General features: G+C 41.0%; 3 protein-coding genes and 1 long non-coding RNA gene across 4 annotated transcripts; 2 read left to right on the top strand and 2 right to left on the bottom strand.

The window, feature by feature from the left end:
* Positions 1-18,431: 18,431 nt before the first annotated feature.
* On the bottom strand, positions 18,432-21,517 carry LOC131927487 (uncharacterized). Its single transcript, XM_059283156.1, has 3 exons — positions 21,334-21,517; positions 21,014-21,076; positions 18,432-18,910 (listed from the first exon to the last, which is right to left on the bottom strand). Exons 1-3 carry the CDS (start codon positions 21,515-21,517, stop codon positions 18,432-18,434), a joined length of 726 nt encoding a protein of 241 aa, XP_059139139.1.
* Positions 21,518-29,628: 8,111 nt separating this feature from the next.
* On the top strand, positions 29,629-49,646 carry LOC131927484 (cilia- and flagella-associated protein 52-like). Its single transcript, XM_059283154.1, has 13 exons — positions 29,629-29,696; positions 31,143-31,278; positions 32,573-32,700; positions 35,279-35,417; positions 36,343-36,538; positions 38,141-38,247; positions 38,417-38,518; positions 44,135-44,281; positions 44,895-44,973; positions 45,559-45,734; positions 46,953-47,153; positions 48,281-48,457; positions 49,431-49,646. Exons 2-13 carry the CDS (start codon positions 31,153-31,155, stop codon positions 49,644-49,646), a joined length of 1,794 nt encoding a protein of 597 aa, XP_059139137.1. The 5' UTR covers positions 29,629-29,696; positions 31,143-31,152.
* A 402-nt stretch (positions 49,647-50,048) lies between these two features.
* LOC131927483 (uncharacterized) lies at positions 50,049-52,339 on the top strand. Its single transcript, XR_009383652.1, has 3 exons — positions 50,049-50,081; positions 50,806-50,928; positions 51,654-52,339. It is a non-coding gene; the product is annotated as an uncharacterized LOC131927483 (long non-coding RNA).
* Positions 52,340-53,068: 729 nt separating this feature from the next.
* LOC131927485 (large ribosomal subunit protein bL9m) lies at positions 53,069-60,260 on the bottom strand. The gene is made up of 7 exons (XM_059283155.1): positions 60,147-60,260; positions 59,706-59,868; positions 57,411-57,535; positions 56,821-56,871; positions 55,894-55,995; positions 54,252-54,332; positions 53,069-53,191 (listed from the first exon to the last, which is right to left on the bottom strand). The coding sequence occupies exons 1-7, from the start codon at positions 60,246-60,248 to the stop codon at positions 53,093-53,095; spliced, it is 723 nt and encodes a 240-aa protein (XP_059139138.1). The 5' UTR covers positions 60,249-60,260; the 3' UTR covers positions 53,069-53,092.
* Between the last annotated feature and the right edge of the window lie 2,903 nt (positions 60,261-63,163).

The raw sequence follows: 63,163 nt of genomic DNA, 5'->3' as shown, positions 1-63,163 counted from the left end.
TTACCGTAAGTTACAGGCAAGACAGCATGACAGCAGAATCAACACCAACATCATCGCCTTCATCCTGAGCTCACAGTGAATATCGGCTGTCTGAACAAGGGAAGCTACTTGCTGCTGGGTAAAGGGTAACTCAAAACAATAATAGATGCCTGGTGGGGGTATGGTTGACAGATGTGAATTGTTTTTTCATCCAGTGCGAAAACAGTACATAATATACTGGTTTTAGTAAGGTTAATGTATGGTAATGTATGCAAATAGAAGACACGTACTTTTAAAAAATTGTTGTTAATGTCACTTCAGTTTTGTTTGTGAGAAAACTGACTTCAAAATTACTTCAAAATGACGCTCTTTGATGGAGTTTGTTTACTTCTAATTACCCGATAAACAAAAAGCAATATGTTTTGACTCCCCTCACCCTCTCCGCTTTTCATTGTTTCAAATTAATTGATGCGGGTACCATGAGGCGTTTACAGGTTTTCGGAGCCCCCCCCCCCCCCCCCCCCCCCCCCCCTCTCAAGAAAGTCTACCCGCCCGCCCAAGAACGAAATATAATTTATATAGAAAAACATATACTTTTTACCAGTGTCCGCCCCCTCCCCCCCCCCCCCCCCCCCCTGAAAAATGTTGTCCACCCCCCGAAAATATCAAGGTGCACCCCCGGAGAAAAAAGTCTGGAAGAAACACTGTTTCATGATAGGGGGGGGGGGGGGGGTGCAGCAAGTTGACGAGAGAAAATGCGCTATCAAATGAGTCGGTTTGCAGGCTGATCCAACTCTGTGTGTGGAGAGAGGGGGGTCCACGCTGTACATTCATACCAGAATTATGCTTGTAGGTTATCAAAACAAAATGTTGTCATCCTGCAAACATCATGAATATAATTTTTTTTTACATTTATTTAGCCTTCTTCTTCCCCCCCCCCCCCCCTCCATATATTTGCATAGAATTTTTAATACAATTCATCTACAATTTGTGCATCTGTACTAGATGCCTTAGGAAAATGCCATAGATCAGCTGTCAGGCAATGGCCCTGCAGTTTCCCTTCTTGCTAGTATTGACATATTAAAATAAGCAAAATCGTAATCTATATATGGTACACTTTAGGTAAACAATTACCCTACGTTTCTAGACTGATCTTAAGTTAAAACCCAAAAAGTAGACCTCCCGATAACAGAGGGATGGCAAAATTGAGCCTGATAACTCAAGCAAAGGCTACACTAGTGAATAAAGATCGAGCTGTAGGTAGCAGGAATAACACAAATAGCAGATGTACAGGCGCTAAAGTGGACAGACCTTGTGACAAAAAAAAGCGACTCGCACATGCCTGGCGCTGAGATAGGCGCCGATCAGTAAGCCAAGAAGTAGGTTATAGATCTATATGCGATGAGTTCTTAAAAATGTGATATTTTAGGGTACATAACATGACAGTTTTTAAAATCGTACTTTCAGTAATGTTTTTTTTTTTGTTGTGTTGCGGAACTTGTTTTAAAATTGTATTTAATTATGCTCCGAAAAGGCGCCACTATCCTCAAAAATGGTCGTAGGGGGAGCGGCCGCTATGGAACGTATGTATGTTAGTAAAATATCCAGTTCATGTAGTTACGTACTCAGCTTCAGTGCCATGAAATGTAACCCCCAAAAATAGAAATTCGAAGCTGTGAGAAAAAAGTAGGTCAAAACTACTGTGGTAAAAATGTCTTCTAAAAACTTCCTCGTCCCGATAATTTATTTGTATCGTGGTCATAGTAACTAAGGAAAATGCATTATGCCTTTCTGTATGTTATGCTATTCTGTATCGTGGTGTAGAAGGCTTGACTGCTAACCCGAAAGTATTGAGTTCGGATCTGGGATTCCAGTACGTTAGACGTATTTTTGCCCACCCAGCTGTGATGAGTACCTGACCCACGTTAAGGAAAGTTAAGGCGTCTGAGCAGACCACACTGTCCCTTCATATGCTGAAGTAAAAAAAAAAACCAAATGAACTCTCAACATCATCTGCCCAAGGTAGCGTCACGTTTAAATTTAATGCTGAGTTGATGTGTTTACAAACTTGGAAGTAGCAAATCTGTTCTTTTATTCAATGGATGCACTGAAGCGGATTTAGCAATTCAACATTACATAACGTACATTTAAAACGGGTTTTCCCTGTTGATGTTGTAATTAAAATAAAAATTGATTGCAAAGTATGAAATTGTAATAACTGATGAAATTCATTCAATAAATTCAACTCTATTTAAAAATTTCCAAAATATAACTTCAATGTTGCCTACGGTTGGACTTTTAATTATATCTTTCTCGTGTCGTGCATGAATTATCCAAAAAATTAGCTTTATCTTTGATGTTAAATGTATGCGTTATATTTTCATAAAGATAAACGAAAAAAAAACCAACATTCACTGAATATCATTTATTTATTTTTTAACTTCAAAACATTCCTGCTCATTATAGCAATGTCATGTCAGCACTCATAGCCCTGTGACATGCTCAACATCTTGTAGAGACGTGATACCCTACGTGTTGCGACGTCTAGATGGGAAGTCAGCGCTGTCAACACACAGTTAAGTTGTTTTAAGTTTAGTCTAGTAGACACAGACAGCAGCAATACATGTAAACACTTGCAGGTTTTCTTGTCGTGTAACCAGTGTTTCTTCCAGACTTTTATCTCCGGGGGTCCACTTGAAATTTTCGGGGGGCGGACTCAAATTTCCGGAGGGGGGGGGGGCGGGGCGGACACTGTTAAAAGTATATATCTTCTATATAAATTCCATTTCGTTCGGGGGGCGGTGGTACTTTCTTCGGGGGGGGGGGGCTGAGACCCCCCAAGAGATGCCTGGAAGAAACTCTGCGAATGTAACATCTATGCCTTAGCCAGAGGTTGCATCTTGAGCCCGTTTTCGAACGTAAGCCATTATAAGTTGTACTATTCATGCTCTATGAGTGTTTCTATGGAGAGCTTCTTTCAGCCATCTATTAGTCTACCCCCCCCCCCCCTCGAATGAAACAGAATTTATACAGAACATTTATACCTTTACCAGTGTCCGCCACCCCTCCCCCCCCCACTCCTCCGAAAATTGAGTCCGCTCCCCCCCCCCCCCCCCCCCACCCCGAAAATTTCAAGTGCCCTCCCTCCTAACCCTCCCCCACCCCCCACCCCCCACCCCCGAGAAAAAAGTCAGAAAGAAACACTGTTTCTACATTTCTCATTTTTTTAACAGATTTGTTTGTGGTGAGATCCAAATATCGCCGTGGTTAGTGTTAGACTTTGAATTACGATTCTACACAATGTAATTAATCGGCCATCTTGAATGTTTCAAGTTAATTAAATTTAATTCTTTTTTTAAGTCATAGGGTGATATAGTGGTTGCAGGGGCGTAGCGAGGGGGGGGGGGGGGGCGGGGGGTGCGGACCGCACCTGGTGACACCATTTAGGGGGGTGACACCAAGGCAAAAAATAGCAAAATATATAGAGAAAAACTCGAGGGGGGGGTGCAAATCGAAAGTTTGAGGGGGGTGGTGCAAATCGAAACTTTGAGGGGGGGGGGGTGCAAATCGAAAATTTGAAAGTGGACTTAGCAGGTTTTGCAAGTGCCCTCTTCATTTATAAATTGGCCATGGTGTTGCACCCATATAAGCTATGAAGTATGCTAAACGGCTCTAAATTAATGAGATAATTAATGAGTACCTGTGGTCAGGGTTGAAGTTTGAGTAGTCACACTGTAGCCTGGGCTGGTTCTTATAGGACGTGCAGCTACACGGGATGCCGTTAACAACAGGGAGAGCTTGACCTACGGCGTAGTTTTTACCGTCATACCTACACGTCACGGCTACAGAGAGGATAAAGTAATGAGTTAACAGGGAGAGCTTGACCTACGGCGTAGTTTTTTACCGTCATACCTACACGTCACCGCTACAGATAAAGTAATGAGTTAACAGGGAGAGCTTGACCTACGGCGTAGTTTTACCGTCATACATACACGTCACTGCTACAGATAAAGTAATGAGTTAACAGGGAGAGCTTGACCTACGGCGTAGTTTTTACCGTCATACCTACACGTCACCGCTACAGATAAAGTAATGAGTTAACAGGGAGAGCTTGACCTACGGCGTAGTTTTACCGTCATACCTACACGTCACCGCTACAGATAAAGTAATGAGTTAACAGGGAGAGCTTGACCTACGGCGTAGTTTTACCGTCATACCTACACGTCACCGCTACAGATAAAGTAATGAGTTAACAGGGAGAGCTTGACCTACGGCGTAGTTTTACCGTCATACATACACGTCACCGGTACAGATAAAGTACTGAGTTAACAGGGAGAGCTTGACCTACGGCGTAGTTTTACCGTCATACCTACACGTCACCGCTACAGATAAAGTAATGAGTTAACAGGGAGAGCTTGACCTACGGCGTAGTTTTTACCGTCATACCTACACGTCACGGCTACAGAGAGGATAAAGTACTGAGTTAACAGAGAGAGCTTGTCCTACGGCGTAGTTTTTGCCGTCATACCTACAGAGAGGATAAAGTACTGAGTACGATGTCACTGTATCTTCTATATTTACACATAAGAAAAATTTGCCAAGATAGACGTTTTTTTTTTTTTTCTTCAAATTTTGCGTTTTCCCCAGGCCGATCACACTATTCTTGAAGGATGTCCTCAATTGAATGCCAGACATTATAGAAAGATGTGGTGCCATTGAGAGGAGAGAGAAGTAGAGCTAGTGGAAACTAAGGGTCGAGCGACTGGCAACAAATATGTGAGTAAATACTCGACTCTACCATCCTGTTTCGGCTTAGTTTACTAAAGAACATTGCTCTTGCCGGTCTTATGAGACTGGCAACAAGATATGAGTAGAATGGTGATCGGAGTTTAAGTTGCCTCCCTTGTGGCTTTTTACTTGTGGAAGGGAGATAAAATATGTCGACTATAATGTGGACAATTTTGAGTAAATTTACAAACTGTTAACATGTTTTATTTAGTATACTCAAATTTGTTAAGCTTCGTTACTAGAGATGGTTACTTTTTAACTTTGCTAAGCAAAACAACATTATTTTACAATTATTATTAACTGATATCTGCTGGTTTAAAAACTAATATGCTTTTGTTAACATTATTGGAATAAAAAATGCTGTCTGAGTTGTCGAAGTTGATAATATACGCAGGGTTTATCCGACAAAGTTAGGATTAAAGTGTGAACGTAGTAACTCTTGAGTGAAGATCGTTATTTGCACCTAAAGACAGATTTTGCAATAATTTTTTAACGACCAAGTGTATGCTCATACCCTCAGACAACTCTAGCTATCCTACTATACACATACAATTGAGCTCAGTACAACATATGGTAGTTATGTTGTATGTGAAGCTACTAGTAAAACAACAACATATAGTAGCTAGGCTGTATGTGAAGCTAGATCTAGTAGTAAAACAACAACATATGGTAGCTAGGCAGTGTTTCTTCCAGACCTTTTTCTCCGGGGGGGGGGGGGGGGCACTTGAAATTTTCGGGAAGGGGGGGGGGGGCGGTAGACTTTCTTCGGGGGGGGGGGGGGCGGACACTGTTAAAAGTATATATTTTCTATATAAAATATAAATGCCATTTCGTTCGGAGGGGGCGGTAGAATTTTTTCGGGGGTGGGGGGGCTTCCCCGAAGAGATGCCTGGAAGAAACTCCGTAGCTAGGTTGTATGTGAAGCTAGATCTAGTAGTAAAACAACATCATATGGTAGCTAGGTTGTATGTGAAGCTACTAGTAAAACAACAACATATGGTAGCTAGGTTGTATGTGAAGCTACAAGTAAAACAACAACATATGGTAGCTAGGTTGTATGTGAAGCTAGATCTAGTAGTAAAACAACAACATATGGTAGTTAGGTTGTATGTGAAGCTACTAGTAAAACAACAACATTATGGTAGTTAGGTTGTAAGTGAAGCTACAAGTAAAACAACAACATATGGTAGCTAGGCTGTATGTGAAGCTAGATCTAGTAGTAAAACAACAACATATGGTAGCTAGGCAGTGTTTCTTCCAGACCTTTTTCTCCGGGGGGGGGGCACTTGAAATTTTCGGGAAGGGGGGGGGGCGGTAGACTTTCTTCGGGGGGGGGGGGGCGGACACTGTTAAAAGTATATATTTTCTATATAAAATATAAATGCCATTTCGTTCGGAGGGGGCGGTAGAATTTTTTCGGGGGTGGGGGGGCTTCCCCGAAGAGATGCCTGGAAGAAACTCCGTAGCTAGGTTGTATGTGAAGCTAGATCTAGTAGTAAAACAACATCATATGGTAGCTAGGTTGTATGTGAAGCTACTAGTAAAACAACAACATATGGTAGCTAGGTTGTATGTGAAGCTACTAGTAAAACAACAACATATGGTAGCTAGGTTGTATGTGAAGCTACTAGTAAAACAAACAGATGGTAGTTAGGTTGTATGTGAAGCTACTAGTAAAACAACAACATATGGTAGCTAGGCTGTATGTGAAGCTAGATCTAGTAGTAAAACAACAACATATGGTAGCTAGGCAGTGTTTCTTCCAGACCTTTTTCTCCGGGGGGGGGGGGGGGCACTTGAAATTTTCGGGAAGGGGGGGGGGCGGTAGACTTTCTTCGGGGGGGGGGGGGCGGACACTGTTAAAAGTATATATTTTCTATATAAAATATAAATGCCATTTCGTTCGGAGGGGGCGGGTAGAATTTTTTCGGGGGTGGGGGGCTTCCCCGAAGAGATGCCTGGAAGAAACTCCGTAGCTAGGTTGTATGTGAAGCTAGATCTAGTAGTAAAACAACAATGTTAAGCTGCCCAAATGTAGGTAAATACATTTTTATAAATCACACCTGAACCACACATAGGTGTGATATGACGTGACAAGTGTGTCACCTGTCACACGGCGGCTGACCTATATATAAAAATAGAATTTACCTGTGTTGCTGACAGCCAACAGAGAAGACAGCAGACAGGACAGCAGTGTGAGTCGTATCATGGTTGGGCCTTGACCTTTAGGGGAATACATGTGTAGCTATAAATAGAAGTTATACAGCATCACTCACAACTTTTAAGGGGAATACAGGTGTAGCTATAAACAGAAGTATACCATAGCACACAAATACTTTAGGGGAATACATGTGTAGCTATAAATAGAAGTTATAGAGCATCACTCACAACTTTTAAGGGGAATACATGTGTAGCTATAGAAACACAATTTTTACCGCCAACACACTATTGCACCGACCAACGCATTACCTTTAGGCCTAGGTGAATGTATGTGTATCTATAAATAGTAGTTTTCCCATGTTCATATCCACTTTAAAGGAATACATGTTTATCTATTAATAACATAATTATACCACATAATCTACATTAGCACGCATGTATCTTTAATAACAGTTATACAGTTTCATTCATAACCTTTTTGGGAATACATGTTTTTCTATAGAAAACACAATAGTACCGCCTAACACATTACTTAATGGCACATATTGAATATATGTGTATCTATAAAAAGAGCATGATTATAGCGTCACACACATTATTGCCATAAAAAAGACAGCTGTATGTTCTGAATTAAATAAACGTTACACGCTAAAACGAAGTGTGTAATGACCTAGACAGAGCATTAACATCCGAACATTAATTACACAGGTGTAACAGTACACAATAACACCTGGGTCTTACATAGGCGGGTCTCTGTTGGGAAATATATTTACATTGGACAAAACCTTTGTTATCTTTGTTCTACCAACCAACTTGTGATTTGTTAGAAGACGGTGACACTGTACTGAACCCATTGAAGATTTTAAAAATTGAGAACCGTTCTTGTCAACATTCATGGTTTCCGCTACCAGATGTAAATATTTTTTTACAGGAAAAGAAAACATTGAAGTGGGATCGTTCTTAAAACCTGTTCTACAGACACTTCAGCTTGAGAACCTCTGATTTATTAGACTTTGCCTCATTCAAATAACTGTCATGGCGTGTATGTGTTTCTATTTCCCCACACAAGTCGTGGATATTTTAGATGAGTTCTAATTCTAAATTATGCTTCAAGCTAAAAACATCTAGGATGACTTCGAAAAGTACAGTAATTAAAAAGATGACTTCGAGCCAACCAACTCAACAACAAAAATAGCATAGATATCATCAGCTAACCAAATCACAAGCAAACTAAACAATAGACAATTCTTGACAGTCACAGAAACTTAGTTTTCTTGGCCGTGCGCCAAACTCGCTGGTTAAAATATGTTTTTATAACTCAGTCTAGCTTTACCTTCACATACTTTACATAGTAACATACTTTATAACTAAACTGATACAGTATTAAAAACATTTTTTTTTTAAACTTACCGTTGAGAGTTGAACACACTAAAGCTAAAACTTAAAAACCCAGCAGTTGAAAACCTAACAAATCCAGCAGTTGAAAACTTAAACCTAACAAGCCAGTAGTTGAAAACTTAAACCTAACAAGCCAGTAGTTGAAAACAAATCAACTTACCTGTAGATCTCCACCTGTGCACAAAATGAATATAAATTCATCAGGCCCCAGGTAATGTATGCTTGCTAATTACTGACAAATTAAAGACTTTATCAAGGACGAGAACTCCAGCAGACCAGGAGTTACCTCCCAGTAAACAAAAATCACCATAACGCTGAAATAGGTTAGACTGTTCTTAACAACAGATAAACAACACATATGTTACAAGTTGTACTTTAAAGCTTGCAGTCAAATAGCTGTGTGGTTTGAGTTACTTATAGCAACAAAAACATCCTATAGTGTGTATTACATTAGATGCTAACAACATATAAAGGGAAGATAACTGAATTTAAATTCGAAGTTACGCCCCTCAACGAATTAGTCGTGTAAGGAAATCATATAGATATCAAAATATCATTTAACATCAAGGGATGGGGTGGTCCACTCAACTCTGATGGGTACCTGACTCATGTTAGGGAAACAAAGGCGGCTGATCACACTGTCCGAGGTCATTGAAATAGATAGACTCTGCGTCACCTGCCCCACATGCCTTGATGATAATGGATGAAACATAAGATGGTGTGATGTCATTGTTTTACATTATTAAAAAGACGAATGTTAGAAAACGAATTTTAGCCGTTATTTCGCGTTTTAGAAAACTGTTTTGATAAATTGTAATAGGCATTGATTAAAATACTCTATGTTGACAGACTTCAGACAAGATTTTGGAAAAATATCGATGTTTTAAGAAAAATTCAATTGCAATTTTGAGGGTGGGGGGGGGGGGGGGGGGGAAGGCGTAGGCTGAGGTGTGACGTCGTTTTAGGGGGGAGGGTTGGCTTCGTGAGACGATGTGTGATGGTGGGGATGGGTGGGGGAGTTAAAAATCATCAAAAAAGACTTAAGAATAAAAATAGTATGAACTTCATTAATTAAACAATGATTTATGAAATAAATTGTTATCTTCAGTTGTTATACAAAATTGTAATAATTATATTTTTGTTTAGAATAATTAAAATAAATGTACATTTTCTGTTCATTTTCAATTATATAAGAAAGTTATATTTTGAACTTGAAAAATCAACTTGAGTTATTCACCGTACAACGGATATCCATCTGACTTAAAGCTAAACAGGACAGTAGTTACAATGACAGAAGCAAAAAGTTACTGATATTTGAAACTAAAAAAATAAATGCTGTAACAGTAAAATATCGAAAATCCGAAGAATAGTTAACCAATTTAAAAGTCGATTTCCTCGAGATCACCCAGCAGTGACTTAGGAGGTTTTGCAAGTGGACTCCTCATCCGATCTCATGCTCTTTGAGAAATACAGAGGGCTGAAGTCAGGCCCAAACTTGCTGCTTTCACCCGGCTTTAAGAAAACACCGCTGTAGTTTAACCCACCGCTCTTATACCCACTGTGGGGATGCCCTGGCCGCCCACTCCCCAGGATGTAGACCCAGGCGCCGCTGCTCCCCGGGCAGGTGCTTGTCTCGTACGTGTACCTGGTCCCTTTCCCCACCGACTCACAATGATACCAGGGACCCACGGAGACCTGCTTAGCACACCCATGCGGATGAGAAACGATAATAGCTAATTTCTCATTGGTGTTTAGGTATTTTTTCTTTAGCTTAACACTAATGTCAAACAGCTTCCAGAACATTCCTTCAATATAGTCCAGCAGCTCCACGTTGTGTGTGACGTAATACATATCCCCCCTGTCATCCGTCACGTCTTTCTGGGCCTTACTGTACTCCCACCCACCCAGCCTCAGCCCCGGGCTCTTGTCGTCGTCATACCACAGCCTACACGTCGACCTCTTGGCCTCGCTTTCATCAAACACCACGTGCTGGGCCGTGAACACATTCACCTCCCCCCACTCCTTGACGGGCGCCCCTGAAGTTTGACACGTCTCACACTGGCAAAATCTGTTGTCCCTATCCGTGTAGCGGGTAAATTCTTCCAGCCACCCACTTCCGGCTCTGATCGCCTTCCGGCCTCTGATATCGTAACACGGATAAGGAGCCGTGGAGCCGGCAACAACTTGCGGTCTGTCTAGACTGGTGTACTTGACAGTGATCTGGACCGTCATGTCAGACAGACGCCGTACAAGTTCAAGAAGGTCGTCGTCTTGGTAACGCGTTGGAAGGTGTTCGATGGAGAAATTTTTGACAGGTATGAAGTTGACGTGGCCAGGGTTTTTCTTGCAGTCCTTGTAGCTCTTGTGTAGGCTTGCTTCAAACTCTTCCTCGTCCTCTATCTCTAGAACCTCGTGTGTGCCTGTATTTTAGCATTTATGAATAGAATAATAAATTGTACCAAATCAAAGTTAGGTAAAGGTACTGGTAAAAATTAATGAACTTTACATATTGTTACAACTAGTGTTCGTTATTTAGCCCAGACATTATATGATTTAAATGATTGTATGACATCAATTATATAAAAACGCTCGTTCTTTACGAAATGCAGCAAGAGGCAAAAAGTTCATAGAACATGCTACCTATAACAAATGCTCTAATACACTTAATGATGTGAACTATATCAAATATTTATTTATTATGATCTCCGTTGGACAGAATAAGAAAAAAACATCTTCATATTATTTTGGCCTAAGTCTAACCTCTCTGGTTTTTTCCTGTCATAATAAACTGCTAAAGTTTTTCCATTAATTAAAGAAATATTTACCATCAAATAAATCTGAAATTTCGCTTTGGCTCATATTGTATGTGCGTAGTATCGTGGTGACACAAATTGGGGAGCCAGAACAAAAAAATATTCTGGAAATAAACATTTGAATCCAATTGATATAAACGGTATACTGCCAATCAAAACACATGCACAGCATAAAAGGCGTATTAAAGCATCAATAGGTAGGCTATAACAATATAATTTAAAGGCCATTGGAATTCATATAGTTGCAATATTGAACAATAACATAAACACATTATATATATATATATATATACTAGCTGCATCCCGTGCTCCGCCACGGTAAATCTTTTTTAAATGTACCAACTTGGGAACAGAACAAAACTAAACACAACACAAACGAACGCAAAAAAAAAACAACGAAAAAACAAACACAACACTCATAACATAAACACAATTTAAATGCAATCATAAAGGCATTTTGCTCACAGTCTAGCCCGTGGCGCCAAAATCGCGCCCTTTCCGGTGATTTGCAACCCCCTCAAACTTTCGATTTGCACCCCTTCCCCCCCCCCCCCGCCCTAAAACTTTCGATTTCCACCCCCCCCCCCCTCGCAAATTTTTTCCAATGCACTTTGGCGCCCCCTAAGGTCGCACCCGGGGACATATGCCCCCCCCCCCCCTCGCTACGCCTCTCATATAAAACCCGAAAGATAGAATAATAATTAGAAAACAGTATAAATAATAGGCAGTATTTAAAATATCCGTGTTTTACCTACAATATTTCACTTTAACCATTCACGCATTTTTTTCCAGTACTTAAAATTTAAAAAAATTACAATAGAGTTTCATAACTAAAACCATTGCGCACATAATGAACGTGATGACGCGTCTATAATAGAGCTGAATAGTTGATTAAAAATTATAAGTAATAAACAGTAGGGCCTACATTCAGTGAATAAAATAAATAAAAGATTGCCTTTTATCAATCCATGCTAATTATAATTTTCTAACAATAATTTCCTCTTACACATCCGAATAATTTGCATTCACATTTTGCTAATTATATTATTGCAACACTAATTCCTTCTATGACGAACGTATATTTGCATTTACATTTTTTATTAGCGTGAGTTTAATGTATTTTTAAATTACCTCCTTTGTCAAAATTAGAAAAGAGTTAAATTAATTTGATTTTTCTACCGTACTGTTATTATCTTATTAAAATGTATCCACTTTTTCTGGGAACCTAAACGAAAATGATATTTGACATTAATCTTTTTAATACGTTTTAGCAGTTTGCGTGTATTTAATATTTTCTTGACGTTATGCGAAAGAGTAAAAACCGTGGCAATTATAAAATAGCTCTATGCCGCTATATAAACAAACCCTACTCTAATACTTATAATAAGACACTGCGGTGCACTGAAAAGCACAGCATGGCGCGATGTTTACTATTATGGTTCCAAAAGCTATAGCGATGACGGAAGGAAGGAAGGAAGGAAGGACTGACACACTACTTGCCCGCTTATATTATATATATATATATATATATATATATATATATATATATATATATATATATATATATATATATATACAGTTTATTTATTTATTTGAACACCAAACTGTTTACTACAAACCTTTGCAATCCTTTGTTTTGAACTTTGCTCTCGATCTAGCACTACGTTACATTATAACCATTTGATTGATTCTTGTGATAAGATTTTGTCATAATGCTTCTTGTTACTTATCAGATTTATATATATAATGGCCCTAGCCAACGTAGTTTGTATTTCCTATTTCTGGTTATTATTGATTTTTAGATAACACCTAAGACCACGGGTAATAAAATCGATCGTTCTATAGATAACGCCTTATCTAAATTGCGTAAGTAAAATGACAGCCCAAAATATCAACAGTTCCAAACTCCTTTTCTCCACGCCGTGGGTGACGTGTTATGTTAGCAACTCATGCACCAAACAGTTTCTTAGGGTTCCCTCCCCTGGCTTCTATTTCAGGGTTTGACGTCCTCTCCTTCAAGCTATGGGAAATTTAAAATTGTATTTTTCGTTCCTTGTTTCAACATTGTCGAAGTTGACTAATGAACTAAAAAATTCATTTCATCACAAAGATTATTAATATTTGTTTGGTATATATACTGTTTAAGTGAGAAAACTAGCTACTTATTTCATTGTAATTGTTTCTTATTTCATTGTAATTGTATCATAAGCAATATGTCGGCCACGCATTTATAAAAGTAATTCCGTTTGTTGTACTGGACTGATATTTTATGGATTCAATTGAATGTACAAATGGATAGATAATTTTGTTTTTTGACATGGAATTCATATTTTCATTTTTACAAACATTATGTTAGTAAAGTAAAATAACCTTCAGAGCCTAACGGTCCATTGGATAAGTGAAGTAGAGTTCACCTGTTTCTGTGACCTTGGCATATGAAGGCAGTGTTTCTTCCAGACTTTTTTCTCCCGGGGGGGGGGGCACTTGAAACTTTCGGGGGGGGGGGGGGGGAGCGGTCAACATTTTTCGGGGAGGGGGGGGGGGGCGGACACTAGTAAAAGTGTATGCTTATTATATAAAATCCATCACGTTCGAGGGGGGGGGGGGGCGATAGACTCCCCCCCCCCCCGGAAGAGATGCCTGGGAGAAACTCTGTATGAAGGAATAGTGTCGTCACTATGCATAGCATCCCTTAATTTCACTAACGTGACTCGGGTACTCATCAGAGCTGGGTGGACTCAGGGTCATTCTACTGACAAATCCCGGATTCCAATTCTAGACTTACATACTGAGACATTGCGTGAAATTTTACAACTACTTGCATGGTTCTATTGTTGTTGTTCTTTTGGCCTTATCGGACAATTCCAGTTTTTTTTTTCCTTTATAACATGCAAATAATCACTTCCATAAAAATTAAAGAAACAACAAGAAAAATTAGAGTTTTGCGTTGTGGTTTTTTAGTACACATCTTGTTACGACTTTTATAAAAATATAATATTATTTATATCAATAAATTATACAATTATAAGTTTAGAAAAAAAAAATTGGTTTTTCAATCTACCACATTACATTTCACACACACTAAATAACTGAGTTTAATTTACTGCATAGTGTTTATCTTTATGCCACATGTCAGATATATGCATCTCGAGAGTCTTATCCTGCTCCTTGTAAGGTCAAAAGCTTCTATTTTATTTTGACTTAAGCTTTAAAAAATGTATCACTATACAATCAATTTTAAGTTTAAGTTTTATATTTTACATTAAAATCTATTTAAATTAATCGCAAAACCTTTTCATCTTTGGCGATCGAACAATTTTGAAGCACATTTTATGGCACGTTTGCAGGCATCTGTTATAAGGAAATTGCACCGTAACTATAATTCACACTTCCGGGTCTATCAGCATGTTTGTATATAGAGAGCAGTGAGTGATGGTACTTTGTGCACATGTTAAAATTAAACCTTAACTCTAGCTTTTGGATGGACGCGTGTATATAGATAGCAGAGTTTGCCTGTAACTCATGTTAAAATTAAACCTTAACTCAAACTTTTGAATCTATCGGCACGTGTGTATATAGCGAGCAGCGTTTGTCTGTACCTTGAACTCATCTTGAAGTACACCAGACAGTTGACGCTAGAGTTGACCGTCTCAAACAGGAAGGACACAATGTAGCATAGCAGCGCCACCTCGAAGTACGCCCCGTGTCCGGCTAGTTCCTGGTACAACGCCACCGCCGTCAAGATGGCCGACTGCGGGATCAGACACACGACGAAAATCACCGACACCGTCGTCAACATCACGACGGTTTTTTTCTCCTTACTCGGCACTTTTTCACCGGAAGTTGTTTTCACACCGGAAACAGATTTCCGCCATATTGCTTTGCTTTTGAGTTTAAAACAGATGACACTAGTGCAGATGATGAGAATTGAGAAAGTGAAATACGGTACAAACAGGTCGGTGATGAGGTAGGACACGCTGAAAACTTTGTTGGAGTTGGGTCTGAACGTCACGGTTAGTTTGGACACGTTTAACCGTGGGATGAACTGCCAGTCTAAGTAGGAATAAGCGAAGGCGGGCATGACGTTGAACACCAGGATACAGAAGATACCAATGTTGACAAACAATGCCAGTTTAGCCGTGAAGATTTGCTTCACTTTTAACGGCGCCACCACGCATGCGCATCTCTCGAGGGCGGCGTAGGCCGTGACGCCCCCGCACACACGGATGAAGTAGTTGTGGGGGTAGAAGGAGATTAGGCGTATGACCTCCAGGGGGAGGAAGGGCACGTCTGCTGCCAGGAACCAGGGGTTGATCATCAGGTTGGTCACTTGCAAGGTCAGTAACGCCCCAAGGTCACTTACAGCCAGCGCGGTCAGCGTGACATTGACACTGTCCGTCAAACCTTGTTTCACAAACACAATTATGTTCACGATGTTTCCTGCAATACCCATCAGACCGATTACCTCCCCGCATATCAGAAGGTTAAAGGTCATGAAGAAGTCAAGAACTGCAGGATTTATTAACCTAGAACTTCCTGCCATGTTATGGAAGGACGTAGTGTTGGTCTGTTGTTGTGTGGAAGATTCCATGGCAGTCAAGATATTCGCAGTTGTCCACCTTGGTCAAATGATCAATTACTATTGGTGAAATTGTGCAAGTCGGTATAGGAGATAAAAATACAAGTAAAGCTTTAAAACAAAAACTCTGGAAACAAATTCAGGTGTTTTGAAAGTCTGAAAATATACCTTGGTTCAGTGTTATTGAGCTGATTACTCCGTACGCAAACTCTCTGGTAATGTGCTATTGATATTTTCGCTCTTTCAACGGGTTAGAAACGAAATTCATCTCCTCCTGGATCTTGTTTGTTTCAAATTATCGTTATAATTACATATGGAAATTACATTTTTTGCGTGGATGTAATTAAACAGATGAAAACCCAATAACAGCAATTATCTGTGTAGTTCGTTTGTTGGCTGTGTGCAATTATTTTTAAATTATCACCGATACTTCACACTTGTTTACAATGGTTGCTTTATGATTAAAATTTCATTTTTTTCAGCCGCGTTTAATTTGAATAATAGAACGTCCTTTGTGCGAACGGTTTTTGTTTGATTTCACTGAATAGACTTGCTGTGGTTTTATTAATCATTGTTGACTCGTGCTAGCAAAATTAATTAAATAATTAGTGTAGTCAGTGTTAAATTACAGTATGTTGTGTATTTTAAAAATTTGATAATGTACTGCCTATGAAAACTGGAATTTTTAGAAGGTAGACACATTTTTAGCGACTACACTACACACAAAAAAATATTTCATAGGAATTTATTGAAATCCTTGTGTCTTCTTACTATAGCATACTTTTTAAATTAAAAATTACTCAATTTATTAAATAAAATTAGAATAATTTCATGATGTGAAAAATTAGAAAGTTTTATTAAATCAAAAGTAAACACATACAATAAAAACCACCAGTAATAATAAATCATTGTGATTGTACTTACAATATAGGCCTACAACTTTTAACACTCATACGATCTTTTCACAATTTTGAGTTTAAATTATAAAAATATATGGCCCTAAAAAAAATAAAAAAAATAATCTGGAAACATTTTCTCAAGAGACAATGATAAAAGCAATTTTCAATTTTAGTCAGTTTAAATACAGCATGTTTCAACACCCTCCTGATGTTTTCTAACAACTGTCAAGTGGCGTTACCTTGGCAACAGTCAAAAGATTAGATGTCTGGCACCGTTTAAACTACGAGACCAAAGCTGCTCCGAGTTTTTATCTTTTGTCCCAATTACTGCCAGGCTTAGGCTTGCCACTAGAATTTCCCAAACTTGACCATCGAGAACGGACACTTGAGCTTTCAGGCGGGACCTTTGACCTTTCACACTGTACACTTGACCATCCAGACTGGAACCTTGACTTTCCAGACTCCACCCTTGACCTCTCAGATTGGACACTTGACCATCCAGACTTGACACTTGATCTTTCAGACTCCACCCTTGATATTTCAGATTGGACAATAGACCTTCTAAACAGATCACTTGACCTTTCAGACTCAATCCGTGACCTTCCAGTTTGGAAACGAGACTTTCTTGTATCACTTGACTTGTAGGACTTGACACTTGACCTTCCAGACTTGACACTTGACCTTTTAGACTCCGCCCTTGACCTTCCAGACTTGTCACCAGACCTTCCAGACTTGACACTTGACCTATTGGACTCGACTCTTGAACTTCCAGACTGGTCACTGGAACTATTGTATTCGTCATCAGAGCATGTAGACCAGTCGTCAGAGCTTCCAGACTCCTCATCAGATCCCCTGGGTTCAGCTTCGTCACCAGATCCCCTCTGGTCAGCCTCGTCACCAGATCCCCTGGGATAAGCCTCGTCCCACGTTCCGCTGTAGTTCCGCCCATCCTTGCTCCCACTGTGTGGATGACCTGGCCGCCCACCCCCCAGGATGTAGACCCAGGCGCCGCTGCTCCCCGGGCAGGTGCACGACTCGTACGTGTACCTGGTCCACCCCTCCCTCACCGTGTCCCGATGCTCCCACGTCCCCACGGACACCTGTTTAGAACACCCGTGGGGGTGAGACACGATGACTGTAAACTTCTCCCTGAACATAGAACTCTCATATTTTTTCTTGATCTTGGCACAAATATCGAACAAGTTCCAGAACATTCCGTCGATTTTGTCTAATAGGGCCAGGTCATGCGTGACGTAATGCATCGGACGTCTGTCATCCAGCACGTCAGACCGCGCCGTGCTCACCCCCCACCCCGCCAGCCGCACCCCCGGGCTCCTGTCGTCATCAAACCACAGCCTGCACGTCGACCTCTTCGCTTCACTGTCGTCATACACCACATGCTTAGCCGTGAGTACGTCTATCTCCCCCCACTCCTTAGCCGTGAGTACGTCTATCTCCCCCCACTCCTTAGCCGTGAGTACGTCGATCTCCCCCCCACTCCTTGGCCGTGAGTACGTCTATCTCCCCCCACTCCTTAGCCGTGAGTACGTCGATCTCCCCCCACTCCTTGACCGTGAGTACGTCTATCTCCCCCCACTCCTTAGCCGTGAGTACGTCGATCTCCCCCCCACTCCTTGGCCGTGAGTACGTCTATCTCCCCCCACTCCTTGGCCGTGAGTACGTCGATCTCCCCCCACTCCTTGGCCGTGAGTACGTCGATCTCCCCCCACTCCTTAGCCGTGAGTACGTCTATCTCCCCCCACTCCTTAGCCGTGAGTACGTCGATCTCCCCCCACTCCTTGGCCGTGAGTACGTCTATCTCCCCCCACTCCTTGGCCGTGAGTACGTCGATCTCCCCCCACTCCTTAGCCGTGAGTACATCGATCTCCCCCCACTCCTTGACTGTTCATTCGTCTTCAGACAAACCTCGCACTCACAGAGCCTGTTGTCGATGTCAATGTACTTGGTCATCCCATCCACCCACCCACTTCCGGTTCTTATCGCCTTCCGGCCTCGGCTGGCGTAACACGGATACGGAGCCGTGGAGCCGGCAACAAACTGCGGTCTGTCTAGACTGGTGTACTTGACAGTGATCTGGACCGTCATGTCAGACAGACGCCGTACGAGTTCAAGAAGGTCGTCGTCTTGGTAACGCGCCGGAAGGTGCTTGGCGGTGAACTCCTTGACAGGTATGAAGTTGACGTGGCCAGGGTTTTTCTTGCAGTCCTTGTAGCTCTTGTGTAGGCTGGCTTCATGCTCTTCCTCGTCTTCTAGCTCCAGAACCTCGTGTGTGCCTGATGGATATGCCCGGGGTGGGGGGGGGGTAGAAAATATTTTGATAAAGCAAAGTAGGTTTCGATTATTGTATCATGTCAACCGTTATTAAAAGTAAACATCGTCTTTCTAACTTGAAAATTAATAAAAGGTTCGATCGAACCCCAGGGGTTCAGTGAATCAGTCTCAGTGGTTCGGTGGAGGCCGACACACACACCCGACTCCTATAACTCTCGACAGGATTTCGTCGGAGCGGATGGGACGATTATTAATAAAACGGGTGCAATAAATGCGCCTTTAAAACTGGTGGGGTTCGGTACCCCAAAAAGGTTTAGAACAATTTAGAACCATATATATATATATATATATATATATATATATATATATATATATATATATATATATATATATATATATATATATATATATATATACGAGAAAAATGGCCCGTTGAGGAAGGATACACCGGGCGCTAGGTTGATAGCGCTGTCTCTTTTCTCTAAACAAAAACCACCCCCCCCCACACACACCACCCCCACCCCCACCCACACCCCCACCCACACCACCCCAACCCCCCACCCCCCCCCACACACCACCCCCCCACACACCACCCCCCCCCCCCACCCCCACCCCTACACACACCACCCCACACACACACCACCCCCCACCCCCACCCCCCCCCCAAAAAAAAAACATGTCTACCGTCCCATTCAACGAAATATAATTATATACTTTTTCCAGTGTCCGCCCCCTCCCCGAAAATTCTACACCCGCCCCCGAAAATTTCAAGTACCCTCACCCCTCTCCGGGGAGGAAAAAGTCTAAATTAAAACCACCCCCCACTCACCCCCACCCCCCCCCCCCACACACACACCACCCCCCCCACCCCCACCCCCCCCCCCACCCCCACCCCCCCCCCCCAAAAAAAAAAGCATGTCTACCGTCCCATTCAACAAAATATAATTATATACTTTTTCCAGTGTCCGCCCCCTCCCCGAAAATTCTACCCCCGCCCCCGAAAATTTCAAGTACCCCCACCCCTCTCCGGGGAGGAAAAAGTCTAAATTAAAACCACCCCCCCCCCCACTCACCCCCCATCCCCCCCACACACCCCCCCCCCCTCCCCCCCACCCCCCACCCACAACCCCCCCCCCCTAAAAAAACATGTCTACCGTCCCATTCAACGAAATATAATTATATACTTTTTCCAGTGTCCGCCCCTCCCCGAAAATTCTACCCCCGCCCCCGAAAATTTCAAGTACCCCCACCCCTCTCCGGGGAGGAAAAAGTCTAAATTAAAACCACCCCCCCACTCAACCCCCCCCCCCCCACCCCCACCCCCCTCAGACGTTCTTACGCGGGGGTGGGGCTTCGCCCCTACCCGAAGAATTGTATGCAAGAAACTCTTCACGCAAACCATTTAGATTAGACAACATTTCCTTTTTTTCAATGTTTCAATGACGTCATTACATTACTGTGTGCACTCTCTGTTTTGAGATTATGTTCTACTCTACGCTAAATGTGTCGACGTCATATTTCGTTTTTCGAATTACTGTGCAGGTTTTTAAATTCCTTGTGTTTTCTCTAGAGCGTTCTTGTCAGACAGATAGATAGATAGAGAGACAGCGAAACTATTATTATATATATATATATATATATATATATATATATATATATATATATATATATATATATATATATATATATATATATATATATATGTGTGTGTATATAAATATATATATATATATATATATATATATATATATATATATATATATATATATATATATATATATATATATATATATAGCTCATTCTGCGTTTGCTGTCTTGAAAAAATGAATTTGTGTATAATTAGAGAACCGTTGCTAAACTTTGAGCTTCATGAGCAGCAAACTCAGCTGGTTATTGAATTATACTATTGGAAATTTCGTAACTTAATATTCGTTTTCAGATGTGTTGAGTATCAAATGCGATGTAAGAAATTCTGCTAGGTTGACATCATTAGAGATCTATGATGTCGCATTTTTGTCCGTCAAGTCACAGCACGCACCATGATAAACTCTACTCCATCTATCTTAACAATACTTAGTTCACCTTAAAGAGTTTAAAATAGTCACCATTAAAGTAATCTGAAATTCTTTTCCGGCTCATCTTGTAAGAGCCGAAAAGCTTGGTGTAACCTACAGAAGATGGAGAGAAAAATGTTGAATCCAATTTTTATATTTCGCTATCCTAATTACTTCTTATAAGTATTTAAAATGGCATAAAATATTGCACTGACCTGTCCAGTCTAAATCATGTTGCTTACCAATGTAGTGAATATGACGGTGTGGCTAACAGATAACAACAGAAAATTTTTAGATTCAAAGTTTTAATAGTTTAAAATACAATGAAGCAGCCTGAAAAGTGTACTCAACTAACTTTAAAAAGTATGTACAGACTGCTACTTCTGTACACACTGCTACTTCTGTACACACTGCTATTTCTGTACACACTGCTATTTCTGTACACACTGCTACTTCTGTACACACTGCTATTTCTGTACACACTGCTATTTCTGTACACACTGCTACTTCTGTACACACTGCTATTTCTGTACACACTGCTATTTCTGTACACATTGCTATTTCTGTACACACTGCTACTTCTGTACACACTGCTATTTCTGTACACACTGCTACTTCTGTACACGCTGCTATTTCTGTACACACTGCTACTTGTGTACTCACTGCAATCCAATGTCTCACATCACCCCAGTCAGCATCAACGACACATTGAAAAAGATTTTCTGGTAAAGCTTTTATCAGACGTACACCTAGCCCTTAGAAAGATAAAAATAAAACTTTGGTCGCCATATTGCACATTACCATTGATACCATCCCTATGTGTTATGTTTTAGTGAACAGTTGACTGTTGATACATTCAAACTCCTGCATGTTGTTGATTGCATTGGTATCTTGTTCGATAAAGCAGGTGAAATAATTATAAAACACGGCTTTTATCTTATACCTGGCCACTTTTGATGGATTAGCGCAATGATCACTGCCTAGTTGGCGAATGTCAAGTGACCGACGAAAAAACTGACGCCGACCAAATTGACGACCACCAAAGTGCCGACCACCAAAAAGCCGACCACCAAATTGACGACCACCAAATTGACGACCACCACAGTGATGACCACCAAAGTTATGACCAAAAAAGTAACGACCACCAAAGTGCCGACCACCAAATTAACGTACCAAATTGATGACCACCAAATTGACGGCCACCAAAGTGACGACCACCAAAGTGCCGACCACCAAATTGATGACCACCAAATTGACGGCCACCAAAGTGACGACCACCAAAGTGCCGACCACCAAATTGATGACCACCAAATTGACGGCCACCAAAGTGCCGACTACCAAAGTGCCGACCACCAAAGTACGACCACCAAAGTGATGACCACCAAAGTGACGACCACCAAATTGACGACCACCAAATTGACGGCCACCAAAGTACGACCACCAAAGTGCCGACCACCAAATTGACGACCACCAAAGTGACGACCACCAAATTGACGACCACCAAAGTGCCGACCACCAAATTGACGACCACCAAATTGACGACCACCAAATTGACGACAACCAAATTGACGACCACCAAATTGACGACCACCAAAGTGGCGACCACCAAATTGACGACCACCAAATTGACGACCACCAAATTGACGACCACCAAATTGCCGACCACCAAATTGACGACCACCAAAGTGCCGACCACCAAAGTGCCGACCACCAAATTGACGACCACCAAATTGACGACCACCACAGTGATGACCACCAAAGTTATGACCAAAAAAGTAACGACCAAAAAAGTAACGACCACCAAAGTAACGACCACCAAAGTAACGACCACCAAATTGACGACGATCAAGTTGATCACGACCTATTGGATTTGACAGTGTAAATGGTTGATCGGCGAAATTTCAAACAGTGTTAGATATGATGCTATCGTTTTATCCAAAATAAAATTACAATCTCAAATTGATGTTGTCTTTTTGCTTCATATATATGCAATTTTATACATTCAGAATTTGATTATAAATGTAAATAAACTTGTTTAAAAACCAAATCAAGAATATAAAATGCCAATGATAAAAATATTACGAAAAATCGATCGAATATTTGAAGTAATCAACTAACACGAATGAATGTCTAATTTGTAGTTTTGTTTGGTTAATCTCATTTGTTTTTGTGTTGAGAGAATCTACTATGAACGTCAGAGTACTTGCTTTTCTTTTGAACTGCTCAAATCTCTCAGTGAACCCATCCTTCATTTTGTTTATAGTAATGCTGAAGTGATTCATGTTAATAGTAGCGTTGGTTTTATTATGATATTTTTTACAGATTTTTCGAAATAAAGTAATTAACTGCTCTCCATGTCTTCAACAAAATTAAGTAATTTTATTTTTCCGAAACAATCATTTTCTTCAAACAAGGCATAGACTGGGTTTTCCTTTCCGTTCAGTTTTACATTTAGCTCTTTTAGTTTCTTTGTGATCTCCACCATGAAGTTGAATGTTTCAATTTGGGATGGACACGTTAATATGAAGTACATTGAAATAGGGCGTGACTAAATATTCTAATAGAATAGCGAGTGTTTATTGTTCGTTTTTTATTTTATCGTTCACTACCGAGTGTTGCCCCCCAGAAGAGATGCATGGAAGAAAATCTGAAGCCAAATAAAATGTGCGGGATTTTATTAATACTTTACAAATTCACATGCGTTTTTTTTTTTTTGTTGAGAAATCGAAAATGGCGTAAATAGTTATTTAAATAGTAGTCTATAATTTATTTCCTCCTTTTGGTGCATTATTATATTAAAGCATGTTATTAAAACGATTTTTTAAAGAAAGTTGTTTTTTTGAAAGAATTTTTTTTTTCTTAGTTTTTTTTCTTTCGCCTCAGACACGTAATTTATAGCGTCAATTGTGTGTTCGCTTTAGTATTACAGTTTTCATCACCGGCTTGTGAGGACTGATACAGATTTACAATAGTAATATTTCTTTCTTACTTGTAGCCTGCTTTCATTCATTTAAGATGGTTTACTTATACATAAATCTAATACAAAACGTCTAAATATAAAGAAAAAATAAAAATTAAAAACCAACCTGAAACGGAAAATGCAAATGTGTAATTAAATGATGATTCAAGGGATTTTTTTTTCGATGTGCGTGGTGGGCAGAGGGGACGGGAGGGGGGGTGGAATTTGGGTTTTTAAGTAGAGCTGGAAAAAAATTGGGATTACCGAGAATTAAAATTATACAAATTTTAAGCAATCGGAAAAGTTATGTTATTACAATGAGACACATCAAAGCAAACATTCTTCCCTTTCAAACATCTATATCTATACAGTCCTCAAACAGTTTTTTTTTTAATTTTTTTTTATTAATTCAATTGTTTTAAACATTTAAATCAGTAATAATAATATATTTGATAGATTTTACACAACATCAAAGACATGAACAATGAACATCAATTGCATATATAATAATCAAATGGAGAAAATAAAATGGCATAAGAACTAGATTAAAATAAGGTGTGCAAACTAGGTTTCTCTTGACTGCTTAGTTTAGTGTGCTGCGGTGTCAAAAGTTCACACTGTAGCCACCCATGGACAGAAATAGAAACGACCGTGGGAGAGGTGTCTCTGTAATACACATACTGATTTATCATTCCAAAACTTTCCATGACAAAAAAATGACCCTTGGCAATGAGGCACGCTACCTTGAAATATCCGCCAGTCCGGTTGAGTGGGGGGGGGGGGGGTTGAGGTGTGTATCTCTTTCTGGATAATGTAAAGAATAGTGCAAATCAAACACGCTTCCAGGACTGGCAATGAAATATAGTGACAGAGTTGGCTTTTCTATTTTAATTTATTCTACAAGCTTTTACTTTTGCTTACAAAACTGAGTGAATTTCATATTTAAGAGATATATTAATTTGAACGAATACTTTAGTTTGGATCACATAAGTAAACAAATTAGATTTTTTATTGCTTAAAACTAAGAATGTTTATCATGTTACTTTGAAAAATGTTTCATTTAAGTCCATGGAGTTAGGCATGTTAAACATTGCAAGTTCTTTCCCCTGAGCGGGTTTTAGTAAATGTGTCAAGTCTTTTTAGTTATTCCCCCTAAATTATGTTTTGTACGTAGCTTGTATTTGGATGACTTGTTAACAACACAGCTAAGAAAAAACTGGGAGTCATCCTGAAAATCACAACGTGAAATCGAGGTGTGGTAGAGTTACTTTTTAGAAGATAACAGAAAAGAAATATGATAGCAGTGGCAGGAGAGGGCGTTAGTTAATGTGGGTGAATGGCCACCATGCTTAGTGCTTTTGTGGTCGGTGTAGGCTTCGTTCAATGGGACAATCACGAGAACCCATCCATGTTGTGACACAAGACCGACATAAACGTCTCCATGGAGAAAACATAAGCGTCATATAAACTACAAAAGACGCCGTAAATAGAAAATATGGGACGTCACAAAGAGAGAACAAAGGACGTTATGTAGAGATAACTTGGGACGTCGTATAGAAAGTACATGGGACGTCATGTAAATATACTATTTTACGTCATAAACTAAAAACGTGGTATGCCTTATAAAGAGATCATTGGACGTCATATAGAGAGAAAACGGGAAATCGTATAGAGAAAACATGGGACCGTATGTAGAGTACAAGGGACGTTGGATAAACAAAGTATTGGACGTCATATACAAAGAACATGGTATGCTATAAAAAAGAACGTGGGACGTCCAAGGGAGGTCCTATAGATAGAATATGGGATGTCCTATAGAGAGAACACGGGACGTCAAATAGAGAGAATATGGGACGTCCTATAAGGAGTACCTGGGACATCAACTCGCCCCAGCAACGGCCAGTCACGTGACCTACCCAATCAACAAAGTGGTCAACTAGTGGTCAGCTAGTGGTCAGCTAGTGGTCAGCTAGTGGTCAGCAAGTGGTCAGCTAGTGGTCAGCTAGTGGTCAGCTAGTGGTCAGCTAGTGGTCAGCTAGCACAGAGTTGCTCAGTACATCCAAGAGGATACAACTTTAACACATCCTCTTAGATAACCCAGTCAAATGATGATCAGAGTTTCGTCCAGGCATCTCTTCGGGGGGGGGGGGGGCGACGCCACACCCTCCTCTCCCCCGAACAAAATGGAATTTATATAGAAAATATATACTTTTAACAATGTCCGCCCCCCCCCCCCCGGAAATTTTAGTCCACCCCCCCCCCTCCGAAAATGTCAGGTGCACCCCCGGAGAAAAAAAGTCTGGAAGAAACACTGATGTTGAATGGGTAGTTGTGGAACTTGTATCTTTACACTCAACTTGTCAGAATAAAAAAGTACCTTATGCTCGGAGATAGAAACGAATTGCTGCTATGGAATGTTAAGCCTTAATAGTTGCATACATTAACAAAAACATGTTACATGTTCGTTTCAATTATATACAACACGATGCGCAGAGGCGTAGCAAGGGGGGGGGGGCTACATATGTCCCCGGGCGCCGACCCTAAGGGGCACCAAAATAGGTTGGAAAAAAATTAAAACCTCATTTTAGCTGCAGTTTTGCATTATAAATATAACAAATATAGGGGGGGGGGGCAGACTGAAAGTTTGTCCCCGGGCGCCGGAAAGGGTCGCTACGCCTCTGACGATGCGTTCTACTGTTACGGACACAATGCTGATTATGTTAGGTATGTCCAATATATAGTAAAGAAAAAATGCAGTTGTATAATGTTAGCTTCTATGGACAACGTTCTTTCTTATTGAATGTAATAGAGGGATCTTTTGTATTTGTCAGACACACTTGTCGATTTCTACCAGTTGGTGCTGTAGTGGATAGTTCAGTTGTGTTTTTTAAAAGATTTGGAGATTAATACATGATAATGCTCGTGTTTTAGAGGGAAGGGGGGGGGCGGGATTTTGTATTTCTTATTTTAAAAAGGTAGGGTGGTAAAATTGTGTGGCGTATATTAAAAAGAAAAGTCTGGATTGAATGAAAGCTTGAAGTGTGGGTCTTCTTCTTCTGATTTCTTAATTTTAGTGTTGGAAGGGATCGAGCCTTATCTGCCAGAGGGTTTGAACTCGAGACTTTTTTTCGAATTTATCGACCATGAGCTTTTGCCGACTCGACCACAAATTAAGGATACGTGTCAACTGGTTATGCTTCCATAGCCTTTGTCCAACCAAGAACAAACTACAAGGCAGCAGTTGTTTGATTTTGGAGATGTCTAGCGAGCCTCATCTGCCCGAGGGTTCGAACTCGAGACTTTCGGTTAAGCAACCATGAGCTTTACCGACTTGACCACGCCGACCCCAGAAGTGTGGGAGATTTGGTCAATATTACATGGCATGGTTTATGAACGATTTTTTTTAAAGACTTTTATTCACGGTAATTGGAATTTTAAAAAACACAGCCCAATATGTTTTTAAAAACAGAGCAGCTAACATATTTCTGAAACGACAAAACACCCACACACACACACACACAACTCACACCTTCAAATGATGAGGACGACACACTTTAAAACCGTGCACTGCCGTCTCTCTATAAAATACTTTCTGACACAGTCGTCAACCTGCACTCTATACATTTTTAATCAAGGTCCGCCCCTGAGTCAAGTATTAGTTTAAATTTGAACAGAGAGAAATAACACAGCACTGGTGTGTAGTTGTTAGAATTCACGGACTGATTTGAAAAGGCAAGTCTGGCCAATTAATCGATTTTAGATTTGATTTCATACAATCTTTTTAGCTACTGTTTTTTTTTTAAGTCTGTTTTAGTGGATAATAAAAATAGAAATATATTTTGACTAAGAAAAACTAATTATTCAGAGAAAAAAATGACCCTGTTTAAACGATGCTTATCTTTTAAGTTTAATGGAAAGTTGAACGAAGTTAAATTTATTGTATAACAATATTAATGTTTCTTTTACTAGCTACATGATCTTTATTCTTTCTAACACAATAAAATATCTTTAATAATAGAAAATCTCTATGACAATAGAAAATCTCTATAACAAAATAAAATCTATAACAATAGAAAATGCTTGTTCAACTGTTCCGGATTATAGCAAGCCTTGTAGCCTACAACTTTATACACATGGAGTTCAGAGTAAGAAATTTTACTGTTTGCTCATAAAAGAAACATTTGAATATAGCAGAGAAAAGTGGACGACCGGTTATGATATTTTTTTCTGTTCAGTTCTAGCAGTAAGATGTAGCTCTGTAGATTTATGTTTGTCCTGGAGAAACTTGGAGACCAGGCAACGATCTAATGAGCTATATGTCTGGAGCACAACACATTTATATCAACGATCTAATGAGCTATATGTCAGGAGCACAACACATTTATATCAACGAGCTTATGAGCTGCACATCCAGAACACTAGAACACTAGAACACTACACATTACACTAACGATCTAATGATCTATACGTCTAGAACACTACACAGACACACATACACACATACACATACACATACACATACACATACACATACACATACACATACACATACACATATATATATATATATATATATATATATATATATATATATATATATATATATATATGTATGTATATATATATATATGTATGTATATATATATATATATATATATATATATATATATATATATATATATATATATATATATATATATATACTACACTTTACACCAAACGGCTTACTAACCAAGAAATCTCATTGTACTCAGCTAGCTACTTAATACGTAACTGCGAAGAAAACTAATCAGGCTATATATAGCATATATATATATATATATATATATATATATATATATATATATATATATATATATATATATATATATATATATATATATATATATATATATATATATATATATATATATATTTATTTATTCACGTTCGCCATAGAGCCAGATTTAACCTTACCTTTACCAATATCACATGATGTCACCAACGACGTATGCATACACAGGTGAATGTCCAGATGGTGACAAACCTGGTGAGTCCTGGTACCCTGCAGGGTGCCAGAAATGTGATTGCCATGAGAACGAGTACGCCTGCTACAGGTACAAATAAACCGCTATATAATGCTACCTGCTTTTTTGAACAATTGTAAACACACTTGCTGTCCTCGTCAGTGCAATAAAAACGCAATGTTTCGCTCTTAAATTGCGGGTGGGAGGGGGCGGCCACTAGCTAAATCATATTTAATTTTTTTTTAACGCATACAAAAAGGGGTGGGGGGGGGGGCGGTAGACTTTATTCCTGGGGATGGGAGGGGAGGGGGGGGGCTGCGCCGAAGAGATGCTGAAAGAAACTCAGTACTAACTACATTATTTAAACTAATGAACTAAATTGTGCATGATCTCTGATGGTGTGTGTGTGTGTGTGTGTGTGTGTGAGGGGGGGCGGTAGACTTTCTTCGGGGGGCTTAGCCCCCCCCCCCCCCAAGAGATGCCTGTAAGAAACTGCATCAACCTAGCTGTAACGGTACCCAAGTTATCGTGTTTACAGATATACACATACACACACTCAGACATACGGACAAAATTGCAAAACTATGTTTTCCGGTTCAGGGAGGTGCTACCAGCTGTGGTTTAAACAAGAACTTTTATTTCCATTAACTCGACATACTCTCTGAGCAAAAACGCTCCATAGTGACGTAGTGAACAAAATCAACATCCGGTTGAATGCTAACACTGCTTGTTTGTTTATTCACGGAAAATAAAAATTCTGAAAGAAATTGTAAGCGATTTTTTTTATGTTAGGTTAAACCATCTTTCAAAGTGTACGCCAAATATGTGTACATTTTAAAGACTTTATATTAATTAACCTTAAAACGAGAAACTTGTTCTAAGTTGTAGTTTTTAATTTTAAGTTTGATTCTGAAATATCATACAATAATATTTATCTAGATCTAGATCTATATCTATATCGAGTAGATCTAGATCTAGAATCTAGATCTAGATCTTTATAATATTCTATATCTTGATCTAGATCTATCGGTGTTAAAATGGCGGAAGAATTTGGGCAAATCTATTGTTGCTGTCGCTACTACACTATACAAATAAAGATGCGCTGGCTCAAACACTACCTCAGTCGTTGTTTTCATTGATGTGCATTGGAGTAATGGAAGATTATTACTAAGGACTCAACTAGCGGTAGAGAGCTGGACTGCTAACCCGTTAGTCTCGAGTTCGAATCCGGGTTCGAGTCAGTAGACCGTCCCTGAGTCCACCCAACTCTGATGGGTACCTAACTCACGTTAGGGAAAGTAAAGGCGGCTGGGCATAGTGCTGACCACACTATCTCTTCATATGCCGAGGTCACAGAAACAAGTGAACTCTACTTCACTTGCCCCATAGACCGTCAGGTTTGAAAGGGAAGCTTTACTTTACTTTACTTTACTGAGGACTCAAACAACAATACATAATTTAGATTTATTGTATTTTGGAATAAGAATGTTTAATAAATTTTAATTGGCTATATACATGTTGACAATTTTATTTGCTTTAGTTTTTTAAAACATTAACTAAATACATTTTTTCGGCATAAATATTATAAAGTATATGTCATAATTGGAGCTCTTGCGTCTATGTTTGGTTTGATTATTTTTTTTTAAATGTGACTAAAGTTTTTCCAATGACAAAAATCAGAAAGTCTGTAAAGTTAATAGTACCGCCAACGTAATCTAGCGTTAGCATTAACTCTAGGTATCATTACAACCATTCTCCTACCAATAACAGTGACCACATACTTAATCCCGACTCTAATCCTGATCCGCCTCTAATCCTGATCCGCCTCTAATCCTGATCCGCCTCTAATCCTGATCCGCCTCTAATCCTGATCCGCCTCTAATCCTGATCCGACTCTAATCCTGATCCGCCTCTAATCCTGATCCGCCTCTAATCCTGATCCGCCTCTAATCCTGATCCGCCTCTAATCCTGATTTAGTCCATGATTTGTTGTGTCTATCTCCAGGGCAACCAAGATGGTGGCGAGGTGTATGCAGCCTTTGGTTTAGTCCATGATTTGTTGTGTCTATCTCCAGGGCAACCAAGATGGCGGCGAGGTGTATGCAGCCTTTGATTTAGTCCATGATTTGTTGTGTGTGTTTCCAGGGCAACCAAGATGGCGGCGAGGTGTATGCAGCCTTTGATTTAGTCCATGATTTGTTGTGTCTATCTCCAGGGCAACCAAGATGGCGGCGAGGTGTATGCAGCCTTTCCTCCTGAAGCACCAGGACAGCGGATGTGAGCGCCAGCCCTGCCCTAAAGGTGACGTCTGCAACTTGAACCTGCGACAGGTGTTGGGCTTCAATGGGGAGGTGAGATGTCGTGGTTGTGGTTGGATGTTGCTGGATGTTGCTGGATGTTTTTGGATGTTGCTGGCTGTTGTTGGATGTTGTTGGATGTTGCTGGATGTTGCTGGATGTTGCTGGATGTTGCTGGATGTTGTTGGATGTTGCTGGATGTTGCTGGATGTTGTTGGATGTTGCTGGATGTTGTTGGATGTTGCTGGATGTTGCTGGATGTTGTTGGATGTTGCTGGATGTTGTTGGATGTTGCTGGATGTTGCTGGATGTTGTTGGATGTTGCTGGATGTTGTTGGATGTTGTTGGATGTTGCTGGATGTTGTTGGATGTTGCTGGATGTTGCTGGATGTTGTTGGATGTTGCTGGATGTTGCTGGATGTTGTTGGATGTTGCTGGATGTTGTTGGATGTTGTTGTACTCGCAGATTGTATTTAACTTTGGGCTCAGACAGTGGCGTCACTTGGTTGGGTGTCACCGGGTACTGTAACTGAGAGTTGCAGCCTCCCTCCCACCGCACCCCCCTCTTCCATCCCTATCCGCCCATCAAACAATTTTTGCATTTACTTTTTTCTTATCACCCTGTTTTGCTTACTATGCTGTTATCTTAACTGAATTATACAGTTTTTAAAATTAAATTTTAAGTTGTTTCTTTGTAATGGTGTCACCCGTAAATGATGCCACCCGGTGCAGGCCGCACTCTCCACCCTTACTATGTGACGCCACTGTGCTCCGATACAAATCCAAATTTAGTTGCTGGTGGGAATTAGAAGATCGTGCTGCACAACTTGCCGCAATTTTTCTTTAAATAAACCTATTGCCGTCAGTGTTTCTTCCAGACTTTTTTCTCCGGAGGGGGGTGGGGGGGGGGCTGACACTGTTAAATGTATATATAAATAAAGTATATATAAATTATAAATTCCATTTCGTTCGGGGTGGGGGGGGGCGGTAGACTCGCTGTTGTGAAGATGTAGACACTACAGTGTACATTAGGTACTGGTTGCGGCTGTATCGTTGGGAGTTAGTGTCTGGTAACTATAGCTATAGAAGGACCACAGTCAGGAGATCTTGTGTATCAAAAATATGTATACAATAATAAAATAATAAAACAGTAAAGAGATGTACGTTACTTTTTAAATGTTTAAGTTTGTAACTAATTAAACTGACCGCGTATCATAAGTTAGGTAAAACATTCTAGAACCTCTATCCAGAGTTAAGGCAGGACATTAACATTTTTTGGGTCAGACAAGATTTTGTTTGTAAAGTCACGTGGGTTAGGTGTTAAGTTTGTGTTTGATTTCCTGACCAGGTCCGATGTGGCTTGATCATCCACACAACAGGTCAACAGGTCATTTACCCTGTAGGTCACAACATCGTTATAGAGGAGCTGGTGGGACCTAAGACGGGGGCACAACAGATTCTTACAGGGCATACGAAGTAAGTCAGGGGTGGGGGGGGGGATAGGGGTGTGGGTATAGGGGTGTGGGGGTATAGGGGTGTGGGGGTATAGAGGTGTGGGGGTATAGAGGTGTGGGGGTATATGGGTGTGGGGGTATAGGGGTGTGGGGGTATAGAGGTGTGGGGGTATATGGGTGTGGGGGTATAGGGGTGTGGGGGTATAGGGGTGTGGGGGTGTGGGGGTATAGGGGTGTGGGGTATAGGGGTGTGGGGGTATAGGGGTGTGGGGGTATAGGGGTGTGGGGGTATAGGGGTGTGGGGGTATAGGGGTGTGGGGTGTGGGGTATAGTGGTGTGGGGTATAGGGGTGTGGGGGTATAGGGGTGTGGGGATATAGGGGTGTGGGGTATAGGGGTGTGGGGATATAGGGGTGTGGGGATATAGGGGTGTGGGGATATAGGGGTGTGGGGGTATAGGGGTGTGGGGGTATAGGGGTGTGGGGTATAGGGGTGTGGAGGTATAGGGGTGTGGGGTATAGGTGTGTGGGGTATAGGTGTGTGGGGGTATAGGGGTGTGGGGGTATAGGGGTGTGGGGTATAGAGGTGTGGGGATATATGGGTGTGGGGATATATGGGTGTGGGGTATAGGGGTGTGGGTGTATAGGTGTATAGGGGTGTGGGGTATAGGGGTGTGGGGGATATACCAGTGGTGAGGATGTATTTCAGAGGTTTTTAGATATATTAAAGGTGTTGGGGTATGGCAGAGGTACAGGTGTATAGCAGGGGTGAGGCTATATCAGGGGTGGGTGTGGAGTTATACTAGGGGTGCGGCAGTATGTCTGGGGTGTGGGTATATATCAGGAATGTGGGGTATATCAGGGCTGTGGGGTATTAAGGCTGTGTAGGTGCTTTTGAAAGTGGGAAGAGCAAGTTTAGTGATGTATATCAGGGAAACGGTGGATTTTGAGTGTTAGGGTGTGGGTGTGTCTAGTGTGTGGGTTGGTTTGTCAGAGCTGTGAGGGTAAAGATGTGGGGGTAATCTAGTGTGTGGGTTGGTTGGTTAGACCTGTGAGGGTAAAGATGTGGGGGTAATCTAGTGTGTGGGTTGGTTGGTTAGAGCTGTGAGGGTAAAGATGTGGGGGTAATCTAGTGTGTGGGTTGGTTGGTTAGACCTGTGAGGGTAAAGATGTGGGGGTAATCTAGTGTGTGGGTTGGTTGGTTAGAGCTGTGAGGGTAAAGATGTGGGGGTAATCTAGTGTGTGGGTTGGTTGGTTAGAGCTGTGAGGGTAAAGATGTGAGGGTAATCTAGTGTGTGGGTTGGTTGGTCAGAGCTGTGAGGGTTAAGATGTGGGGGTAATCTAGTGTGTGGGTTGGTTGGTTAGAGCTGTGAGGGTAAAGATGTGAGGGTAATCTAGTGTGTGGGTTGGTTGGTTAGAGCTGTGAGGGTAAAGATGTGGGGGTAATCTAGTGTGTGGGTTGGTTGGTTAGAGCTGTGAGGGTAAAGATGTGGGGGTAATCTAGTGTGTGGGTTGGTTAGAGCTGTGAGGGTAAAGATGTGGAGGTAATCTAGTGTGTGGGTTGGTTGGTTAGAGCTGTGAGGGTAAAGATGTGGGGGTAATCTAGTGTGTGGGTTGGTTGGTTAGAGCTGTGAGGGTAAAGATGTGGGGGTAATCTAGTGTGTGGGTTGGTTGGTTAGAGCTGTGAGGGTAAAGATGTGGGGGTAATCTAGTGTGTGGGTTGGTTGGTTAGAGCTGTGAGGGTAAAGATGTGGGGGTAATCTAGTGTGTGGGTTGGTTGGTTAGAGCTGTGAGGGTAAAGATGTGAGGGTAATCTAGTGTGTGGGTTGGTTGGTTAGAGCTGTGAGGGTAAAGATGTGGGGGTAATCTAGTGTGTGGGTTGGTTGGTTAGAGCTGTGAGGGTACAGATGTGGGGGTAATCTAGTGTGTGGGTTGGTTGGTTAGAGCTGTGAGGGTAAAGATGTGGGGGTAATCTAGTGTGTGGGTTGGTTGGTTAGAGCTGTGAGGGTAAAGATGTGGGGGTAATCTAGTGTGTGGGTTGGTTGGTTAGAGCTGTGAGGGTAAAGATGTGGGGGTAATCTAGTGTGTGGGTTGGTTGGTTAGAGCTGTGAGGGTAAAGATGTGGGGGTAATCTAGTGTGTGGGTTGGTTGGTTAGAGCTGTGAGGGTAAAGATGTGGGGGTAATCTAGTGTGTGGGTTGGTTGGTTAGAGCTGTGAGGGTAAAGATGTGGGGGTAATCTAGTGTGTGGGTTGGTTGGTTAGAGCTGTGAGGGTAAAGATGTGGGGGTAATCTAGTGTGTGGGTTGGTTGGTTAGAGCTGTGAGGGTAAAGATGTGGGGGTAATCTAGTGTGTGGGTTGGTTGGTTAGAGCTGTGAGGGTAAAGATGTGGGGGTAATCTAGTGTGTGGGTTGGTTGGTTAGACCTGTGAGGGTAAAGATGTGGGGGTAATCTAGCATTTGCAAGTATGTCAGTAATGGGGGGTGGGGGTAAGGTAGAGATATAACGGTCGTGGAAAGGGATTAGGGATATATCATGTGGTTGGTTGTGATAGTACAACAGTTCTATTCGATATGTGTAGTGACGTTTTGACTTGGTTTTAAGCATGATCACTGCCCTGGCTCTGTCGCATGACGGTCAGTTTCTGGCCAGTGGTCAGTTGATCTCACACGAGAGTAAGGCACCCATCATCATGTGGGACTGGTGCAGCAAGCAGAAGCTGATGGAGTGGGCGTTACATAAGGTGAGTCACGTGATGATACAGACTGGGTCATGTGGCACTACTGACTGGGTCATGTGACACTACTGACTGGGTCATGTGACACTACGGACTGGGTCATGTGACACTACTGACTGGGTCATGTGACACTACGGACTGGGTCATGTGACACTACTGGGTCATGTGACACTACGGACTGGGTCATGTGACACTACTGACTGGGTCATGTGACACTACTGACTGGGTCATGTGACACTACTGACTGGGGTTATGTGACACTACTGACTGGGTCATGTGACACTACTGACTGGGTCATATGACACTACTGACTGGGTCATGTGACACTACTGACTGGGTCATGTGACACTACTGACTGGGGTTATGTGACACTACTGACTGGGTCATGTGACACTACTGACTGGGTCATGTGACACTACTGACTGGGTCATGTGACACTACTGACTGGATCATGTGACACTACTGACGGGGTCATGTGACACTACTGACTGGGTCATGTGACACTACTGACTGGGTCATGTGACACTACTGACTGGGTCATGTGACACTACTGACGGGGTCATGTGACACTACTGACTGGGTCATGTGACACTACTGACTGGGTCATGTGACACTACTGACTGGGTCATGTGACACTACTGACTGGGTCATGTGACACTACTGACTGGATCATGTGACACTACTGACTGGGTCATGTGACACTACTGACTGGGTCATGTGACACTACTGACTGGGTCATGTGACACTGGTCATGTGACACAACTGACAAGATGACACCCAACTTTGTCATGTGACAATACTAAAAACTGTCAAAACACTGAGAACAAGTTGAAACTTCAGGTTTTAGAAAACTTCAGAGTTGCCTTAAAATGTTGCATGACTAATGATTTCTTCCCCCCTCCCCCCCCCCCCCCCCCCCCGCCCCACCCAGACGAAAGTGGAAGCCTTGACCTTCACCTGCACCAACAAGCACCTGATCTCCCTGGGCGGGCAGGACGACGAGACGATCGCCGTGTGGAGCGTGCTGGAGCGGAAGCCGGTCTGCGGCAAGGTGGCCACGCTCAAACGCTCCGGCATCATGCACTGCGTCGCTGCCTCCAAGATCAACGAGTCGCTCTTTGCCTCGGGTCAGTGGTTAGGTTACATGTTGTGTGGGTGTAGTTTGGGATGTGTGTGGGTGTGTAGGGGGAGGGGTAGGGCTGCGTCGCTGCCTCTAAGATCAACGAGTCGCTCTTTGCTTCGGGTCAGTTGTTAGGGTACACGTTGTGTGGGTGTAGTTTGGGATGTGTGTGGGTGTGTAGGGGGAGGGGTAGGGCTGCGTCGCTGCCTCTAAGATCAACGAGTCGCTCTTTGCTTCGGGTCAGTTGTTAGGGTACACGTTGTGTGGGTGTAGTTTGGGATGTGTGTGGGTGTGTAGGGGGAGGGGTAGGGCTGCGTCGCTGCCTCTAAGATCAACGAGTCGCTCTTTGCTTCAGGTCAGTGGTTAGGTTACATGTTGTGTGGTGAAGCTAGGGGTAGGGCTGCGTCGCTGCCTCCAAGATCAACGAGTCGCTCTTTGCTTCAGGTCAGTGGTTAGGTTACATGTTGTGTGGTGAAGCTAGGGGTAGGGCTGCGTCGCTGCCTCCAAGATCAACGAGTCGCTCTTTGCTTCAGGTCAGTGGTTAGGTTACATGTTGTGTGGTGTAGCTAGGGGTAGGGCTGCGTCGCTGCCTCCAAGATCAACGAGTCGCTCTTTGCTTCAGGTCAGTGGTTAGGTTACATGTTGTGTGGTGTAGCTAGGGGTGGGGTGGGGGTGAGGTAAGAGGGCTGCGTGGCTGCCTTCAAGATCAACGAGTCACTCTTTGCTTCGAGTCAGTGGTTAGGTTACACATCATGTGGTGTAGCTAGGGGTGGGGGAGGGGGTAGGGCTGCGTGGCTGCCTCCAAGATCAACGAGTCGCTCTATGCCTCAGGTCAGTGGTTAGGTTACACATCATGTGGTGTAGCTAGGGGTGGGGGAGGGGGTAGAGCTGCGTGGCTGCCTTCAAGATCAACGAGTCACTCTTTGCTTCGAGTCAGTGGTTAGGTTACACGTTGTGTGGGTGTAGTTGTTGGGGGATGGGTAGAGCTGCGTGGCTGCCTCTAAGATCAACGGGTCGGTCTTTGCCTCTTCAGGTCAGTGGTTAGGTTTCACTTCTTCCTCAACCAGTGGCGTACCTTAAGGGGAGGAGGGGGTACTAGGCTTTTGTCTGATTGCTTTGGGATTTAACAGCGTCCGTGCAAAAGACTTGAAGGTTATGGCTTTCAGAAAATTAGCTTTCGATAAATTATCAGATGGGTGTGTGAGGTTGATATCTCTGGGTATGACTTCAAATCTAAATGAAACTTGTCGAAATTTATCTTTGTGGACGATTCAAATACAAATTAATAGTTTAGCAACTCAAGTTTTTAGGTTTAACAAACAAAGTTCTTGCTTAAATCAAGGTCGTGTTTAAAGAGCTATAATTTTAAGTCTTTGCTAAGCAAAGTTCGCTAGAATAGCTGTTGTGGTAAAGTTTAAATTATTTTCATTTGTAAATTGGTCGGTAAATTGTGTGTATAATAGAAGGATTTAAAACAGCAAACCGGCTTTTTGAGGTGTCCTCTGTATACAGCCCCATGTCTAAGTAAACAAATAATTGAACTGCTCGAGTGGAATGTGAAAGGTTGAAAGTGGACGGGAGTCACGTGATCTGATGTTCTTGTCCCCAGCCGGCGACAGCTACGGTAGGATCTGGACGTACAACATCAACGAGAGGACGCTGGATCACATCGAGTTCCGGTTTCACGCCCTCTCCAGGGTCATCATCTGTATGGAGGTCAGAGGTCATAGGGCTCTTACTCTTACTTCATCTGTCTATGTTTCAGTGTTTGCGATGTAGTTATTTTAAGTGGCGCATAAGTTATTTTAAAAGTTTTAAGTTATCCAGTTTTGTGTAATTTGAGTATATTTATAATTGTTTATGAAATCTGATGTAAAATCTTTAGATAATTGATTACGAGAGCTCAAAGTTTCCCATCATTGTGTGCGGGACAACATCCGGTGACATCATGGTGTTTCATGGAACTGGGGGAGCTCTTCAGTGTGTGGTGAGTTGGAAAGTCAGATCCTAACAGTTTGTCTTACCCAGGTCCCCACTAAACAACTTGTCTTACCCAGGTCCCCACTAAACAACTTGTCTTACCCAGGTCCCCACTAAACATCTTGTCCCCACTAAACAACTTGTCTTACCCAGGTCCCCACTAAACAACTTGTCTTACCCAGGTCCCCACTAAACAACTTGTCTTACCCAGGTACCCACTAAACAACTTGTCTTACCCAGGTCCCCACTAAACAACTTGTCTTACCCAGGTCCCCACTAAACAACTTGTCTTACCCAGGTACCCACTAAACAACTTGTCTTACCCAGGTCGCCACTAAACAGCTTGTCTTACCCAGGTCCCAACTAAACAACTTGTCCCCACTAAACAACTTGTCTTACCCAGGTCCCCACTAAACAACTTGTCTTACCAACGTCCCCACTAAACAAATTGTCTTACCCAGGTCCCCACTAAACAGCTTATCTTACCCAGGTCCCCACTAAACAACTTGTCCAAACTAAACAACTTGTCTTACCCAGGTTCCACTAAACAACTTGTCTTACCCAGGTCCCCACTAAACAACTTGTCCCCACTAAACAACTTGTCCCCACTAAACAAGTTGTCTTACCCAGGTCCCCACTAAACAACTTGTCTTACCCAGGTCCCCACTAGACAACTTGTCCCCACTAGACAACTTGTCCCCACTAAACAACTTGTCTTACCCAGGTCCCCACTAAACAACTTGTCTTACCCAGGTCCCCACTAGACAACTTGTCCCCACTAGACAACTTGTCTTACCCAGGTCCCCACTAAACAAGTTGTCTTACCCAGGTCCCCACTAAACAACTTGTCTTACCCAGGTCCCCACTAGACAACTTGTCCCCACTAGACAACTTGTCCCCACTAAACAACTTGTCTTACCCAGGTCCCCACTAAACAACTTGTCTTACCCAGGTCCCCACTAAACAAGTTGTCTTACTCAGGTCCCCACTAAACAACTTGTCACCACTAGAAAACTTGTCCCACTAAACAACTTGTCTTACCCAGGTCCCCACTAAACAACTTGTCTTACCCAGGTCCCCACTAAACAAGTTGTCCCCACTAAATAACTTGTCTTACCCAGGTCCCCACTAAACAAGTTGTCTTACCCAGGTCCGCACTAAACAACTTGTCTTAACCAGGTCCCCACTAAACAACTTGTCTTACCCAGGTCCCCACTAAACAACTTGTCTTACCCAGGTCCCCACTAAACAACTTGTCACCACTAGACAACTTGTCCCCACTAAACAACTTGTCCCCACTAAACAACTTGTCTTACCCAGGTCCCCACTAAACAACTTGTCTTACCCAGGTCCCCACTAAACAACTTGTCTTACCCAGGTCCCCACTAAACAACTTGTCTTACCCAGGTCCCCACTACACAACTTGTCTTACCCAGGTCCCCACTAAACAACTTGTCTTACCCAGGTCCCCACTAAACAAGTTGTCTTACCCAGGTCCCCACTAAACAACTTGTCCCCACTAAACAACTTGTCTTACCCAGGTCCCCACTAAACAGCTTGTCTTACCCAGGTCCCCACTAAACAAGTTGTCTTACCCAGGTCCCCACTAAACAACTTGTCTTACCCAGGTCCCCACTAAACAACTTGTCCCCACTAAACAAGTTGTCTTACCCAGGTCCCCACTAAACAACTTGTCTTACCCAGGTCCCCACTAAACAACTTGTCCCCACTAAACAAGTTGTCTTACCCAGGTCCCCACTAAACAACTTGTCTTACCCAGGTCCCCACTAAACAACTTGTCCCCACTAAACAACTTGTCTTACCCAGGTCCCCACTAAACAACTTGTCTAACCCAGGTCCCCACTAAACAACGTGTCTTACCCAGGTCCCCACTAAACAACTTGTCCCCACTGAACAACTTGTCTTACCCAGGTCCCCACTAAACAACTCGTCTTACCCAGGTCCCCACTAAACAACTTGTCTTACCCAGGTCCCCACTAAACAACTTGTTTCAGGTCCCTACTAAACAAGTTGTCTTACCCAGGTCCCCACAAGACAACTTGTCTTACCCAGGTCCCCACTAAACAACTTGTCTTAGCCAGGTCCCCACTAAACAACTTGTTTTACCCAGGTCCCCACTAAACAACTTGTCTCACACAGGCCCCCACTAGACAACTTGTCTTACCCACGTCCCCACTAAACAAGTTGTCTTACCCAGGTCCCCACTAGACAACTTGTCCCCACTAAACAACTTGTCTTACCCAGGTCCCCACTAAACAAGTTGTCTTACCCAGGTCCCCACTAAACAACTTGTCTTACCCAGGTCCCCACTAATCAAGTTGTCCCCACTAAATAACTTGTCTTACCCAGGTCCCCACTAAACAAGTTGTCTTACCCAGGTCCCCACTAAACAGCTTGTCTAACCCATGCCCCCACTAAACAACTTGTCTTAACCAGGTCCCCACTAAACAGCTTGTCTAACCCATGCCCCCACTAAACAACTTGTCTTAACCAGGTCCCCACTAAACAACTTGTCTTACCCAGGTCCCCACTAAACAACTTGTCTTACCCAGGTCCCCACTAAACAACTTGTCTCAGGTCCCTACTAAACAACTTGTCTCATGTCCCCACTAAACAACTTGTCTTACCCAGGTCCCCACTAAACAAGTTGTCCCCACTAAATAACTTGTCTTACCCAGGTCCCCACTAAACAAGTTGTCTTACCCAGGTCCGCACTAAACAACTTGTCTTAACCAGGTCCCCACTAAACAACTTGTCTTACCCAGGTCCCCACTAAACAACTTGTCTTACCCAGGTCCCCACTAAACAACTTGTCACCACTAGACAACTTGTCCCCACTAAACAACTTGTCCCCACTAAACAACTTGTCTTACCCAGGTCCCCACTAAACAACTTGTCTTACCCAGGTCCCCACTAAACAACTTGTCTTACCCAGGTCCCCACTAAACAACTTGTCTTACCCAGGTCCCCACTACACAACTTGTCTTACCCAGGTCCCCACTAAACAACTTGTCTTACCCAGGTCCCCACTAAACAAGTTGTCTTACCCAGGTCCCCACTAAACAACTTGTCCCCACTAAACAACTTGTCTTACCCAGGTCCCCACTAAACAGCTTGTCTTACCCAGGTCCCCACTAAACAAGTTGTCTTACCCAGGTCCCCACTAAACAACTTGTCTTACCCAGGTCCCCACTAAACAACTTGTCCCCACTAAACAAGTTGTCTTACCCAGGTCCCCACTAAACAACTTGTCTTACCCAGGTCCCCACTAAACAACTTGTCCCCACTAAACAAGTTGTCTTACCCAGGTCCCCACTAAACAACTTGTCTTACCCAGGTCCCCACTAAACAACTTGTCCCCACTAAACAACTTGTCTTACCCAGGTCCCCACTAAACAACTTGTCTAACCCAGGTCCCCACTAAACAACTTGTCCCCACTGAACAACTTGTCTTACCCAGGTCCCCACTAAACAACTCGTCTTACCCAGGTCCCCACTAAACAACTTGTCTTACCCAGGTCCCCACTAAACAACTTGTTTCAGGTCCCTACTAAACAAGTTGTCTTACCCAGGTCCCCACAAGACAACTTGTCTTACCCAGGTCCCCACTAAACAACTTGTCTTAGCCAGGTCCCCACTAAACAACTTGTTTTACCCAGGTCCCCACTAAACAACTTGTCTCACACAGGCCCCCACTAGACAACTTGTCTTACCCACGTCCCCACTAAACAAGTTGTCTTACCCAGGTCCCCACTAGACAACTTGTCCCCACTAAACAACTTGTCTTACCCAGGTCCCCACTAAACAAGTTGTCTTACCCAGGTCCCCACTAAACAACTTGTCTTACCCAGGTCCCCACTAATCAAGTTGTCCCCACTAAATAACTTGTCTTACCCAGGTCCCCACTAAACAAGTTGTCTTACCCAGGTCCCCACTAAACAGCTTGTCTAACCCATGCCCCCACTAAACAACTTGTCTTAACCAGGTCCCCACTAAACAGCTTGTCTAACCCATGCCCCCACTAAACAACTTGTCTTAACCAGGTCCCCACTAAACAACTTGTCTTACCCAGGTCCCCACTAAACAACTTGTCTTACCCAGGTCCCCACTAAACAACTTGTCTCAGGTCCCTACTAAACAACTTGTCTCATGTCCCCACTAAACAACTTGTCTTACCCAGGTCCCCACTAAACAAGTTGTCCCCACTAAATAACTTGTCTTACCCAGGTCCCCACTAAACAAGTTGTCTTACCCAGGTCCGCACTAAACAACTTGTCTTACCCAGGTTCCCACTAAACAACTTGTCTTACCCAGGTCCGCACTAAAAAACTTGTCTTACCCAGGTCCCCACTAAACAACTTGTCACCACTAAACAACTTGTCTTAACCAGGTCCCCACTAGACAACTTGTCCCCACTAAACAACTTGTCTTACCCAGGTCCCTACTAAACAAGTTGTCTTACCCAGGTCCGCACTAAAAAACTTGTCTTACCCAGGTCCCCACTAAACAAGTTGTCCCCACTAAACAACTTGTCTTACCCAGGTCCCCACTAAACAACTTGTCTCACCCAGGTCCCCACTAGACAACTTGTCCCCACTAAACAACTTGTCTTACCCAGGTCCCCACTAAACAAGTTGTCTTACCCAGGTCCCCACTAAACAACTTGTCTCACCCAGGTCCCCACTAGACAACTTGTCCCCACTAAACAACTTGTCTTACCCAGGTCCCCACTAAACAAGTTGTCTTACCCAGGTCCGCACTAAACAACTTGTCTTACCCAGGTCCCCACTAGACAACTTGTCCCCACTAAACAACTTGTCTTACCCAGGTCCCCACTAAACAAGTTGTCTTACCCAGGTCCCCACTAAACAACTTGTCTTACCCAGGTCCTCACTAATCAAGTTGTCCCCACTAAATAACTTGTCTTACCCAGGTCCCCACTAAACAAGTTGTCTTACCCAGGTCCCCACTAAACAACTTGTCTTACCCAGGTTCCCACTAAACAACTTGTCTCAGGTCCCTACTAAACAACTTGTCTCATGTCCCCACTAAACAACTTGTCTTACCCAGGTCCCCACTAAACAAGTTGTCCCCACTAAATAACTTGTCTTACCCAGGTCCCCACTAAACAAGTTGTCCCCACTAAATAACTTGTCTTACTCAGGTCCCCACTAAACAACTTGTCTCACCCAGGTCCCCACTAGACAACTTGTCCCCACTAAACAACTTGTCTTAACCAGGTCCCCACTAAACAAGTTGTCTTACCCAGGTCCCCACTAAACAACTTGTCTTACCCAGGTCCCCACTAATCAAGTTGTCCCCACTGAACAACTTGTCTTACCCAGGTCCCCACTAAACAACTTGTCTCACCCAGGTCCCCACTAGACAACTTGTCCCCACTAAACAACTTGTCTTACCCAGGTCCCCACTAAACAACTTGTCTCACCCAGGTCCCCACTAGACAACTTGTCCCCACTAAACAACTTGTCTTACCCAGGTCCCCACTAAACAACTTGTCTTACCCAGGTCCCCACTAAACAGCTTGTCTCACCCAGGCCCCCACTAAACAACGTGTCCCCACTAAACAACTTGTCTCACCTAGGTCCCCACTAAACAGCTGAGTTCTGGCATCACAAGCCTGAGCTACACACGTATGCTGGACGACAACGTCTTCTGTCTACTGGTGGGGACGGGGGAGTGTAAGATGGGCTACTACACACTGACCATGTCCTTCGTCAAGGGAAACTCGGTGAGTCCTAGACAGCTTGACATTCTGGGACAATCTCATAATGGCGCTCTGTATTGAGCTCAACCCATTTTTTAATGACAACTGACAATATTGTTCTGCAGAAAACCTTTGACCGTTGTGTTTAAAATTATTGTTGGAAATATTTGTTTTAAAACGTAAATGCATAATTATGTTTAAAAGTGTCTATTTATAAATGCCTAAGACCTTAAGTGTCTATGCTTACAGATGTCTATGTCTTAGTATCAATGTTTTCTAAAGTCTTTTCTTTTACTTGTGTCTATTTTTACATGTGTATTCGTATAAAAGTGTCTATGTTTACATTTGTATAAAGGGTCTATGTTGACTAATGCCTAAATTTATTAGTGTTTATGTGTGTGTCTTTTTTTTACAAATGTCTGTTTACAAGTGTCTATGTTTACAAGTGTCTATGTATCTGTGTCTAATGTCTAGGCGGCAGGGAAAATGTTTACAAGTGTCTATATATCTGTGTTCCATGTCTAGGCGGCAGGGAAAATGGTGCCGTATAAAGGCTTCAAGTGTCTATGTTTACAAGTGTCTATGTCTACAAGTGTCTATGTTTACAAGTGTCTCTGTATCTGTGTCCAATGTCTAGGCGGCAGGGAAAATGGTGCCGTACAAAGGCTTCAAGATGTGGTCCAGTGATAGAGACTCCTCGGCCATCACATCCATCTGTGAGTTTTCTGGTGGTGTTCGTAGTCTGGGACAGGGTGTTTGTAAACTGGGACAGGATTGTTCGTAGTCAGGGGTAGGGTATTCGTAGTTTAGGTCAGGGTGTTCGTAGCCTGGGTCTGGGTGTTTTAGTCTGGGGCAGAGTGTTCATTGTCCTGCAACATGTTCGTAGTCTGGGGCAGGGTGTTCGTTGTATGGGGCAGGGTGTTCGTTGTCAGTGGCAGGTTGTTCATTGTCTCCTGCAACATGTTCGTAGTCTGGGGCAGGGTGTTCGTAGTCTGGGGCAGGGTGTTCGTTGTCTGGGGCAGGGTGTTCATAGTAGGGGGTCAAGATGTTCGCAGTCTGAGAAAGTGTGTTCGTATTCTGGGGCAAGGTGCAGGTAGTCTGGGCCTAGGTGTTCGTAGTCTGGGGCAAGTAATTTATGAATCGCCATTTGGGCAATAATTTTATAGAGCACGCTTACCTGTAGCAGCTATGAAACTCTGACTAACACTATCTGTCGTCTTGCAGCGAAGGTCGGGGTAGGGCACCAGTTCTACATCGGCACCAAGAACTGCCAGAACTGACTAGCACTGTTTGTGTTTCAGCAAAGGTGGGGGTGGGGCACCAGTTCTACATCGGCACCAAGAACTGCCAGATCTACAGGTTCAGCCTGGCCAAGTGGACGGCAGAGCTGGTCCGTACCAGCAGTAACAGGCCTGTCAATTCCATCACGTTCCCGCGGGCAACAGACGAGCTGATGGTGGTGGGGGAGTTTGAGAACGTGAGTACATCGGCACGTGCTGCATCGTGGTCGTGCTCACGTTTAGACAGATTGGTGTAGTGGACATGTTCACATTTAGACAGATTGGTGTAGTGGACATTCTCATATTTAGACAGATTGGTGTAGTGGACATTCTCATATTTAGACAGATTGGTGTAGTGGACATTCTCATATTTAGACAGATTGGTGTAGTGGACATTCTCACAATTAGACAGATTGGTGTAGTGGACATTCTCATATCTAGACAGATTGGTGTAGTGGACATTCTCATATTTAGACAGATTGGTGTAGTGGACATTCTCATATTTAGACAGATTGGTGTAGTGGACATTCTCATATTTAGACAGATTGGTGTAGTGGACATTCTCATATTTAGACAGATTGGTGTAGTGGACATTCTCATATTTAGACAGATTGGTGTAGTGGACATTCTCATATTTAGACAGATTGGTGTAGTGGACATTCTCATATTTAGACAGATTGGTGTAGTGGACATTCTTAAATCACTTATATCAGACAGATTGTTGCCTAAATTAGCTGCTGACATAGATCTTTATAAATGTTATGATTAAAGATGTATATTACACGTGATTAGTTAACCGTATTTGCGATGTTAAGGTATTAATGATCAGTTTGAAATTGACATTATCGTCATTAAATAGCTCAACTAATGGGTGACTAGTACTATGAACATAAGGGGTTGGAGGGGGGTGGGTGTCGTTTAAAAATGACGGCAGTGGCAAGGTAGAAGGTCGGTTTATACTTAGGCAACTATGCCGTACTTTGAGAAATTGTAGAAAAAATTGATGAAGCATTTATGATGTTGTCTTTCCCAAAGTAAAGTTATAAAAGGCAATTATTTTTTTATTATGGTTGTTTGTAAAGATGCGGTGGAACTATCTGGTGTAATTCTAGAGCATGGGAGTAGGGGGTGGTTCTGGCGTTTTATTATAACGTGTGACAGATCTGTAGTAAAAATTATCGTCTGAAACTACATGACGGTGTTTATAAACTTCCACCTACTCCCTCCTCCCCCCCCCCTTCCTCGCAAAGTGAAATGACAAACGCTAATACTTTTTCGAAAACAATTTCCACATCATCAAAAAAAAATAAAAAAATTAAGAAACTCACACTACTGTAAAGAAGCTCAAATTAGATAGGAATTAGAGTCTGGAGTTTAAGAAATCAGACAGAGATTGTTTTCACCTGTCCACACAGGTGCGCGTGTTTAACCTGAAGATCATGCTCGAGGTACGCAGGTACTTCCGGGCCAACCGGAACTGTCACGTGGTCGCCCTCAGCCACGACGGTACCAACATCTTCACGGGCTGGGACAACGGCGAGACCATCATCCTGGGGTTCGAACCCACGGGCCTGGGACTGAGGGAGGTGTACCGTATCGATTCTTCACAAAAACAGGTATGGAGATGGTATCGATTTCCTTAAAGAGGTTACCATATCGATTCTTTACTAAGAAATAGGTTAGTATGAAAAGCGCATGAAGGGGTCGGCGTGGTCGAGTCGGTAAAGCTCATGGTTGCTAAACTGAAAAGTCTCGAGAACAACTGCTGCCTTGTAGTTTGTTCTTGGTTGGACAAAGGCTATGGAAGCAAATCCAAAAAGAAAAGCAGTCTGAAATCGGAGTCAATGGCCTCAATGGCGCATAACCAGTTGACACGTGTACTTAATTGTGTTGAAAGGGATCCCTTCCAACACAAAAATTAAGGATGAAGAAGATGGAAAAAGCGTATTTTTTTTTCAAATCTGGTATCATCCGAATTACCCTGTCCAAATCCAAATTCTACCTAAACATTAACCTAAAAACTAAACCTCACCCTAACACTTGTTCTACTGACAAAATAATCAGAGCAGAACTGACTAGACTTCTTTGAACCGTTTTCCAGATCGTTACTTTATCTTAGTTGAGTGGTGTAGGCATGAATTAGTCGTAAAATCCACCCCACATCCCCCAACCTTACCCCACTGTCCCAGATCAAAACGTCTACCTGGTCTAGAAGATCATACCGGCGTCTTGTAACAGAAGATGTCCCCAGTTTTTCCTTCAGATTTTATTATCCGAGGGTGGGGGAGGCAGTGTTTCTTCCAGACCTTTTTCTCCGGGGGGCACTTGAAATTTTCGGGGGGGCGGTCAACTTTCTTCGGGGGGGGGGGGGGGGGGGCGGACACCTGTTAAAAGTATATATTTTCTATATAAATTATATAAATTTCATTTCGTTCGTGGGGGCGGTAGAAGAAACTCTGTTGGTGATGGGCGTGCAGGAGTCTGGGTAAGGTTTGCTGTAATGAAGAGATGCCTGAAAGAAACTCTGGGGGGAGGGGTGCACTTGAAACTTTTGCGAGGGCGGCGGACTAAATTTGACCGCCCCCCGAAGAAACACTGGCAATCCCTATGACTGAGTACGTGTGTAACATATTTCCTTTTCTCAGTATCCACAAAAACAGCACACCAATGCTTGAAATCATCGAAAAAGTAAAAAAAAAAAAAATAGCCTCAATTGTAAAGTACCTTTTTCTTTTCTCTTCAGGCTGTGACGGCTCTGTCCTTGACCTCGACCTCTGACCTACTTGTCACCGGCGGTAACGACGCCCAGTGCCGCGTCTGGCGTCTGGTGACTGACCTTGACAGCAGATGTAAGAAGCTGCACCAAGGCCTTCTGCTGTACACGATGCTGGACCAATCAGGACCGATCACATCCATCAGGGTAACGCTCGATTCATTTTTCCTACCACAGTAAGGGAGGCTACTTTGATCTGCTTGCTAAAAATAGCTTGACCTGGTGGAGAATTTAGAGGGCGAAGCTAGCGGCACATCCATTCATGAAACAATTGTCTAATAGAAACCATTGCTCGGTGTAATGAAATATCTAAGTTAGAAAAATGCATTCAAAAATTTTTTAGCAGACGCGGTTGTCCAGAGCTTGGGTCTTCATGTAAAAAAATGGCAAACAATTAATTTACATCTCTTGTAGGGCAGAGACAGAATTTTCCCTTTGGTTTCACCTTCTCAACGAATTTATTATCAAGTTATCTCGATAAAATATTGTTTTGCCGGTAAAATTTACGATTAGGTGTCACCCGTAAATGTTGTCACTTAGTGCGACCTCCTTGAGACGTCATCAGAGTTTCTTTCAAGCATCTCTTCGGGGATGGGTGGTGGGAATTTATATAGAAAATATATCTCTTTAGTAGTGTCCGCCACCCCCCCCCCCCTCCCGGAAATTTTAGTCCGCCCCCCCCCCCCTTACGAAAATTGTAATTGCCCCCCCCCCCCACCCCGGATAAAACATTCTGAAAGAAACACTGGACGCCATTGCCCTAGTGTATCAATTCCTTGTAGATTTAAGTTTTTTTTAATCACTTCCGGTTACAGGTTGGTACTTCCGGTAAAATGCTATTGTCAATTTGTATAGAAAAAAATATCTACTTTGGCCCAGAATGTGGAAATGCCAATGCCCCCCCCCCCCCCCCCCAGATATAATGTCTAATGTCTGGAAGAAGAACTGGCTTGACTACCTGCAGAGTTTCTTCCAGGCTTTTAACAGTGTCTCCCCCCCCCCCCCCGAAGAAAGTTTACCGCCCCCCCCCCCCCGAAAATTTCAAGTGCCCCCCCCCCCCCCCCCGGAGAAAAAAGTCTGGAAGAAACACTGACTACACTGCCCCCCACCCCACCCCCAGGTGTCAGACGACGACAAGATGTTCATCTCTACCAGTGTGGACGGGACGGCGGCCATCTACAACCTGACCAAGGGCCTGAGACAGCTGTTGGTCAAGGTCAACAACAGCCTGACCGGTGCTGACTTTCTGACGGACAACTGCCAGTTCATCGTCAGCGGTGCCAGCGGAAAGATCTTCATCTATGAGGTGAGTCAGTGGCAAGATCTTCATCTATGAGGTGAGTCAGTGGCAAGATCTTCATCTATGTGGTGAGTCAGTGGCAAGATCTTCATCTATGAGGTGAGTCAGTGGCAAGATCTTCATCTATGAAGTGAGTCAGTGGCAAGATCTTCATCTATGAGGTCAGTCAGTGGCAAGATCTTCATCTATGAGGTTAGTCAGTGGCAAGATCTTCATCTATGAGGTGAGTCAGTGGCAAGATCTTCATCTATGAGGTGAGTTAGTGGCAAGATCTTCTTCTATGAGGTGAGTCAGTGGCAAGATCTTCATCTATGAGGTGAGTCGGTGGAAAGATCTTCATCTATGAGGTGAGTCAGTGGCAAGATCTTCATCTATGAGGTGAGTCAGTGGCAAGATCTTCATCTATGAGGTGAGTCAGTGGCAAGATCTTCATCTATGAGGTGAGTCAGTGGCAAGATCTTCATCTATGAGGTGAGTCAGTCAGCGACTAACCACCTGTAACTAACCACCTATGACTAACTGACACTAACCACTTGTGGCTTACCACCTGTGACGAACCACGTGTTACTAAAAACTTGTGACTAATCGTGTGTGACTAACCACTTGTTACTAACCATATGAGACTAACCACGTGTAACTAACCACCTGTAACTAACCACCTGTAACTAACCACCTCTAACTAACCCTATGTGACTAACCACTTGTGACTAACTACCTGTGACTAACCACCTATGAATAACCACGTATGACTAACCACATGTAACTAACCACCTGTGACTAACCACGTATAACTAACCACCTGTGACTAACCACCTGTAACTAACCACGTATAACTAACCACCTGTGACTAACCACCTGTAACTAACCACGTATAACTAACCACCTGTGACTAACCACCTGTAACTAACCACGTATAACTAACCACCTGTGACTAACCACCTGTAACTAACCACGTATAACTAACCACCTGTAACTAACCACCTGTAACTAACCACGTGTAACTAACCACCTGTAACTAACCACGTGTAACTAACCACCTGTAACTAACCACGTATAACTAACCACCTGTAACTAACCACCTGTAACTAACCACGTGTAACTAACCACCTAACTAACCACTTGTAACTAACCACCTGTAACTAACCACGTATGACTAAAACCCCGTGTTGTGACCAAGCCCCCCTCTACCCCACAGGCGAGTGACGGTGAGTGTCTGATTGAGCTGGAGGGCGTCAAGCGAGGGTCTGTCAGCTCTATCGAGGTGGAGAAGAAGTGCAAGAAGGTCTTCGTCACAGGCGGGGAGGACTGTCTCATCAAGGTGAGGGGCAGACCACACCTCATCAAGGTGAGGGGCAGACCACACTAGGGGGGGGGGGGATAAGACTTTAAACTTACTGGAGTTTGGTGGGGGGGGGGGGGAGGGGATTTGAGTTTTACGTGATTTTAAAATGATGCAGGGGAGAGAGATCCGAGATTTTTTAATACATTTAATGGAGATGGGGAGATAATCGAGATTTTAAATACATGTATTGGAGTAGGGGAGAGAATCGAGATATTGGCATATTGGACATAATCGAAAATTTAAATACTGCTAAATATGGGAGATAATAGATTTTTTTAAGTACTAGTTCAGGGACAGTATGGAGGTTTTTAGAACCAGTCTGGGGGGGGGGGGGGGGGGGGGGGTTAAAGGTTTTAAGATACTGATGTAGTGAAGATTATCTTAGTTATGGAATATTTGTATAAGGGAGAGAACCGGTGTTTTAAAACGTTGGTGTAGGTTGTTGTAACATTTCGACTCATTTTTTGACATAAAAAAAGCGGACACTGCAAGAAATAAAACTGTAATTCTTATAAAATATATTCAGGGACATAATCTAAATTCTATTTTATTGAATATATCTGCTGGAGTTTAATGGTAGTTTTACCTTCATAACTAACAGTATCCAACACTAACTATTTAAGGGTATGGAAATTGTTACAAATATTACAATTATTCAGTCGATCAAAAAAATTGATTATTTCCCTTTGTGCTCCTACCAGTTCTGGAACATCGAGGCAGGGGTGGTAACTCACGTTGGCTTTGGTCACAGCGACAAGATCACGTGTGTCAGATTTGGCTCCTGCTCCTCTCTGCTGGTGACCGGAAGTCACGATGGCTCCATCTGTATCTGGGACATCCCTACCTTAACTTAGCTGACGACATGACGTCACGAACCGACGATCAGCAGATGCATCATTTCATCGTCTGCCAACGTTTATTTTCTTAGGAATTTCATTTGTTTTCATGTTTTATACTACACCAGAATGAGTTTTGCTCAGATAAAAATTGCAGGACTATTATTACTCTTATACTTCATGATTACGCACATATCATAACGTCCCCAATATATTTTTGAATGACTCTTAATTGTTTAAGATATATCATTTCTACCAAATATAAATTAATATTTAAACACCTTTTATTATAAGACATTTTTCATTTTACTATTTTTCTACTCTTTAGTTCTATTTATAATAAACTTAAGCCCTGATTGGTTAAAAAAAACCACAACTATAAGTGTTAATCTATTGTGTGTTCAATTTTTTATATCTCGCCAGCAATGTGTAAAAACTGCATTCTATAGAATACCTAGGCAATCTATATAACGCCCAAAATGGGTTATGAAAGTATAAATTAAATAATACTTCTATCATATTTCATACATTTTCTTGTCGTTCTATAGAATACGAAATAACAAAATACGCTTTCTTGCCAGAATATTCCCCAATCAATATTGGGGTTGGTGTTAAGGTTATAAAGAGATTGAAGTGTAATTCAAAATCCCAGTCTAGCCTTACCCTGCAATAAATAGTTATAACACTTCTGATTGGTTTATTCTCCCAGTATTTTTTCTTTCATTTTTTTTATTTTGTTACTATAGCCTTTTACAATCTGGGCAGTTTTCCTGATAACGCCTTGGCATTTGATGTAATGCCTAAGAAAAGAATATAACATACCTTTTCATACTTAACATTTCATACCTTGTCTGAAACGACATAGATTGAATAATATACATTGCCTAGGTATTCTATAGAATGCCGGGATTTCAAACATTGTGGTAACATCTATACTATTCATGAAACTAGAACAACAGTGGTGCATTGTGGGTTGGGGGAAGGTCAAAAGGTGATGGTTAAATGGGGCAGGAGCCATGATGGCAACTTGCAAACAAACAAGTCACACAAATCATTTATCTCTCTTTATATCTAACATAGACAGCAGTTATATCTCATACACCTACATATAAGATGCTACCAAAAAAAAATAAAAAAAATTTTTAGTACATGTAAAGTTTAATCGCAGCATAGAGAACAGCCTGTTGATAGTTACAATTACAGAAAGTATCAACAACTATTAGCTTTTATTACTGTAAGTATGAAATGTTATGACGAACAAATGACTTGTGACTCCCCCCCCCTCCCAATATTAACACAAACAACTATTTTTTTAGCTTTCCTATCTTAGAAGCAGGTGTGACAAACTTCTCAGAGATGGGGACAATGGTAGCTTTTACTGTCACTGTCTCTAGACCATTGATCTGGGGAAAATAAAACACAGTTTAGACAAACTTTTCAAGGGAGAATGGTAGCTTTTACTGTCTCTAGACCATTAATCTGGGGAAAAATAAAATACATTTATTTAGTTTAGATGGCTCAGCGTTGTTAAAGAGGTGGATTATTTGATCTTCTTATTCGTTGTTAATTTTAGGTGTTGGAAGGGATTGAGCCTTATCTGCCAGAGGGTTTGAACTATTTTTTTCGAATTTATCAACCATGAGCTTTTGCCTACTCGACCACGCCTCCAACACAATTAAGGATAAGTGTCAACTGGTTATGTGCCATTGAGGCCATTGACTCCGATTTCAGCCCTTTTCTTTTTGGATTTGCTTCCATAGCCTTTGTCCAACCAAGAACAAACTACAAGACAGCAGTTGTTTGATTTTGGAGTTGTCTCTCCTAGAAGAGTGGTTGTCCCCAGCTAACGAGCCTCATCTGCCCGAAGGTTCGAACTCGAGACTTTTGGTTTAGCAACCATGAGCTTTTAGCGACTCGACCACGCCAACCCCTGATTATTTGATCTATCTGGCAGGTTTTGATGGTGAGAGCCGTTGAAAAATTGAAGTCTTTGTGTGTCTAAAATAGAGGACTGGGACTTTTTTTTTTTTATTTTCTTATTAAAAGTCAAAGAAATTAACTTTTGAGAGTGAAAGTTAAATAAATTATTTTTGCTTTATAAAGAAAACTAAATAAATGCATCAATAAATATACTATTAGAAATAGTTCAAATCTGGATAGTGCCTACCAGGTACATTTGGCTTAATAAGAAAAAAAAAACAGGTGCTAAAAAACTCTAATGTGGTGGTGGGTCGAAAAATTAGACTAGTATTATTACATTACAATTATTTCAGTCTACCAACAACAAAAAGACGCAAATGAGAAAACATTAAACTTTTTAAAATGTGTGCCTGTTTTACTGAAGCCAGTCTACACACTAAATGAGGACATCATCATCTACAATATACACATGATTTAACTAAACAAAAAGCCAGTAACAAGAAGAGTTAGCAATGGGAACCAATCAAAATGGTTGTAACATACCGTGACCTTGACAGTCAAGTCTTGAAAAGTTGTAATCTCCTCCTCTGGCAGTTGGATACATTGTTCCAGCATCTCCACACCCTGACGACACAACAATGTTTACAATCATTTTTTGGAGATTTACTCAAAGCTTGGTTAAAAATATAGTAAAATGTAATAACTTTATTAAAGAACGGTATTAACAGTAGGAACAGAGGCGTTTTTTCACATTGGCAGTTTTTGAAAAAAAAAAAAATATAATAACATTTTAATTTAAAAGACATTAAGTAGTAAAGACATAGCAGTAACAGCATTTAAAATTTGGAATAAATAAAATAATATTTTATAGTTATAAAACACAATAGGATAGAAATTGGGAATATAATAGATGAATGAGAAATGTTGCAATGTGTCTGTTAAGAAAGTAATTAAATAGAATTTTTTTAGTTTAGAATATATTTTCAGATATATCTACATAGTTAGTTTTACTTTATTATGAAGATATGTTCCACAAATTAGAACCAGAGTAGGTGAAGCTATGTTTTTCGAAAAAAGTTGATTAGAAATCTGATTTTTGTCTTGTAAATTTACATGTGTGACAAATTACCCAGCGTCCTATAAATTAACCTGTGCCCTACAATTTAGCCTGTGCCCTACAAACTTAGCCTGTGCCCTTAAAAATGTACCTGTGTGACAAATAAACTGGTGTCTTTCAAATAGATGTTGTATAAACTTCCCTGCTAGAATGGAACCCATAGAGAAAAAGAAAAGTGGTCTCTTACATGGTTGCTGTTCAATAGAGCTGCACAGGATAGAGTTCAGTGAATAAGTAAAACTGTAGAGTTGCCCAGGATAGATAGAGTTCAGTGAATAAGCAAAACTTTAGAATGCCCAGGATAGAGTTCAGTGAATAAGTGAAACTTTAGAATGCCCAGGATAGAGTGCAGTGAATAAGTGAAACTGTAGAGTTGCCCAGGATAGAGTGCAGTGAATAAGCAAAACTTTAGAATGCCCAGGATAGAGTGCAGTGAATAAGCAAAACTTTAGAATGCCCAGGATAGAGTGCAGTGAATAAGCAAAACTTTAGAATGCCCAGGATAGAGTGCAGTGAATAAGTAAACTTTAGAATGCCCAGGATAGAGTGCAGTGAATAAGTAAAACAATAGAGTTGCCCAGGATAGAGTTCAGTGAATAAGTAAACTTTAGAATGCCCAGGATAGAGTGCAGTGAATAAGTAAAACAATAGAGTTGCCCAGGATAGAGTTCAGTGAATAAGTGAAACTGTAGAGTTGCCCAGGATAGAGTTCAGTGAATAAGTAAACTTTAGAATGCCCAGGATAGAGTTCAGTGAATAAGCAAAACTTTAGAATGCCCAGGATAGAGTGCAGTGAATAAGTAAAACTGTAGAGTTGCCCAGGATAGAGTTCAGTGAATAAGTAAAACTTTAGAATGCCCAGGATAGAGTGCAGTGAATAAGTAAAACTTTAGAATGCCCAGGATAGAGTTCAGTGAATAAGTGAAACTGTAGAGCTGCCCAGGATAGAGTTCAGTGAATAAGTGAAACTGTAGAGCTGCCCAGGATAGAGTTCAGTGAATAAGCTAAACTGCAGCCCTTTGTTTCTAAAGGGCTCCACAAGAACAAACAAAGAAAACAAAAACTGACCTGAGTCCTGAATGCTACTTGCACATGTTCTTTAGTGAGTACCCACTCCACATTTTCATTCATTGGGATTTGTAGGTTCATGTGGTTCAATTCTTTCATGGTCTATGGAAGCAAACACAAATTTTACAGCTACACTTGGATCTAGAAACAATATTTGTCAGCAAAAACAGCATCTACGACATTCTAACAATATGATTTTTGTATGAATGTCCTAGAGCAGGGGTCGGCAACCTGCGGCTCGCGAGCCGCATGCGGCTCTTTTGATATCAAGATGCAGCTTTCCAGCTCCTTGAACAAATACTAACAATCTTAATAAAAAAATAAAATATCTGAAATAAAAAAAATGTTAGTGGCTCTTTAAAACCAGGGAAATTTTGAAAATTGTAACTTTTGGCTCTTCCGCTTCAAAAGGTTGCCGACCCGTCCTAGAGTAAATAATTCTCAGCATTTGGCCATTTCAAGATCTATGACATTTAAACATTGTGAATGTTCTAGAACTAATATTTCTTAGGATTTGGCTTTGTCAGCATTCATGACATTACAACAATATGACTAAAAAATTTTATAAAGAAGGAAGGAAAAGTATTAATAGTTAGAAAATTGTTCAACCCTTTTTATTTCATTCTGAGCAAAATAAAAGGTGATCAAACATCATTTATCTATTGCTGCTATTTATTCACTTTATATCAATTTATACTAGAGGCTTTATACACATTATATCAATTTATACTAGAGGCTTTATACACATATCAATTTATACTAGAGGCTTATACAAATTATATCAATTTATACTTGAGACTTTATACACATTATATCAATTTATACTAGAGGCTTTATACAAATTATAATATTTATACTAGATGCTTTATACAAATTATATCAATTTATACTAGAGGCTGATCATAAAATGTGAACAGCCTGGCTTACCATCCTTGCAAGCACGCCCAATCTGGTCTCTGCCTTTTCAATACCCAGAGCCTGTGAGAGAGTAGGAAAGAAATGATGTCAACAACAGTTAGCTAATGGGGAAACTCACCTTCTACACAGTCAACTCACATCCTACTCAACCAGAGGCGTAGCGACCCTTTCCGGCGCCTGGTGACAAACTTTCAATTTGCCCCCCCCCCCCCCCATATATTTTTTATATTTATAATGCAAAACTGCAGCTAAAATGAGCTTTTAATTTTTTTTTTTCAACCCATTTCAGCTCCCCCTTAGAGTTGGCGCCAGGTACAAATGTACGCCCTTGCTACTTCTGTAGCCAACTGCTCACATAGGCACAGGGTTCTGACATGAGTTATCAAATAAATCATAACCCTATACGGTGACTGTATACAAGCCTGACTGAGACATCACCCTTTTAAATGAAAAATACACCCCACCCTTCTGCCCTATGTGAGACCCACCATTTTTAACTTCTCCTTCCCCCTCCCATACCTCCCTAAATTTGCCTTTCACCACTACTAGACCCAACCTCACCCCCGCCCCCTCCTCTCCCTGAGACCTCCCATCTTTACCTTCCTCTCCTCCTCAAACTCCTTCAAGTTCTGCGGAGAAGCATAGACAGCCAGTCCAGCAGGGAACAGCTGATCATGGAACATGTTCCTCTTCACCTTGACAACATCCCCTCTAATGCCTAGACCTAAAGAGTACAGTAAAACTTCTAATGTCTAGACCTAAAGATTGCAGAGTACAGTAAAACCACTAATTCGCAGACCTAAATTATTCAAACACTAAACAGTACAGTAAAACTTCTAATGTCTAAACCTAAAGATTGCAGAGTACAGTAAAACCACTAATTCGCAGACCTAAACTATTCAAACACTAAAACAGTACAGTAAAACCTCTAATGCCTAGACCTAAAGATTGCAGAGTACAGTCAAACCACTAACTCGCAGACCTAAAGTATTCAAACACTAAAACAGTACAGTATTAACCTCTAATGCCTAGACCTAAAGTGTACAGTAAAACCACTAATTCGCAGACCTAAACTATTCAAACACTAAAACAGTACAGTAAAACTTCTAATGCCTAGACCTAAAGATTGCAGAGTACAGTAAAACCACTCATTCGCAGACCTAAACTATTCAAACACTAAAACAGTACAGTAAAACCTCTAATGCCTAGACCTAAAGATTGCAGAGTACAGTAAAACCACTAATTCGCAGACCTAAACTATTCAAACACTAAAACAGTACAGTAAAACTTCTAATGTCTAGACCTAAAATATTAAACCTTAATACAGCACAGTAAAATATCTTGACATTATTCAAACATTAATACACAAAAGTAAAACCACTAATTCCCAGACCTAAAATATTTAAACCGAGTACAGTAAAAGTAGAGTATGGATTGAAAACAAAAAAAAGCTGAAGCAACTATTTAAATAAAAATGAATGTATGTTCAATTAATTGTTTCAAAAAGCCTTAAAACTCATGCTAATAATGTTTCAAATGTATAGAGCTATGTATGGCTATAATGCAAGAATAAATAAACTTTTTAAAACTTCTGAAAATCTTTCTGAAGACACTTTAAACATTTGTGACACAATAATTCTGGGGTATGTTTATAGAAGTGCAGATATTTTCATTTGGGCATCATTAACAGACCTTCAGCCTCAAGTCAGTAATGACTATTTAAACAACTTTTTGAGAATCATTTCTTCAATATTCTGTTTAGCTATGTATATAATGTAAACATATTACACACCTTATTAAACATGTGTTTCAATATGCATTAATCACTAATATGCTTTAGTAGTTGTATATTAGCCTTTGCAGTTAATTACAACCCCATTTTGTACAACAGAAAACATTTTTTTTAGCTAGGTAATAAGTGACACTATCAGAACCAAAATGAAGAAGAAAACGTGCATCGCACTGTTTCAGTCAAACTTTGAGCAATGTGCTAGATACATTCTTTGAATAAAGCCACAACAGCTGATGGAAATTTAAACCAATGATAAACCAAGACAACAAAACTAAGTTTTACTGAACAAACGATGTTGAAGCCTTAAAGAAAACTGTGAAGAAAAGGTGTTACTTGTTTAAAATTAGTTACATGCAGCTTAACAACACAAATGTTAATAAATCGGGAGTGATCTCCCCTAAACTTTCTCGAATATTCATATAACACTACAGCAGATGGCAACTCAGGATATAGACAATATTTTTAATCCATTTTAGTTACTTAAACTTTTTTTAATAGAATAGAATCTTGTAGAAAAAGAATTGCATACAGAGTGTATGCCAAATACAATGTGTATAATTGTGTGGAATATTATTAGTACTTTATAAATTCACAAGCGTTTTTTAGAAATCTGAAATAGCCTAAATTACTACAACAGAAGTCACTCAAAATTTGATATAAGGCAGAGAATTAGATCTTTTAATTATTTTTGAAATTTCATTTATCTATCTGATATAGTACTCAAGCTAAATGCTTTTGAAAAATTGAAAGTAGAAAAAGTTCCACTTCCGGTTATCGGAAACCGCTGAAAAGTTGATACGGATCTACAAATTTGATATAATACTTATATATGAAATTTCATCAACCTAGCTGTAATGGTAGTCAAGTTATCGTGTTTACAGACACACACAGTAGAAGATTGCAAAACTATGTTTTTCAGACTCAAGAAGGTGTAAAAAGTCGAGATTTGCAAAAATCTTGATTTTTTTTTTTTGCACGATGACAATACTTTCTGTATACTTTGTATACAAGAAAGTAAAAATGAGGAATAAATTAAATTATCTGTAAAGATTTCTTTTAATTTAGTAATAACTCTGTAGGTGTCGATTCAAGCTATTCTTACCTTCCACAAAGTCAGTGAGAATGCAGGACATCTGACTGGGGTAGTACACTGTCTTCACATGACGAAGTATTTTATAAAGTTCATTCATATCCCGAACATTTGGTAGGCCACCATCTTTACCAGGTGGGATGGGTATGACACGCTCCATTACGATGGTGTGGTTCTGTCAGGTGAAATTATTTGTACCATTACGCACACAATAATGTAAACGTTAGAAAGGTAACTTTATGCTGACAATTAATTTCAATCAAAACAACACGCAATAAAGCTAAAGAAATTCAAAACATTTCATTTTCAACTCTAGACTGTGGTGAATACCTTTACCCCAAGGTGATTAAAAAAGAAACTCTATTTCACCTGCCCCATGTGTTTTTTAGCACAACCAGGAAAAGTTGCCAGTTTAAAAAATTCTCATCCTAACTTAAAACTAAAAGTAATTACCCTTGTCTGTTGCCTGGTTACGCATGCAGCTAAACAAAGACTGGGCTGCAGTCTGGGACAAACTCTGGCAGCATTACTCAGTACCTTCACTGGTAGGGCCATCCTCACTGACAACAAGCTGAAGATTGAAAAATCATTTTTTTTAAATATATATTAGGTCTATATATAAATAGCTAATTTAACCATTAATAAATAAATCCAAGCAGAAATTGCCTAACTAATAGTGACTTAATTTTCATTAACTACTAGGCTTTAAACTGTGCAAGCTGACTGTAAATTTAAGAATATTTCACAATGAGTGTATATTATGTATGTCTTTGTTCATTTACATTTTACATTGGAATATATTTTAAATGTGCATAAATTTAAAAACCCTCAGATTTTTTCATGATAAAAAAGCAACTGTTGAAAACACATTTAGCCAACAAGTCTGTGGAGAAATCAGACAACTCTACAAATATAACTGTCTGTAACTTAATTATACCAGTGCTTGCTAAATGGTCATTCCGACATATTTTTACAATTTATGGCAATATTTCTTAAAATAAAATCTCTTACAGGAAATATATAATAAAATGAAAACATTCTTTAATACGAAATGACTAGACTTGACAAAATTATTATTTTTTAGATGCATCATTACTATTCTCAGCAAAAAAACAAAATGGTGCTTTCTAATTAAAAGAAGATTAAATCAAATATCTATCAGCCTATGGTTTAAAAGTGTAGATGGTAAATGTTTGCTGCTAATGAAGAACAACTAATATAACTTGTCCTTTTTGATTTTGTATTTCATAAATAGAAAGAATTAATTTTGTTGATACTTTCACTCATTAATATGGCTTTAATACAAGTACAGAGTGATATATTTGTTTCAAATAGGCCTATGTTTGATAGGCCTAATTGAATAATAAACCAAAAACAATTTCTAAATAAATCATTAGGGCGTATAGGCTAGAAATTAACTTTAAACACTACAGCAGTGTTTGAGAGCAATATTTGCTATATAAACAGCCGCCATCTGTAAATTAGAGTGTTTCCCCCTGAATCTCTAACTAGACTAGAATTCATCCAAAAATACTTAAACACGATGGCTGCTAAATGCAGCTAACTACTAAAGTAAACGAGCTTGGTTGCATCTGATGAAAACATAACATAGTTAATCTTTATTTATTAGTGAAAAGTTATAAAAAATATGTTTTAAAACAGGTAAGCCTACCTACTAAAAAATATAGGCCAATGATTTTATGATTCACCTTCCCTTTCACATCACTGACTAGCCTGAGTAGCCTCCGACGATTTTACATAATTCTCAGTTATCAGTTATCTAGATTCTAGATCTAAATCTAGTCTAGATTCTCTAACTCTACCGATTCTACCTGATACCTAAACATAGTAAACAACGATACGTTGATTATTTAGACTTAGTAGTTAGTAGTTTAAGTTTAGTTTAGTCGTTAGAATATGGATTATGGTTAGATGACCGATTTGTTTGGACATTTGAATGGAATTGGGTAAAAATCTAGCTAGCCTAGACATCTAAGACTAGATTAGATCTAGATTCTAGAACTAGATTCTTAAAAAATCTAGATCTACATTGCGACAGCTTTCTTGCAAGATTTACAGAAACAATTAGATCTAGATACAGATTTTGCTCATAACTAAATTAATGGCAAAAATAGTGTCGAACTTACCAACTTTTTTTTTTAAGTGACCTTCTTTCTAGCAGTAGGTTTCGAGTTTCGTTAATAATCACATCCGAGTTTTATTAAAACTAAAACTAATATTTTAAAAAGTAGGCCTAATGTGCTATAAGCGGAAGAAACATTATTGCATTAAATTTAAAGCTTCTTTAATCCTAATATATAAATCCCCACGTTCGCACATCTCTCTCTCTCTCTCTCTCTCTGTCTGTCCGCAAAATATTTTCGCCGGACATCACGTCAGAATCGGCAGCGATATATGAAGAACTTTTTACGGACTTTTGTTGAAAATAATATGTTAGATGTTTTAAATGTATAACCACAATTTTTAGTTAAAGAAGAAAAATAAAAATTAAAGGCGTATTCGAATGTAGAGAAACAGTATTATTTATGCAAACGGAAAAGCATTAATATATGTGAAAAAGAACGCATAAAACTGTGACGTCACTATTGCTTATACATTAACTAATGACGTCATCTGCCGTGTTTAGAATGAAAAGAAATGAACTATTTCATTCAAATTTGATTTAGATCTACGTACACTATGAAATGTATACAATACAATTTTTCCGGCCTAAACTCATAAAATTTATTTTATGTATTTGGATTCTAGATCTAGAGATTCTAGATCTAGACTAAATCTAAATCTAAATCTACGCAATAACTAGATCTAGACGTAGACTGTCGTAGACGCTAAGATCTAGATTTAGACTCTAACTTCTCTAAAATCAATTCCAAAAATAAATTTCTATATTAGGACTAAACTATTTCAAGACTTATTTATTTTATACAAAATCTTTGTTATGAACTGGCTAATTTGGGATAAAAAATTAATTTGAAAGAATAGGCATATTCGCGTAAGTTAAGATTTTAAAATACGTGTTTCATTCTCCGTATTTTGTAAGGTGCCTAAATAGCGGAGATGTTAGTGTACATTAAACCACGCAGGTGGTGCGGGTTCGAGACACAGCAAGTCAACTTGGTTAATGTATTCTTTTTTATTATGCTCGGGCTAAACTTAAAAAAAAAAATTCTTTTAGGAATCTAGATCTAGATCTAGATTGTCGGGTGTCCGATAGGGCACTTCCCGGCGCCGCAGGCGTTTCAAATTTGGCAGGATCTTGCCTTGGTGCGACAGAACACGGGGGCCGGTTGGCCGAAAAGTCTACGATGTGGGGGTCAAAACTGACCTCGACTGACCGGTACCTTATATGAGCTATAAATAAAAAAAAATGTCCACGGAGGAATCTCTTCATAACTCTTGAGGTCGTAGACCGACCTTCGGGCGAATTAATTAAGCATTCAAAATCAAAT

The sequence above is a fragment of the Physella acuta genome, unplaced genomic scaffold (assembly GCF_028476545.2).
Source record: "Physella acuta isolate Inbredline_101_S28 unplaced genomic scaffold, ASM2847654v3 ptg001408l, whole genome shotgun sequence".
Lineage (NCBI taxonomy): Eukaryota > Metazoa > Mollusca > Gastropoda > Physidae > Physella > Physella acuta.
Note: the sequence above shows the minus strand (reverse complement) of the source record. Positions and strands in the feature narration are given on the sequence as shown.

Bases quoted from the DNA above. Each gene is read 5' to 3' on its own strand.
- LOC131927487 (XM_059283156.1), bottom strand. From the start codon at position 21,517: ATGTGTACAGAAATAGCAGTGTGTACAGAAATAGCAGTGTGTACAGAA. The intron at 21,077-21,333 runs GTACATACTTTT...CATCTTCTGTAG, and splicing joins GTGTACAGAAGTAGCAGTCT to GTTACACCAAGCTTTTCGGC. The intron at 18,911-21,013 runs GTGACTATTTTA...CATATCCATCAG, and splicing joins AATTTCAGATTACTTTAATG to GCACACACGAGGTTCTGGAG.
- LOC131927484 (XM_059283154.1), top strand. From the start codon at position 31,153: ATGGCGGCGAGGTGTATGCAGCCTTTCCTCCTGAAGCACCAGGACAGC. The intron at 32,701-35,278 runs GTAAGTCAGGGG...CTTGGTTTTAAG, and splicing joins ATTCTTACAGGGCATACGAA to CATGATCACTGCCCTGGCTC. The intron at 45,735-46,952 runs GTGAGTACATCG...CTGTCCACACAG, and splicing joins TGGTGGGGGAGTTTGAGAAC to GTGCGCGTGTTTAACCTGAA.
- LOC131927485 (XM_059283155.1), bottom strand. From the start codon at position 60,248: ATGGCCCTACCAGTGAAGGTACTGAGTAATGCTGCCAGAGTTTGTCCC. The intron at 59,869-60,146 runs GTAATTACTTTT...TTCACCTGACAG, and splicing joins TAACCAGGCAACAGACAAGG to AACCACACCATCGTAATGGA. The intron at 54,333-55,893 runs GTCAGTTTTTGT...TTGTGTCGTCAG, and splicing joins AAGTAGCATTCAGGACTCAG to GGTGTGGAGATGCTGGAACA.